General features: G+C 40.8%; 1 protein-coding gene and 5 non-coding genes across 6 annotated transcripts in view; 2 read left to right on the top strand and 4 right to left on the bottom strand.

Annotated features, from left to right (window-relative positions):
• The first annotated feature begins 9,921 nt into the window (after positions 1-9,921).
• Positions 9,922-10,029, top strand: LOC112086041. The gene has a single exon (XR_002899266.1). It is a non-coding gene; the product is annotated as a small nucleolar RNA R71 (small nucleolar RNA).
• Positions 10,030-29,352: 19,323 nt separating this feature from the next.
• Positions 29,353-29,460, top strand: LOC112086090. The gene has a single exon (XR_002899312.1). It is a non-coding gene; the product is annotated as a small nucleolar RNA R71 (small nucleolar RNA).
• A 2,358-nt stretch (positions 29,461-31,818) lies between these two features.
• On the bottom strand, positions 31,819-31,925 carry LOC112086060. The gene has a single exon (XR_002899284.1). It is a non-coding gene; the product is annotated as a small nucleolar RNA R71 (small nucleolar RNA).
• Positions 31,926-44,091: 12,166 nt separating this feature from the next.
• LOC112086042 lies at positions 44,092-44,198 on the bottom strand. The gene has a single exon (XR_002899267.1). It is a non-coding gene; the product is annotated as a small nucleolar RNA R71 (small nucleolar RNA).
• Positions 44,199-54,243: 10,045 nt separating this feature from the next.
• LOC112086067 lies at positions 54,244-54,350 on the bottom strand. The gene has a single exon (XR_002899291.1). It is a non-coding gene; the product is annotated as a small nucleolar RNA R71 (small nucleolar RNA).
• Positions 54,351-64,069: 9,719 nt separating this feature from the next.
• The window catches only part of LOC112086029, an 8,397-nt gene continuing 3,490 nt past the window's right edge, over positions 64,070-68,976 (bottom strand). The window contains exons 2-6 of the mRNA XM_024154833.1: positions 65,050-65,236; positions 64,941-64,956; positions 64,857-64,871; positions 64,680-64,765; positions 64,070-64,310 (exon numbers count right to left, since the gene is read on the bottom strand). Coding sequence (XP_024010601.1) covers positions 64,070-64,310; positions 64,680-64,765; positions 64,857-64,871; positions 64,941-64,956; positions 65,050-65,236 — 545 coding nt within the window. The remainder of the gene's footprint in view (positions 64,311-64,679; positions 64,766-64,856; positions 64,872-64,940; positions 64,957-65,049; positions 65,237-68,976) is intronic.

Here is a 68,976-nt window from a genome sequence, read left to right as displayed (position 1 = left end):
ACACATCCAAAATCAGACAAGTAATAAAACGATATGATGAGAAGTATAAACCATAAGAAAAAGAGTTTTACCACATTTGGTGATGATCTTGTGACTGGAACATTAATCAGTTCAACCTTATTTATTGGCCAAACTATTTTCATATGTAGCACATCACCAAACACTAACATTTCACTACTAGGTCTCCACAAAGAAGCACCTTCTTTAAGCACCTTGTCGACAATCACAGATGCAGCATTTGGACCAATAGGAATATTGTTGACCATTTCCGTCGGTTCAGATGAACACAGACGACCCTCACCCACAACTTCATCATCCACAATCCAATTTATTATGCGGACCTTATCAACTGAATCATCTTTTGCCTAACAAGTCAGCCATAAAACATAAAATATATCAAATATATCAGAACAAGAAGTGAAGCATCAAAGACACACAGACAATATATCAGAAGTGAACTCAGAAGAAAAACTTTACAGTAGAGCCGGCAGTGTTAATTGTCAGTTGGTGTGTTGGATTCATTGTCCAAGATGACCTTATAAGCTGGCCATGCAATTTTGGTTCCCACTGCTTCGCCTAACACTGTCACAGTTTGGGTTGGTCTCCAGATAGATGTTTCTGCCTTAATGGCACACTTCAGTAAAACAGCTGCCACATTTGGGCCTAGTGGAATACGGCCAATCTTGTAAGTTGGTTCAACATAGCAGAATTCTCCTTCACCCACAACAACTTCTTCATCTGAAATCCAATCAAGCAGTTGACACCTAGTTCCTTCTTTGCTATCATCACTGTTCCCATTGACGGATACATCATCACAATGTTTCTGGGAAAAAAAATCGATAGTTCAAGACATGCAAGTTCCAATCAATTAACAACATAAACACAAGACAATATTTCACTTACCTTGTTCCCTTTGCCTATGAAACCTAACCACTTTTAGAACAAATATGCAAAACACATTACAACTACACCTAAACCCCTAAGAGAACTATACTAGCCATCATAACTCGATTAATCAGCCACTAAGACCCCTTCACAGTCATCTCTAACACAAAAACCCTCATCATCTGACGACTGATTTGCAAAATCTTCAACTTCTGGAATGGATACTGGTGCGGCGGTTAACTCCTCTTCTGTCTCTAACTCATGATACCCTCTTGGTGGCGCCCGCATGACTACATACCAAGGTGAACAATCATCTTCTCTGGAGTAAAATATTTGTTTCGCTTGTGAAGCCAAAATGTATAGATCTTGAATAAATGCAGATTGGTTTATATGGAGGTTTACAAGGGTAAAGCCATCTTCCTGTTTCACACCATTCCCTCTCTTTGCCCATTTACACTTGAATAACGGAACGTGAAACATGTGATAGTCGAGCAGAATGATCTGTTGTATCACTCCGTAATACGCAACGATGTCTGCTGTATGTCTTGTATCTCTTGCACTAGACCGACACATAGTAAAAGCTTCATATGTTACTCCACTGTTCTGAGTCTTCCGCATCACTGCCTCAGTATGAAATCTATGTCCATTAATTACGTAGCCCTTATATGTCTGAGCAATGTGTCTTGGTCCCAATGCCAACCATCTCAACATGCTTGAATGGTCCTTGGAGTTAATTGGGATCTTAAAATAACAAAAGCAAACAAAGTTAGCAAGAGATGTCAGAGATACAGCAGTGTCAAAGAATTAACAATGAATGCATTATTACCTTCTCTTTTACCCACTGCGAAAATCTCTCGTTATGTAATTTCCATAACAGAGTTTCATTCTTAGCACACTTCAGATCAGAAGATTGCAATTCTTCCAAGTGCATACTGTCATAGATAGTATCTGTGTGTTAGTTTCTAAACTCTAAACCAAAAAACATTACAACGAAATCATAACTCTAAAGGATGAACTTACTCGACAAACGGATTCATTACGGCCATGTTCATTAACACATAACGATGCACTATATCTCGCCCATTATCCGTAAGTGTAACTTCTTCACCTTTGTTTAGTGGACGACATTCGAGAATGATATCATCTGCCGCAGCAATATCTTCATTACGATTTATTGTTTCTTGGATAGGTACAGACGCTTGTAGAAATTCTAAGCAGAAAGCTATACATTCTCCAGCTAAGTATCATTCTGCCATACAAGCTTCTGGGCGTGCATAGTTTTTTACATATGTTTTGATGTTTTCATGTACCTATTATTAAAAAAAATGAAAGACAACATTTATTCTTGTAAGCTGGGAGTCATGACAAATATTTAATCAGCGTTTAGTAAAAATACCTTTCAAATGGGTACATCCATCTGAAATGCACTGGGCCTCCTAATCGAGCTTCCCTTGATAGATGTATCGGAAGATGGAACATGATATCAAATAGCGATGGAGGGAAAAATCTCTCCATCTGGCACAATGTCTCTACAATCTCATATTCCAATGCCATCAGTTTTTCAGGGTCAATCACACGCTGGCACAACCTGTTAAAGAAGTTGTATAATCTAATCACTGCAATCCTAGGGCCTTTTGGCAGTAACCCTCGGATAGCAACAGGCAATAAATTCTGCAGCAAAACGTGATGGTCGTGTGACTTCAATGCACCCATTACAGGGGGTTCAACTGTAACACAGTTAGCAATATTTGCAGCATATCCGTCAGGGTCTCTGAATTTTGATAACCGCTTGCAAAATCTTTTCTTCTCTTCTTTTGACAGCCAATACGCAGCCGGAGGCAAGTATTGCCTCTTTCCTCGTTGCTCTACATGTAATTTTCTGCGAATTCCCATATCTTCTAAATCTCTCCTTGCTTTCAATCCGTCCTTTGATTTTGCACTTTGCATCAACATAGAAACCAAGGCATCAGACACGTTCTTCTCGACATGCATGACATCTATGTTGTGACGCACCGGCATATCCTTACACATAAAACAAAAACTAATTAACATAAAAGTACAGATAATCAATAAACAAACAATTTCGTCAAATACTAACCTTCCAGTAAGGCAAATAAAAAAAGATAGATCGTTTCTTCCATCTCCATATATCAGTGTCTTCTACAGGTTCTTCTTCTTCGAGGTTCTCATTTTCACACAAATCAGGTCTTTTTCGTTTGCTTGTCTTTGGCAAGGCTCTTCCGAAATCATTCTCAAAATCTTTAAGTGTGTCAAATATTTCTGCTCCTGTTAGAATCCTTTTCGCTGTCCCTTCTTCCACCGTGTTATCAAACCAGACTTTCCTACATCTGTAAACATGCCCAGGTCTCAGCCTCTTCCTGTTACCCATGTACACAAACTTTCTGCTGAACTTAAACCACTTAAAAGGTGTATCTTTGCCACAGACGTTACAAGCTTGTTTTCCTTTCACTTTGCAACCAGCTAAAATCCCTAAGGCAGGATAATCACTTATACTCCACAACAACATAGCTCTATGTGTGAAGTTCTCCTTCATGAATGAGTCATACACCTCAATACCTTTATACCACAAATCTTTTAAATCATCAACTAACGGTTCTAAATAGACATCAATGTTGTTACCTGGGGCAGTTGGTCCCGGGATTAGCATTGTCAGCATTATGTTCTCTGCCTTCATACACATTGTTGGAGGCATGTTGTAATTTACTAGCAAAACCGGCCATGTACTGTACTTGGTGTTCTGAATAGAGAAGGGATTCATCCCATCAGTTGACAGACCGAGTCTCAGGTTTCTTGGTTCAGCAGCAAACTGAGGCCATTTCGAATTAACTTGAGTCCATGTTATTGAGTCTACAGGGTGCCGCATGGTACCATTTTCAGAAGCATTGTTGAAGTGCCATTGCAAACTCTCAGCCATCCTTGTAGATCTAAACATTCACTTGAATCGGTCCTTGATAGGGAAATATCTAAGTACCTTTGCTGGAATTCCCTTCTTTTCTTCGCCAGTGTGCTTATCCCTTTCCCATCTCGAGGCATTACATCTTGGGCAGCTGACCTTATCTTCATATTGCTTCCGATAGAGGATGCAATCATTCTTACACGCATGAATTACATCATACCCAAAACCAAATACCTTCAAGAAATTCTTCATGTCATCTGTCGATGTTGGAAGAACATTGTCAGCAGGCAGCATGTCATGGACGAGAGTCAGAAGCTGATCAAAGTAATTTTCTGACATCCCACTCTTCACTTTTATGCGGTAAAGTCCCATAATTGCAGAAACTTTAGTGTAATTAGAACAACTCGAATACAGTGGAGTTTCAGCATCAGCTAACTTCTTCCTGAACTCAGATTCTTCCTTACTGTCAACCTCTGCTGTCTGGTCTTCATTGTCATTTCCTGATTGTCGATTTCATTCACCGTCAAAAAAGCGCTTCTAAACAAGTTCTGAGTCTCAAATTCAGGAGTGGCTTCATTAGCTGTCTTGACATTATATAACTCCCCATGCTTACTCCAACTCGTTTTCCTCTTGTATTTCTGATCCATTCCCCTAATAACTAGATGATCCAATACTACCTCTCTAGACTGATGGCATAAATTCCGGCAATCAATGCAGGGACAGAACATTTCTTGAGGATTACCCAAACGCTGTGCTGATTCAATAACAAAAGAACTAGCATCTTGCTGATACTCAAGGCTAGCCTTGTAGTTTAATAAACACTTCAATTTCAATTCTACATGGAAAAAAACAATTTTAACTAAAGAAACCTATGCACGTAATTTACATTTACATACCTTGGTAGCCAAACCCAAGACTTTTCCATTACACAACCACACCACAGCTCCACGATACATACATAAGAGTTTCATACGCCACTCAATATCATAATCCAGAAAACAATACAGAAACTAACGAAGCAACATATGAACTACTGATGCAACTCGAAGCGAAATTCATGGAATATGACATGCAAAGGAAAAAAGAAATCAATCCTAGAAAACTAATAAGTTACCTGCTGTGAAACAGAATGAAGATTCAACTCTGCCACTACCGAAAGCTCTCTGCAAAATTATGAATAAAAATTATTACTTTACATAAGATTACCTCAAACTCATAACCCAAATCCCCAAATTAAACACCATAACAATGTCACATTCCTATAACTGAAACTAATCACTGAAATCGGTCTGCAAACAAATGATTACTAGATCCTGGATCTACGACAAAACTTGAAATAACCCTAAACCGAAATGACGCATGTCAAACGAGAAATTACCGTAAGTGAATTCGTTCTTCACCCACTCGAAAATGTGAATCTGGGTTTAATTGTTGCTGATCGTTTCAGAGATAGACGAAGAGGAAGCAGCGATGTAGAAATCGAGTGAGAGAGAGCTTCTGACGGTGAGTGTGAAAGACTTAGACAAATTGGATAAAATTTGGGGACAAAATCTTGTTATTTTTGTTTAATGCGCGGGCATAAATTTTGGTCTTCGCGGTTTACAATGACATAGCGTTTTCGACCTGATTATGTTATTAAAGGCCATGCTATAAAATCAAAATCCCAAAAAAATAAAGCGCGTTTTACAATTTGGAATCCCGCTAAACTATCCATAGCGTTTACAAAAGTACTCACGCTATGTAAAAGTCATGGTTATATTATTTATAGTTGATATATATAAACCGCTATAGTATTATGCTATTGAAAGTGAATATTCTTGTAGTGACTGCAGTTGTTTTCTGCAAAATCGACTTGATTTCTCTGCTTGAGATTTCTACTTGACCGCTGGTTTGGGGATGGTATGGAGAAGCAACTTTATGTGTAACTCCATTCTTTCTAAGAAGATTCTCGATAACTCTGTTGATGAAAGCGATCCTCCGTCGCTTATCACAATTCTAGGAACTCCAAAACGCGGGAATATCACAGATTTAAACAGCTTCATGATGACTTTCGCATCGTTGGTGGGACTAACGACTGCTTCAACCCACTTAGAGACGTAGTCTACTGCTACTAAGATATATTGGTTTCCAAAAGAAGTAGGAAATGGTCCCATAAAATCTATTCCCCAGACATCGAAAATTTTGACTTCGAGAATAAAATTTTGAGGCATCTCATTCCTTTTGCTTATGTTGCCCATCCTTTGGCATTTATCGCATCGGGATATATAAGCTTGAGTATCTTTGAACAAAGTAGGCCACCAAAAACCTGCGTGTAAGATTTTTGAAGCAGTTTTGAAGGTTGCGAAATGTCCTGCGTAAGACGAGCTATGCATCCGAATAAAATTCCTTCCATCTCTTCTTCAGCCACGCATCTTCGGAATAACCCATCAGCACATCTCTTATAGAGATAGGGTTCATCCCAAAAATAATGTCTAACGTCTTTCAGAAACTTTTTCTTCCTATACCCAAAGAATTGTGGTGGTTCTACATCAGCTGCTAGGTAATTCGCTATGTGCCTAAACCATGGGGTGTTGAAAGCATCTGTTCTTCGCATGAGTGGACGTGGTGGTGTGGTATTGGCATTGGCGGGGGTTGTATCTATTGCATAGATGTTTTCTTCAGGCAAACTGTCACTTAAGGGCAATCTTTCTTCAACTCGAATTCGTGAAAGATGGTCTGCAACTCCATTATCTGCGCCTTTCCGATCTCGAATTTCGATACCGAATTCTTGCAGTAGGAGGATCCATCTTATCAACCGAGGTTAGCGTCTTTCTTAGACATTAAATACTTGATTGCAGCATGATCAGTATGAACTATGACCTTAGATCCTACGAGATAAGAACGGAATTTCTCAAATGCAAATACGACAGCTAGAAGTTCTTTTTCTGTTGTAGCATAATTGCATTGAGCTTCGTCTAGAGTTCTGCTTGCGTAGTAGATTACATGCAGTTTCTTATCTTTTCGTTGGCCAAGCACTGCTCCGACTGCATAGTCACTTGCATCGCACATGATTTCGAATGGGAGTTCCCAATCAGGTGCTTGCACGACAGGAGCGGAGACAAGAGCTTGTTTGATCTTATGAAACAGGGCTAAGCACTCATCATCGAACTCGAAGTTCGTTTCCTTGCAAAGCAAACGCGTAAGAGGTCTAGCTATTTGAGAAAAATCTTTTATGAATCGCCTATAGAATCCTGCGTGTCCTAAGAAACTACGGATGCCTTTTACGTTTGTGGGAGGTTGTAAGCTGGTCATGACTTCAATTTTAGCTTTGTCAACTTCAATTCCTTTTCCCGAAATTCTGTGCCCAAGCACGATTCCGTCTCGTACCATGAAGTGACATTTTTCCCAATTTAATACTAAGTGCTTATCTTCACATCTTTGCAGAACTTTACCAAGATTGGCTAAGCATTTTTCAAAAGAGTATCCATAGACAGAGAAATCATCCATGAATACTTCCATGAAATCTTCAATAAAGTCTGTGAAGATCGACATCATGCACTGCTGGAAGGTAGCAGGTGCATTACACAATCCAAAAGGCATACGTCGGTAAGCGAACGTGCCATATGGACAAGTGAATGTCGTTTTTTCTTGATCCTCCGGTCGAATAGGAATTTGGAAAAATCCGGAGTATCCATCAAGGAAGCAATAGTAAGGGTGATTAGCTAACCTTTCTAGCATTTGATCTATGAAGGAGTGGAAAATGATATTTCCAAGTTGCTGCCTTCAGCTTCCGGTAATCGATGCACATACGATGTCCAGTTACTGTTCTTGTTGCGATCATTTCATCTTTATCATTTTTAATGACAGTGACTCCTCCTTTCTTTGGGACAACATGAACTGGGCTAACCCAAGTGCTATCTGAGATAGGAAAGATTATTCTAGCTTCTAAAAGCTTCATAATCTCCTTCTTGACAACATCCATGAGATTAGGGTTCAGTTTCCTTTGACTTTCGATTGAGTTTTTAGCATTATCCTCTAGTTTTATCTTGTGCATACAAAGATCTGGAGAGATTCCAGGTATGTCATCAAGTGAATATCCTAAGGCTTTTCTATGCTTTCTCAGCTCAGTCAACAGCATTTTGGTTTCTTCTTCCGTCAAACCAGAGTTTATTTTGACAGGATAAGTAGAATTTGGTCCAAGGAAAGAGTACTTAAGTCCGACGGGAAGAGGTTTAAGCTCGACTTTAGGGGCTTTAAGCTCGCTCCAAGGATCATTAATTGCTGCAGCAGTGTCTTTAGGAGGTGTAGGAATGTTTGTTTGGTCCTTAAGATCTAGATAGTTTAGAGGTTTCCTATAAGTTTCGGATTTATCAAGCATACGCGCGCATTCACTCGAAATTTCTTCAAGGAAATTGCGTTCATCTTTTGCGGGTGAAAGCGTGACACTTAAAGGGTCGTCTAGAAGCAAATCTTAATAGACTTCCTCAATAATTCTGTCTAACTCATCAACCCAACAAATTTTGCCATCTAGAGTCGGTTTATCGAAACTTTTGTTCATGTCAAATTGCATAACTAAACCGGCTAAATGAAGGTCAATTTTTCCTTCAGGAACATTGATTATGGCTCCGGCTGTAGATAGGAATGGTCTTCCAAGAATAAGGTGATCCTTAGGTTCTCTTTCTAGTTCTAGAACTACGAAATCAGTAGGTATGGAACATTTCTCGATTTCTACGAGAACATCAATTAAGATACCTACAGGTTGTCTAACGGAACGATCAGCTAATACTAAGGAAATTTTAGTGGGCTGGAAAGTGTGGTGTCCTAAACGTTTTGCTACTGAAATAGGCATCATGTTTATGCTAGATCCTAAATCACAGAGAGCACGCTCAAAAGCTACATCATTGATGGTGCATGAAAGTACGAAGCTTCCAGGATCGTTTTTCTTTTCAGGGATTCGGCTTTGCAGGATAGAACTACATTCATGGGTTATCATCATAACGCCTTCTTCAAGAGTTAAAGAATTTGTTAGAATACCCTTCATGTATTTTCTAAAGCAGGAATCATAGCACAAGCTTCTACGAAAGGTAATCTCACATTTAGTTGATCGATCAACTCTTTCAGCTTAGCTTTTTCTTTCTCTTTCCTAGGGGCTCTTAAGGCTCTAGGATATGGAGGTTTAGGTTTATAGACACGAGTTAGTGGAGGTGAAATCGGGTCTTCTCCAAGGATTTCCCGGGATGTATCTTCTTTTACTTCTTCTCCATCCTTCTCTCCTACCACTTCTTTTTCAACATCTTCAAACGTGATTCTTTCTCTTTCTTTCTCCTTTTCCTTACCCTTTTCCTCATCTTTGGGATCTTTAGGAAATTCAGGCTCTTTGTAAGCTAATCCACTCCTAAGTGTGATAGCTTTCACATGATCGGAGGGATCTGCTTCACTTGAGCTCTCGAAAGAATTTTCACTTGGCTCCTCTTCAGAATTTTCTAAGTTTTTAGAATTAGTTTTGATCATTAGGCTAAGAAGGGTGGAAAATTTTTCATTGAAATCTTCTTGCATCGTTTTTAGTTCAGATCTAAGATCACTAGTCTCTTGAGACCTAGATTTTTCAAGCTCTAGAATCTTTTTGTTTAGGTTTTCAGCTTCAGAAGAGGGAAAACTAGAATATGAAACAGGATTAGATTGAATAGCCAAGATTGGTTCGGAAGTTGATGTCCAGGCAAGTTCGGAAGACAGTTTCCCGTGGTTATAAGGCTCGCGACCGCGGTGAAACAGGTCTTGGCCGCGGTCAGCATCATCACGACCGCGGTGAAAGCTTGGTTTGCCGCGGTCCGGATGAATGGACCCGCGGTGATCAGAAACGAATGGAAAATCTTGAATTTGATAGACTTCTGCAGTGTTAACCGTCCCTTGATCATAAGAATCTATTGGGTTGTCCCAACCATTAAAGTTACACGTATTGTTTGACTTGTTTGGTTGTTGCAATCCAAGTGGACTGAATGCTGTTTGCGAAATTTTTGATGAAAACGTGAGCATCTTCTACAGATCTAGTTGAGAAGTCTCCATTACTTGCTGTGTCGAAAGAGTGTTGTAACTCTGTAGTTATACCGCGATAGAAGATACCCAGCAGGTATTCTTCGGTATATCCATGGTGTGGACAATTTCTTTGGTATTCTCTAAATCTTTCCCAAGTATCTAAAAGATCTTCATCTTCTTTTTGTTTATAAGTTCTTATCTTGTTTCTTAAGAGATTTGAACGATTTCTAGTATAAAAACGATTTAGGAAAGCAATTCTACACACTGCCCACGTTTTTAGTGAAGCAGGTGGCAAAGATTTTAGCCATTTGCTGGCATTGTCTCTCAAAGAGAATGGGAAAAGACTACACTTGTGGTAATCCCCATTTGCTGTAATGGTTGCACATAATTCTTCAAACGTCTCGATATGGTCAATCGGGTGTTCGGAATTGTAACCATGGAATTGATTTTGTTGAACTAAATGGATATAGGGTACCTTAATTTTGGTTTTGCCATCCTCTGGTAAGGCTGGTTGAATAGCTCTTCGATCTCCCAAGAATTTCTCGAGTGAATTGAAACTTCCAATCAGTTCATCATCATCTTCATGTTTTGTGGATCCGATTAGCTCATTGTCATCATAAATCGGTTCTTCAAACTCATCATCAGTCAGGTCATCGTCGCTGGGATCACCATCCACACGATATGGTGGATCACCAAGAGTTCCGGGAACATGTTCCCGGTCTCTCATTGCAGAGAAACCTGAAAAATTCAAAAGAAAAAGTAAAAGTAAACAAGTGTTCTAATGGATTTAAGCTGGGATTCGCAACGAAATAAATCAAAATCCCCGGCAACGGCGCCAAAAGCTTGATGCGATTGTAAACCGGGTTGGTCGGTTTTCGTTTTACTAAGCTTCAGGTTTTAAATTTATAACCCCTTAATTTCTGAAAGTGCACAGATGTGCGCTGTAGTACTTAGGGTTTAGTACGAATTCACGGCAATGCTTAAATCAGACTAGACCTAAACAATTTGGGTTTTGGTTTTGGGTTTTGGTTGTCACTAAATCTAAACTAGAAAGCAAAGCAAACAAAAGCAATTGAAAACGAAAGCAAATAAAGTAAGTAAAAGCGATTAACAAAGGAGAATGGAAACAAGGAAATAAGCGAATGAAAAGCAGAGGAATACAAAGGTTGTAAGCAATTAAAGACAAACGTTGGGCATCAAGGGTAATTCACAGGGGTTCATTGACTAAGCTATGTTGATTTTAAACAAGTGATAAAGGTAATCAACTACGTATGTTCTAGAACTCGAGGCACAGAAGTATGAATAGCCTACTTTTGCAGCACTAAACAACTATCTCTCGCAACCCTGATCAGTAGGTTTCCACTCTGATCCTGGAAGGGAGAAGATGCAATAGCAGAACAAGACTCATCAACATTCACAACTCAACTACAGGTAGGTTTCCACTCTTATAGAATAATTGCTCGTTTCACCCTAGTTCAGACAATCAATGAAAGCTTTCGCAACATATCATATCAGATCGGCTTCTAAGTGGCCAGCAAAGAATCATGCAATAAGATTAAAGGCAAACGAAGAACATCTAGAAGATTATAAATCCTAATTATATCGATTCATAAACAAAAAGACACATGAAATTCCCTTTGAACAATCCCTTTAAACCCAACTGGGTAACTACTCAAACATATTGTAAAGAATCATCTCAGAGTATTGAAAGTTGCAGGAAATTAAAGAGAATAGGGAAGAAAAACGAAGAACAGAGTCGACGGCGGAGGCGAGATGATGCACTCCTGCGGCGGCTCCTCCTTCAAGGGTGGCGGCCTCTCTCTCTAGGGCTTTGAGTCTCACACAAAAATTTAAGTACAGAAAAGAACACACCCTTTAGAATGACCTAAAGGGGGTATTTATAGCTTCTGGAGTGGTCGTGGACACTTGGGCTTCAAAAATAACGAAAGGAATTGATATGGGCTTTAATTAAGTCGTCTGGAAAGTGACCGACCAATGTCCGCGGTCGCGGTGGCTCTACCCGCGGGAAAATGGGTGTTGGCCGCGGTCCCGGCACATGGTTCTCTTCCGGAACTGCATTTTCTATCATTCTTGCATCGGGAGTATCTGAAGATCTAACCGTTGGATTGTCTCAAAACCAAGTGCATTAGAAAGCTGGTTGGATCCTATATGTTGTCTCAAATTTTGGGGTTGATCAGACGGTGAGAAGGTCTTCATCGCTTGTCATACTTCTGACAGTCTGCATTTATCCAAAATTGCTCATTTGTTCCAAATTGCAAATCTTTTTCCCAAGTTTCCTGTAAAGTCTTTTGAAACTCTAAAATATTGAAAACAGAGTTAAAACACCTGCATAAGACATAATTATGATCCATAAAAGTGGTCAAAATACGGTGTTATAAACCGGTACAGCGTTTGGCCGAGAAAATCCACCCGGTAAGCATTTTTGGCTGATGTTTTGCTTCCTGCGGTACATGGTTTTGCCGATGGACTCCAAAACACCATTTTCACCATTTCTGATCCTTCTTCCACCAATTTATCACCTGGTGTCACCACTTCCACTCAATGTAGCCTCCAAAGTACCTGTTTAACACTCAAAACCATGAAAAGACTCACTTGGACCTAATGCAAACTCCTAAGTCCTAAAATAATGCATAAGGACTTAAAATGCATGAAATAAGACATGATTTGGACTCAAATATGCAAACTAAATGATGCATTTTATGAATATATCAACTCCCCTACACTTGTCCTTTGCTTGTCCTCAAGCAAAAAAAACAAATGAGAGAGATGGTTGGTGTTTGGGAGTTCACATTTCTTTAAAGAGAGAGAGTTAATCATCAAAAGAGTTCAAGCTCATTGTCCTAGTTACTATTTCTAAATTGCAATGCAAATTGGTGTACTCATAAAAACTAGTCCACTACAAGAAAAACACCTTTTTAAAACAGTCGAAACCGTTGTAAAATCATTGTAAAACACCCATTATGACGTACTTGCGACGGTTTCAAAACCGCCGTAAATGCATCGTCATAAAATACATTTCTTCGTAAAATTATCGGAAATTTTAAGACGGTATCAAACCGTCATAAAATCATCGTAAACCTTTCGTCGTGAAATCGTCGTAATACTTCAAATGATTTTATGACGAATGTGATGATCGTAAAATTACGTCGAATTTACATCGATTTGCCTCGATTTGTTTACCATTGTAACCGTCGTAAAATCGTCGTACATAACCGACATATAAACGGCGTATATTCTACAACACAAAAACCATCGTAATACCGTCGTATTTTTTTTTATTCGTAGTTTTTCCGTCGTAACCTTACGACGATTTTATGATGATATATTAAAACAATAATAAATATAATTACGAGGATGATATGACGTTTTGATAAAATGAAAAAAAAAAATTATTAAAACTGAATTAAAATTCAAAAAAAGATTAAAATATAATTTAAAAAAATTAATTATTAAAATTTAATTAAAATCCAAAATGAAAAAAAATTCCAATAATTACAAAAACCTAATCGAGTCCTAAATCTACACTAATGTCTATCCCCGTATCCTCCTGCTCCCCGTCTTGGCCCGTAGGTTGCTCGCCCGCAGCTCGGTTGGAGTTTGCTGGCGCTTGGTATCCGGCTCTAGGTGGATCTATCCCGAGAGACCGGAACATCTCCTCGTCCGTCTGCACCGGTGGTTGCCTCCTCGAGGATGAAGAAGAAGTGTCGAGGACTCCAGATGCCCGCATCATGTCCAACTGCACCGTGAGAAAGGGGTTATCGGCGCCCAAAATGTCGGACAGACTATAGAACTGGTCGATCTTCGTCTTGTATTGCGTGTGCATCTCCTGCAGCTCCTGCTGAAGAACCACCAGATCCTCTGACCGGACATGACCAGTTGCAGAAACGACAATGGTATCATGGATGGATCCCATCCCTAAAACCCTGCCCTTCTTCCGAGGGGCAACCTGCAAAGATATGTTGAAAACATAAGTAAAACACCTATTGAAACAATATATTTAAAGAAGTCAAGTAGGAAATAAAAATTAAAACTTACATTTTCAAAGATCTTGTCCATCTCCGCCACCATCAGGGTCGGTGTGGACTAGACCGAGCTACCTCCGGGAGACGTCAGAGGCACCTGCTGCGAGAACTGCGTGTGCGTTTGCCGCTCCTCGATCCTCGCACAGGCAGCGTTGTAGATCTCCTCCGCCCGAGGATCCGTGAATTCACCATTCTTCTTCTTGTGGGTCTCCGCGAAGACCTTCCTCATCAGAGGAAGTTCTCCCCCGTTTTCTTCGACCTACAAAATCAAATGGAATATGTTAATAAAAATAATTGAAATAAAAAAAATAAATAACTTGTTAATTAAGCTTACCATTATAAGACGTCTCCCAGCAAAAGGGACTTGACCGGAAGTGTGCAGGAAGTCTTTTGGCTGGCCTGCATCATCTTTAGCGTTCCTGAAAAAGAAAAATTTGTTAGTTTATATAAATAAAAATATTATTATATATATCTGTAAACACATATTAATTTAGTTTAAAAACAAACCTGGATCCCGAACACTTGGCAAAAATGGTATGGGCATATGGATCCAGCCAATGCTGTACTAGACCCTCCCAGTCACTATCAGCCATAGGCCCTGGCTTTGCCTTGTCTCCGTCAACCTTCCACTTCCTCTTCCAGTCGGAAATGGTGTTGTTGAGGCACAGCTTGACCTTCTCTCTGAACGTCATCTTCACACGGCCGTGTGCGGAAAGTACCTAATGCCACTTTTGATATATAAAAAAAAAGTTAGTTATAAACTATATAACCGTGAAACACTTGAACCAAGTATCGAAAGTGGCCTGGTCCAGCTTCCTAAAGCTGGTATGGGATTGTACAAAGAATCCCTTGATGATATCAGAGATGCTCCGACCAACGCAATTGTCGACATCAAACCAACATCGTAAAAATATATTTGTTAGATATCTATTCTATTAATATATAAATTGTATAAATATTTGTTAAATTTCGATAAAAAATTGAAAACATGCCAAAACGTCCCAGCAGGTCAGTCCGGATCAAGTTTCTTCATCCCGCCATGACCTGGCTGCTGTAGAAATCCTCAACCGTATATTGTGCATACGGTGGAGGCGGTATCAGGGCTGGTTCTGCTGGTGGTGGTGGTGGTGGTGGAGGTGGCGGCGGCGGAACAAAACCCAGTTGAGATCCCGGGCTCTGAGATACGGCAGCCTGCGTTCCCGAAGACTCCGGGATTACGGACTCCATAGCAGAGTTCGACGTACCGCTAGCATCTGCTGGAGGCAAAACATTTCGATAGTGGAACCTTCGGGGAGCCATAGCATTCTGAAAAATAAATTTTAAAAACATATTAGATATAACGAAAATTAAATTTTTCATAAATTCAAACCTATCTAATTCCAAACTTATCTAAATTATATTCATCTCTTAATTATATTTAACAAATTATAAATAAAAAACAAATTAAAATTTATATAAGGGAATTTACAAAAACTCTTGAGGATGAGGGAACTTTTAGAGAGAGAGAGAGTTTAGAGAGTTTAGAGAGAGAAGGAGAAGTGAGAAATGAGCAAAGGAGGAAGGAAGTCCGCGTCCCTTATTTAACTTTTGTGGTCGTCATAAAACCGTCGTACCCAAAACAAACCAATGCATGAAACGACACGTGGCTAACTCACACCGCATGAACATTACGACGATTTTTTGGTGGTTCCGTCGTAAATTCATCGTAATGTGCATTCATTTATTACCTCGTACCTCGGATCTGGAAAACACACGACTGAGATTGTGTCGTAAGTTCGATGGAATTTTACAACGGTTTTATGACGTTTTGATGAACAATCATCGTAATTTTTTCGTACACCAAATTATGATGATTTTTTTTAAAAATCATCAAACCACAAATTTCTGAAAAAAATATTGCATTGATTAAATTCTGATATGTTCATAAAATGCACCATTTCGCTTGCATGTTTTAGTCCAAACCATGTCTTATTTCATGCATTTTAGGTCTTTAGGTATTGTTTTAGGACTTAGGGGTTTGCATTAGGTCCAAGTGAGTCTTTGCATGGTTTGGAGTCTTAAACAGGTACTTTGGAGGCTTTTGGAGTAGAAAAGGTGAGACCAAGTGATGCAATGGAGTTTGGAAGATCAGAAATGGTGGAAATGTGGTTTTAGGATCTATCGGCAAAAGCCATGTACCGCAGGCTACAATTCTCGGCTAAAATGCTTACCGTGTGAAGTTTCCATCGACCAAAAGCTGTACCGGATGAAGGTTCTATTGGCTGAATTCTATGCCAAGACAGGTTGGGTTTTACTGGCTAAAAGCCTTACCGCGAGATCAGTGTAGCGGCCAAAACCCGAGCATCAGTACATGAGCTCTCGGCTAAAACCTTTTTATGCCGATACACGCCAAAGATTGCCTGTCCGGGAAAGCTTCCAGTCCGATTCAGCTGTTGGGGTCTTCATCAAAGTTGGAGAGAATCGAGTCATGGTTCTAGAAGAGTTAGAAATACGGAATTCTGAGCAGTGAGCAGAGAGTTAAGGCCATCAGGAGATACACCTGTCTTGCTTCCATTCTAAACCTATCCGATGAGCTTCAAAAATTACGTGGGACGATGCCTTTCCAGACCGATTCAGTTTCCGGGTCCTTCATCAAGAATCAAGAGCTTCAGAACAATTAAGATCACACAATTTGGAGCTCTTAGCTGGGAGATATCTTTTCCGGAGTGAATGCAGGTTCTGAAGCCATTTTCTGGAGCATTCCGGTGCACTTCAATGATTGACCGTCCAGGAGATCTTTCTTTTCCAGGATGCAATTAGGGTCTTCACCAAAGGTCTAGCTGGCTAAGTCATCTTTCCTGTGGACTTGATCTTGTGTGATTTGGAGTTCTGAACAGAAAGTTATAATGGTTTAAGTGTGGAGATGTCCCTGGCACCAAGATGAATACCGGGTATTTTGCTACACTGACTCTAATAACGTGGTCCACACCGAGATATTGCACCCCAGTGCCAGGTGAGCCTTGCACCAACCCTTTTGCATGTTCAGCACCGGCCACAACATCGGAGAAGAGCATCTCAATGTAATCTGCATCGTTTCAAACCATTCATCAACACCAACTTTCACACCGGCCATTTTGACCTCGGTGCTAGCTCACACGTTCCAGCCATCTTCCCAGCACCGAGCAGCTTCATCTAGGTGTGCTCCCCGGTGTAAAACTCACAGAAGTTTTGCTCATTTTACACCGGCATCTACACCTGGGAAATGAACCCCGGTGCTGTTCCCATCGTCCGAGTTTTCTCCACAACCCCGAGGACAACACCGGCCATTTGAATCCCGGTGTCAGCACACACGCCAAGACAAGCTTCAGGACATCACAACACTGGCCAGAGCAACGGACAAACACACCTTGGTGTAAAGTTGGTTGCGTTTTTAAGAGCTTTTCTTTCCGGGTCAATACCCGGTTTGTCCCGGGTTGACCCGGAAATTAGGAGACAACTATAAATACTTTTTCAGGTTATACCCTTAGGATTATCTCATTTTCCCTTAAGCTTTTTACCTCTTTTGTGAAAGAACACACTTTGAGAGAGATATCTCCATTTTCTTCGTGAATCAAAAGAGTTTAAGAGCTTTAATCACCATTTCATCATCATCTACCCATCTTCTATCATTTCTCATCATCTAATCATGCTTGTCTACCCATCTGGCAAAAGATCAAGGGAGATAATCATGATTGGTGAGTAGATTTATCTTAAGGTCTTAGATGAGTAGGTTAGGGTGCTAAGATGTTAGATTAGAGAGTTTAGGGGTTAGATCTTGCATCATCCATTCTCTAACAAGCTGTTCTCAAAGCTAGATCTTTGCACATCACTCTGGTCTAGATCTTAGGCATTTCCTCACCCAAAAGGTGTTTGTAAAAATCCCTGAACCAAGCTTGTTAGAGGTTTAAGTGTTTTCACCATGAGAGTGATTGTTTAATGCTTAAATGACTTATTAGACTGATTCTTAATGCTTGTTGATTCATGCTTCTCAAATGGAAATTTGGTATGAAAGAGGATTAGCATAGGAGTTCAATGCCTTCATGAGAGGATTATCTTACTTAAGAGTCTATGTTGAATGGTGTTGCTTGATTGTTTGTTCATTTAACTCTCTGGTTTAGTATTAAAGCACCCTAACCATATCTTGTCTAAGGTCTTTCCCTCATCATATTCATATCATCATCACCTGTTTATTGTTAGTGCTTGCCTTAGTTTACTTTAATCACTTGTCATTGGCTTGCTTAGATTTCATTTTAAGCACTTGCACAAACCAAACTCATCATATTGCTTGGATTAAGAAACTATCAGCATGAACTAGTGTCTACCCACATATTTGGATTGATAACCCTTTGTATTACATTGACAAGGGATTGATAACTCCATCTAAAAGATTGAAAACCTCTAGTTATCAACTTCCTAAGCTGCTTTTAAATTGAGCTATGGAATAAGGACATTACTTAGTCCAATATGATTGATTTGGTGAATGAGATAACAATTTTTTCCATCATCCTTGTTGGGGTCAGTTTTCACCCACACGAGTTTAACTGCCTAAAAAAGACTAAGTGTCGAAATTGGGTTTCGAAAAGCCCAATTCTACGATTTACCGAAGGAAGGATCGAACCAGAACGCAACCAACATAGTAAACCGAGCCAAACCAAATACCATTCCAAACCGCGCCGAACCAACTGCTGGTTTGGCCAAACCAAGCCAAATGAAAGGCTTGATTTGACCAAGCCAAACCAGGGAAGGCGAAGAACCAAACCGAGCCGGTATTGGTTTGGAAGGTTTCTCGCGTACTTGAGCCAAGGAATCACCCGTAAACGAGAAGTGGATTGGGCCGAAAAAGAAAGATAATGGGCTGAGCCGAAGGGTCGAAAGTGTTAATGGACCAAACCAAATAGTCGCAAAGGCCTGATGAACGAGTCCAAGAGATTTTACCATAGGAGATATTGGAGTTGTCAGCCGCACAAAAGAAAAGGAAGATTTCCGAGAATCTCTGGAGAGAATCTCGGCTAGGCGGTTTGTAGACTTAGTATAAATAGTCGATGTAATTCTTTCATTATGTAACTTTGACGCAATCACAGAAACCCTAAGCAATAAAACTACTTTTCGATCTTTGGTCTTGAGATTTTCACTTAGAAGCTTTAGATCCCTCTTTTTCCTTAACAAATTTTGATTGTGCGAGTTTCGACTCACACAATTTGGCGCTGTCTGTGGGAAAATAAAGCTCTCTTACACCGAAAACTTTCTTGAACGAGATCCGAAAAGATGTCCGGAGACGAACGGAGAGATGACTAGAACAACGGCGGAGATCCTACCCAAAGCAAGGAGAATCCTCCTCCGACGGATGCAGGTACAACAGCCGAACCCTTGGACGAGGTGAAAAAGATGCTCGAAGCAATGATGAAAAAGTTTAACATGCAGGAAATGCAGAACAGCTCTTTCGTGGAGAGACTTGAAGCGTTGACAACGGGGAACCCAATCAGGAACCGACGTCTCGGACTGACGGGAACTTCCGGAGATGTCCTGCGAAGGTTCGGCCTGCGACCAAACTCCCTCGAGTTCGCAACTCCCGCAAACAGGCTCGGAGGGGCGCAGCAAAATCCGTCCGGCTTGGTGACACCCACGGTGAAGAAGTCCACACCGACTAAACCACCTCTGCTAGCTCGGAGAGGAACAGTGAACAGCAACAAGCATGACCAGCAGAACGATGGTAATGCCGCAGGAGATATCGGAAAGGAGACGATCACTGTGGATGATGAAGACGACCAGGAAGAGGAGCTCGTCCTTTAATCGAGCCGCGTTTCAGGACATATTACCTGAGCCGAACTCGAAGAGGCGTTGGAAGGAGCAGGGACGAAAAAGAAGATGACGCCGCACTCCGAAATCAAAACCTGACGGAGGAAGAGGAAAATTTGCTCTGGGTCGAGCAGATGATGCATGATAGCTTGGTACGAAAAGAAAATCAACGCAGCAGTGCACGTCGAGCCGCTCTAAATGGTGGCAGTATCGAATACGAAGTCGACGAGTCGCAAAAGAACAACCAGATGAAGGAGATGAACAAGCTCCGAGCTACTATAGCTCGGACAGCCGCCGAGATGAAGGCAGTCCGATCCCAAGTTCATCATGCAATCAGTTCGGCACCGAAGATAGATCGTATGTTGGAAGAAACGCAGCGTACGCCATTCACGGTGCAAATCACCGAAGCTCAGATCCCTGAACCGGGAAAGATAAGAATTCCTTTCTACGAAGGACAACTGACCCGAAGGCACACATCACAGCTTTTCAGATCGGAATGGGACGAGCCTTCTCGAGAAACGCCCCCAATCTCAGCGAAGACGAAGAGATGCCAGTTTCTGCCTCTCTTTGTCGAACACCTGAAAGGCACACATTGGAATGGTTCTCGAGGCTTGAGCGTAACTCCATTATATTTTCAGCAGCTGTCAACCGTTTTTCTGAAACAGTACTCCATGTTCAACGACCAAGGAACCTCTGATGACGATCTATGAACTTTGTCTCAAGGACCAAACGAGCCATTGAAAGCTTACATGGCTCGGTTTAAAGCGGTGGTGTCAAAGGTGGAAGGAGTGAGCAACAAGGCAGCTCTCACAGCCCTGAAAAGATCACTGTGGTATAAGTCCGACTTCCGGAGGGAAATGGCGTTGAACACGCCGCTCACTATCCAAGATGCCCTACATCGCTCTGCCGAGTTTGTCTTGAATGAAGAAGAGATGAAGAACCTAGACGAGCAGTACGAGTCGACAAAAGCGGCGATCTGAAATTCTCTGACGACGCGTCAAAGGAATGTGAGAAGCAATGACTATGTGCACCACGAAGGGCCGAGGCTACAAGGAGCCCAAAATTATCAAGTGGGAGCAGGACAAGGCAAAGGACCATGGAATACTTGGACTCGGAACCCCCGAACTTATGACAAAAAAGCATTCTGCGAACACCACCAGTGCTACGGGCACTCAACAGCAAACTGTCGGTTCTTGGCCGCCAGACTCTCCGCAAAGTGAATAGCAGGAGAGCCCAAAGAAACCGCATCTGCCAAGGAGCCCGAAGACGAAAAGCGAGAAGGTGACCAAGTTAACCCCCCGAACTGAGAGCAAAGAAACCGAGGCGAAGCCCAAAAGCGAGGAAGTAGGAATAACGAGGATCCGCGAGATGGTCCCAGAAGAAGGATCAATATGATAATGGGTGGATTGCAATACTGTCTTGACACTGTATCATCGATTAAAGCTTTCCAGCAGAGAGCCGATGCAAGTGTTAACTGGGCGGAGCCTCCGAGCTATCCCGCTACCACAATCTCATTTTCGGAAGACGAAACAGTGAGAATCGATGCGCCACATAGTGATCCTCTCGTGATCGAACTTACCATTAGGGATCACGATGTCGCAAGAATATTAATCGATACGGGAAGCTCGGTAGATGTTATCTTTCGCGAAACCCTAAGGAGGATGGAAATCGAACTAAACCGAAGTAACTGTCGTCCCGAAGCCATTAACGGGATTCTCAGGGGAAACAACGATGACAATTGGGATGATCAGGCTTCCCGTGCAAGCAGGAGGAGTAACGAAAGTTGTAGAGTTTTCCGTCGCTGATCATCCGACAATTTACAACGTAATCATGGGAACGCCATGGTTGAACTTGATGCGAGCCGTTCCATCAACATATCATTTATGCCTCAAGTTCCCTGATATATTCATAATTTTCATACTTAGGATTGCATTTTTTGGTCCAAATATTGAGTCTCATGCATACATTTAGGTAGTTTTACTTTATTTTGTCTTTGTTTATAGCTTTAGTTAGTAATTGCATTAGGTCCTAGAGAGTCTTGCACTTTTGGAGTGTTTACAGGTATTTTGGTGTCAATTTGGAGCATCTGGAGCAGAAACCGTGGAGAGACCCTCGTTTTGGATGCATCAAACCGGGATCGTTGGCTCCACCGTGGAGAAACCGTGGAGCCAACGATCCCTCTACTTCATCGCCTGATACGAAGGCCTTTCATTGTGTTTCAGCCTCCGGTTACTTATTCAAGATTCAAGAGGGTTGAGTCTAGTTTCCATAACGCTTTAGATCACTCAAGTTGGAGGTCGGAGCTGAAAGTTACGCCAATCAGAAGGAACACATCTCTCGCAGCCGCTAAAGAACCAAAACGACGCGCCTCAAAGAACAGGTGAAACGGAGCCCTTCCAACGTTTTCTAGACTCGGACCTTTATAAAAGTTGTAACTAACAGAGCCTTCTGGCTCATGGAGTTGACAGACCGAGGTTCGGACCACTGAGCGGAGAGTTATGAAGGTGTTGGTTCATACGGTTTGCATTCATATCGACCAGAAGCATCTAGATAAGAAGTGGTTGACATTTTCAACCTGGGACGCCGAAATAATATCGATCAAAATGTCGAGGTGACCCATGGTCTACATTTTCCAACCTCAAACGCCGAAAGAATGTCGACCAAAATATCGAGATATGGCACGTCGATATTTCTCTCGATCCAGTCCGAGTTTTTGGGCCTTTTTGGGCAATATCCTGCTTGTTAAGGGTTGGCTCATTAAGAAAACCCTGAGTATAAATAGTTTTGAGACTTTAATGATTAGATTAAACTTTATTCTCTCTTTTCTCTTTGCCTCTTTTGTAAAAACCCAGATTTTGTTAAGAGATATCTCAAGGATTTAATCAATCTAAAGTTGTTTCTTATCATCTTCTCTTCTTATCTTTGCTTCTAATCATGTTTAACATCACCTCTTGCAAAAGATTAGGTGTGTTAAGCATGATTAGTTGATAGACAAGACTTTTTAGGTCTCGGGGCTATCAATCCCCTTGTCAAAGTAGCACAAAAGAGGTTGTCAATCCAAGAATGTGGTGATAGACACTAAGCTATGTGATCAGTTTCTCAATTCAAGTAAACAGGTGAGGTTTTGATTGATTAATGACAACTAAAAACTTGATAAGGTTAATGATTAAAGAAGTGATCAAACAAAGACAAGCAAATAACAAAATGATGATGAGAATGTATGTATGATGATGAGAAAGGTCTTAGACATGATAGTGGATTAGGGTGCCTTCAGTGTTAAACTAGTGAGCTAATGAACCATATGATCAAGCAAACCATTCAACTTAAACATCATTAATTAAGTTAATCCTCTCATGAAGGTATCAACTTCTATGCTAAACCAGTTTCTAACCTAATCATCATTAGTGAAACATGAATCAACAAGCATTAAGAACCAGTTTAATCTGCCATTTAAGCATATAAACAATCATTCCCATGATGAATAACACTTAAACCTCTAACAACCTTGGTTCAGGCATTTCATCAAACACTTTTGGTGCATGAAATGCCCAGAATCTAGACCACATATGATTTGTATGGATCTAGCATTAAGAACAGGTTCTAGAGAATGGAATATGCATGATCTAACCCCTAAGCTCACTAATCTACCACCTAAGCACCCTAATCTACATATCTAGGACCTTAATATGGGGAGTACTCACTAATCATGATCAACACACTAAATCCTTTGCAAGATGTGTTGTTAATCATGATTAGAAGTGTGTAAATGAAGATGGAGATGATAGATTAAGAAGAAAACAGCTTTAAACACAAAGATCTCTCAAACTCTCTTGATTCAGCCCTTAAAAATCGATATTTCTCTTCTTAAGAGGAGTCTTTTCACAAAAGAGGCAAGAGACAAAAGGAATAAAGCTTCTGTTTTGGGGATAAGACCCTAAAAACTATATATAGTTCTCTAAAAACGGACCGGGTCAGCCCGGAACAAACCTGGTCCTGACCCGGCTTTAGTGGATAAAGTGACGAATGTGCGAGTGGGTCAGGAGTCTCCCAGGTCGCATGCCCAAGTCGCACAGGTGAAGAAACAGTCTTGTGAGCCTTAAGTCCCTTAGCCTTAGCCGCATGCCCATCTAGATGTGTTTTGCGAGTGTTTGTGCGGTTCAATCCTCTTCCTCTTCAACAAGCATGACCAAGATGAAATCTGGGGAAGGTATGTGTGCGACTTGGTCCTCCCTTAGTCCCAAGCCGCATGCCTAAGTCGCATAACCAAAGAAAGAGGCTAGAACGAGATAAAACCTTTGTAAACTCAGCCGCATCACTCTGTCGGTGAGAATTGCGGATCTTCGTGCGGCTTGGTCCTTTTTGCTCTTTAACTCCCCCAGACTTAAACCGTTGTTTGTCCTCAAACAAAGCAAAAGCCTAAACTGGTTAAGTGAAAACAAAAATAGGGAATGCACAAATCTGATAGACATGAACTCCTAAACTAGGACCAAAGATAGTGCATCAATCCAAAACTTAGTCTAGAAAATTCTCACCAATGCACAAGAGATACTAGTCCACTTTTTCCGTCATGCAAAACTTAAACAATTTAAATCTTGATTCCAATCAACTAGCTCTCTACATTCATTAAGTTCAATAGTGAGTTCTCATTAAAGACATCATCCAGGGTAGACGGCGTTTGTCATTAAAGGGCTGTTTAAGTGGTGGAGTTAAAGTGTTTCGGGTTACCTGAAGATCTGGAGGATGCAAGATAATATGCAAAACCGCAAGAGAGATAAGGACATGTTGATGACCACAGTTTTCAGTTACTTCTTCTTGCCAAATGTTGTTGCATAATCTTTCCTCCTTTGTTGTAAACAGCTGTTCCCCCAGACTTAGATTCTTTCCGGGAATCAGAAAACAATCTCCAAAACTCCATAAAATCGAACTCCAGTTGCCTTGGGACTTAAAATTCGACCTCTCTAGACTCTCTAAGGCTTTTATTTCCTTTCTTTTCTTATTTTCGGATTTTTTTTTTTTTTGATATAGGAAATGCCTTTTCAAGAGAGAGAGACTAGAGGACGAGATTGTACCAAAATTTGAGATTTTTCTAAGGCAAACTGAGCTTCCTCTTGTGTTGAATCCTTCCGGGAAGTTTTCTGGCAAATCGCAGGTCTCTGTCCTTGGTGACTGAAAACTGCGTCGTTCCTCTTTCTCTCCATTGTTTTTGCACTTATCTGCATATAAGACAATAGAAAACAAGAGTGCATGTGGTTTGAAAGAGGATTGGTTAAGGTGGGGAACTAGCTAAAGATGAACTAGCCATTCAGGATCAACCGAGAGTGGTAAAAGGATAAAGGAGTCCTGAATGTATGATTCGTTTCCCTAGTCTAATGCTTCAATGAGAAAATTAAGTCCAGATTAAGTCCAAATAGAATAGAGCTAGTGTATCCCTTCATTTAAATCGAAATCATTCAAATTCCTCTGGGTACTTCGTTTCAAATGTGCTTAGCTACCGCCTAGTCTAGTCCTAAATCATGAATGAGCATGTCACTAGGAACAGTCTAAAAGCACACAGTCAACTATCATTGATTCATGTTCACCATTCCCTTTTAAAACGTATTTTGTTTTGAAAACTGATTTTGAAAAACTTTAAGGAAAATGCAAAAAGTGTAGATAATGCAAGACTCATGAAAGAAAAGTTGTTAGAAAGGGATAAAATCCTCCCCCAGACTTAAATCACACTGTCCTCAGTGTGAAACAAGTCGAGATTGGATGAGAAAAATGCATAGATAATCGAATTGGTAAGGACAAAGAGAACTTACCTGGATCCGGGATGCTGGTGGAGATGAACCGGATTCATTCGAAGAGGTTTGGGAAGGTGATTAGGTGGTGATGAAGGTGGTGGAGGGTGATGAATGAGGTGGAGGGTGATTGGTGAGGTGGAATGGGGTGAAGTGGGTGGTTTGGGGTCGGGTTTGATCTCAACGACCAAGTGCCGCGGTCAGGGGCCACGCGACCGCGGCAACCAAGTGCTTGGTCGCGGTCAGAATCACGCGACCGCGGTCGATGAGTCGTTTCCCACGGTCAGAACATCTGCGACCGCGGGGGCTTATATCGCGGCCTCTTCCTGCTTCTCCTTGGTTCCTGTTGGGCCGAGCAGTCAGGTACCATCCTTCTTTTTGGTTTTTTCGGGTTTTTTGATTTTTTTGGCTTTTTTTTTGTTTTATAAGAAACATCTGAAACTAAGAAAAAGAAAAAGATCAAAAGAAAAAGAAAAATCCTAAAGAAAACAATACCTAAATGGGTTGCCTCCCATTAAGCGCTTTTGTTTTAAGTCGTTTAGCTCGACTTTTGGTGTTGGACGTGACTTATTCCAATGAAGAAGACCTTGTCCTGAGACAAGTCTTTTTCGACATCTCCTTGCTTTGCCTAGCAGGTTCTTCGTCATTCCAAAGTTCTTCTTCAAACTCTTCTGTTGCAGAACATTTTCCTGCTTTGCTGTTGTATGGAACAGCTTCTGTGAAGACATCTTTGTCGATATTAGCAAATGAAATCCTCCGGTTTAGCCAGTCCATTATAGCTCCGGAAGTTGCTAGAAAAGACCATCCCAGAATCACTGGATATGTTGCATCTCTCGTCTCGACAATGTAGAAGTCGACAGGCACTATGTAATCTCCTATTCTCAAAGGAATTTCATGAGCTATACCTTGAGGTGTTGCATTGGAATCATCAGCTAGACTAATCTTTGCTCTAGTCCTGCGCAGGTGTTTAATACCAAGTCTCAAAGCAATTGCCTTGGACATCATGTTAAGACAAGCTCCAGAATCACATTTCTCCTCTAATAGAACAAAAGATAAGAAACTGACCTATACCTTCTATTTTATGAAGTGTTCGAACAGGTTTACCTCTTCTGGCATGATTGAACAAGTCTTCTATCTCAGGGATTGATTCTTTGCTATCACAGAAGTAGTGGCCTATCATGAAGTCCTTGCAAGCTCTAGCAAACGTGATTCCTTCAGGCAAATTTCGAACCACATCATTGAATCCGTCGAGCTTTTCCTTGCTGATTTTGTTGGTGTAGTGGCTGCAGTCTTCCGGATTTTTGAGGTGAATCGCATAGACAGCTGCTTCTGGTGTTGTCATGTATCGAGCTCTCATAAAGTATCTATGGATATCCTCTTTAGACTCCTTGCAGTACCTGAAAAAGACTTGCAAACGACCAAGTTTCCAGATTTCATCAAAGCTTAAATGAGCAGGGAATGATCTGATTACATTGTTGAACTCCATTAGCTTCTCTCTACTGATGTTGTTGGTGATCCATTGAATTTCTCCTGAGCCATCTTCTGATGAATATCCTGCGTTTGGATCTTCTACAAACAATCCATACTCTTCATCTTCAGAGTATTGTTCTTCATATTCATCTTCACAAGACAAAGCCATGTTGCAAGGCCATGACTTGTCCTCTTCTTCAGATCTCTGGGTGCTTATGGAGCAAACCAGTTGTTGATGAAGTGGTTTAGTCATCCCAGGAGGTGTACTAGACGTACAGATGCTTGTATGAGCTGAACGAGACTGTTTTGGGACGTTTTTATGGTTGGCCTTGACTGCAGGTGATGCGACCGCGGGAAGACGACCATGGGCCGCGGGCAGGCCTAACACGACCGCGGGAGAGTGCTTGTTGGCCGCGGTCGGAGCCAACGCAACCGCGGGGATTCGTCTCCGAGCTGTTCTGCTGCTGTTGCTTCCTCCTTTGCTTCCTGGGTGGTCTCCTAGGTCTTCTGTCTTGAGGTACTTCATCTCTGAACTTGAGTTTTTAGTTTTGGTTGCTGGGATATGCTCTCCAAGTCCTTGCATGATCTCCTCAACCTTTTCTTCAACTTCATCAAGAGCATAGACTACTTTGTCCATGGTTGAGTCAAGCTCTTCGGTTTTGTCAATGACTTTGTAAACCTTCTCTGAAACTTCGACTGTAAAGTCATAAGACTCGTTCTTAGCTTCGTTTAGGGCTTTGTCCACGTCATCAAGTTTGAAATCTAGGTCCATGACTTAGTTTTTGGTGTCGCGAAGCTCATAGGTGTGCTTTGCTTGCTCTTCCTCCATGCTGTTGAACCTGTTAGCGATCATAGCTGCGTCCTTGGTTGCACGTTCTTCTATTGAATTGACTTGTGAGGCTAGGTTATCGAATTTCTCATTGAAAAGTTTCGATATCCCGTCAATCCTTTCGTTTAGAGCAGCTGTAGCGGTTGCTTGAGCTTCTAGAACTGTCTGATCACGCCTTCGAGCTGACTTAATCTGTTGCTGAGCTGGACGTTCTCATCTTGCTGGAGAACCTGGTGAGGTAGGCGATACATAGAATATCTAGGGTTCACCATTTGAGGTGCGTAGGGCTCCTTCTGGAGCGTTCTGTAGTCTTTGCTTTGAGTTTATTTGTAGAGATCTCGCAGATACTGCTTCTCTCTGCGTCTGGTGGCTTGAGGAGTGTTATAGAAACCTTCCTCATAGTGTATATTTCGATTTATAGGATCCACATCTTCTGAAATGGAAACAAAATAACCGAAAAATGGAAAGTTGCAGAAAAGGAGGTTCTAGAGTCGATTTCCAACCTTTCTCGGGGTTTTGCAGAAAAGAAAACGTGTGCCTTCCCCGGCAACGGCGCCAAAAACTTGATGTGGTGTGTGAGGGTTGTCAAGTTTTACCCTAAATGAAATCAATAGCCGCAAGTGCACAGCTGATCGATTGTAGTACTTAGGGATCGAATCCACAGGGAAGGAGGATCTTTTCCTGCAAAAAGCCTTTGAAATAAGTATAAAATAAGGAAGTCTAGAACCAAAACGGTTTTGTGGGGGTTTAGTGGTGTGTTTAAAATGTAAAAACGAAATCTTAAAAGAAAATACGGGAATTAAATGACCTAATAACTAAACTTAACGAAAATCAATAAAAATGAGAAAAACAGATATTCTAATTGCTTAAATGAAAATCTACTAAAAAGGAAAGACAATATTGAACTAAAGCTTGAAATAAAAACGGTGTATATCAATGGAAAAGAAGGCGTTGGGGTTCAGGGAAGTTTTCTCAGGGGTACGAACGATTCAAAACATTGCTAGGGAGTAAATTTGATAAGATCTTAGCTTAAACTTTTCGAACTGGAGTCACGGACGTATGAATACACCACTGTCGTGATCATAGACAACTATCTCTCTCAACCCTGACCAGTAGGTTTCCACTCTGGCCTTGGAAGAGAAGAGATGCATTATGTTTAAGACTCGTCAGCATTCACAAATCGCCCATAGGTAGGTTTCCACTCCTATGTTTGTTTTGCTCTCTCAAACTAGATCTGATACCGGATGAACACTTTCGTGTCACCAAGCATCTGGATCAGATTCTAGTTCATGACGCTACTCTCATGCAGTAAAAACGAATTCAGAAGAAAAAGTTCTAAGATTCGGCTCAAAAGCTCATGGAATCTTCATCGAACATATAAATCCCCATCGAAAATCCCTTAATCCCAACAATAAAACTACTCAGACATAATGAACGAAATCAAAAACTTGATTTCGGATGCTGTTTGCGAAATTTTTAATGAAAACGTGAGCATCTTCTACCGATCTAGTTGAGAAATCTTCATTACTTGTTGTGTCGAAAGAGTGTCGTAACTCTGGAGTTATACCGCGATAGAAGATACCCAGCAGGTACTCCTCGGTATATCAATGGTGTGGACAATCTCTTTGGTATTCCCTAAATCTTTCCCAAGTATCTAAAAGATCTTCATCTTCTTTTTGTTTATAAGTTCTTATCTTGTTTCTTAAGAGATTTGAACGATTTCTAGTGTAAAAACGATTTAGGAAAGCAGTTCTACACGCTGCCCACGTTTTTAGTGAAGCATGTGGCAAAGATTTTAGCCATTTGCTGGCATTATCTCTAAGAGAGAATGGGAAAAGACTACACTTGTGGTAATCCCCATTTGCTGTAATGGTTGCACATAATTCTTCGAACGTCTCGATATGGTCTATCGGGTTTTCGAATGAATAACCATAGAATTGATTTTGTTGAACTAAATGGATATATGTTACCTTAATTTCGGTTTTGCCATCCGCTGGTAAGGCTGGTTGAATAGCTCTTTGATCTTCCAAGAATTTCTCGAGTGAATCGAAACTTCCAATCAGTTCTTCATCATCTTCATGTTTTGTCGATCCGATCAGTTCATTGTCATCAGAGATCGGTTCTTCAAACTCATCATCAGTAAGGTCATCATCGCTTGGATCACCATCCACACAATTTGGTGGATCCCCAAGAGTACCGGGAACATGTTCCCGGTCTCTCATCGCAGAGAAACCTGAAAAATTCAAAAGAAAAAAGTAAAAGTAAACAAGTGTCCTAATGGATTTAAGCTGGGATTCGCAACGAAACAAATCAAAGTCCCCGGCGACGGCGCCAAAAACTTGATTGCGAGCAAAAGCAGGGTTTGTTGTTTTCGTTTTACTAAGCTTCAGGTTTTAAATTTATAACCCCTAAATGTCTGCAAGTGCACAGATGTGCGTTGTAGTACTTAGGGTATCGATCCACAGAGACTTAGTTGTTTTAGTGCGAATTCACGGCTATGCTTAAATCAGACTAGAACTAAAAAGGTTTTGGTTTTGGGTTTTGGTTGTCACTAAATCTAAACTAGAAAGCTAAACAAGTAAAAGCAAATAAAAACGAAAGCAAGTGCAAGCAAGTAAAAATCGGTTATGAATGAAAGCAAGTAACAAGCGAATAAAAGCAGGATGGAAATCTAAGGTTGTAAGCAATGAAAGAAAAACGTTGGGGCTCAAGGGGTTTTTGCAGGGGTTCATGGACTAAGCTATGTCGATTTTAAACAAGTGATAAAGGTAATCATCTACGTATGTTCTAGAACTCGAGGCATGGAAGTATGAATAGCCTACTTTCGCAGAACTAAACAACTATCTCTCGCAATCCTGATCAGTAGGTTTCCACTCTGATCCTGGAAGGAAAAAGATGCAATAGCAGGACAAGACTCATCAACATTTACAACTCAACTACAGGTAGGTTTCCACTCCTATAGAATAATTGCTCGTTTCACCCTAGTTCAGACAATCAATGAAAACTTTCGCAACATATCATAACAGATCGGCTTCTAAGTGGCCAGCAAATAATCACGCAGTAAGATTAAAGGCAAACGAAGAACATGTACAAGATTATAAATCCTAAATCTATCGATTCATAAGCAAAGACACACGAAATTCCCTTTGAACAATCCCTTTAAACCTAACTGGGTAACTACTCAAACATATTGTAAACAATTATCACAGAGTATTGAAAGTTACAGGAAATTAAAGAAAAGAAGGAAGAAGAACGAAGAACGGAATCGCAGATGGAGGCGCGATGATGCTCTCCTCGACGGCTCCTCCTTCAAAGGTGGCAGCCTCCTAGGGTTTCTCACACGAAAATCTCTATCTCTCTCTCTAAGTTTGTCTCTCCTTTGATTCTTCCCTTTAGAATAACCTAAAGGGGGTATTTATAGCTTCTAGAGTGGTTCTGGACACTTAGGGCTTCAAAAATAACGAAAGGAATTGATCTGGGCTTTAATTAAGTCGTCTGGAAAGTGAACGACCAATTCCGCGGTCACGGTGGCTCTACCCGCGGGAAAATAGGGGTTGGCCGCGGTCCCGGCTAACGGTCTCTTCCGAAACTGCATTTTCTGTCATTCTTGCATCAGGAGTATCTGAAGCTCTAACCGTTGGATTGTATCCAAACCAAGTGCATTAGAAAGCTGGTTGGACTCTCTATGTTTTCTCAAATTTTGAGGGTGATCAGACGGTGAGAAGGTCTTCATCGCTTGGCATACTTCTGACGGTCTGTGAATTTATCCAAAATTGCTCATTTGTTCCAAATTGCATATCTTTTGCCCAAGTTTCCTGTAAAGTCCTTTGAAACTCTAAAACATTGAAAACACTTTAAAAACATTGAAAACAGAGTTAAAACACTTGCATAAGATACAATTATGATCCATAAAAGTGGTCAAAATACGGTGTTATCAGGCTATTTCCTTTTGCTCTAGGAGACAAAGCTCATCAATGGGAAAAGTCTCTACCTCAAGGATCAGTCACAACATGGGAGCAATGCAAAATAGCATTTCTAACCAAGTTCTTCTCTTCATCAAGAACAGAAAGGTTAAGAAATGAAATCTCAAGTTTCATTCAGATGAACCATGAATCATTTTGTGAGGCTTGGGAAAGATTTAGAGGGTATGCCATGCAATGCCCTCACCATGGATTCTCAGATGCTCTGCTGATAAGTACCTTCTACAGAGGTGCTTTACCAAAGGTCAGACTCCTCTTGGACACAGCTTCAAATGGTAATTTCATGACCAAGGAAGTCAATGATGCCATGACCCTAGTGGAGAATGTAGCTCAGAGTGATGAGCTATATGGATCAGACTTTGAAAGGAATTCAAGAGGAGCTGTGAGTGCTGAAGAGGAAAGGACAAGAAAAGACGTCAAGTCTCTCAATGAGAAGCTAGACACAGTTCTCTTAGCTTCTTATCAGTCAGCCAACTTTGTTAGAGATGTGAATCATGTGTTTCAAGACACATTTCAAAGGGAAGACATCACAGCTGAGGTGAACTTTGTAGGTGGCCAACAAGGTTACCAAAAGGGCTTTACCTACTACAAGAATCCCCCAAACCAGAACTTCTATCCTCAAAACACTCAACAACAAGGTTTTGTCCCTCCCCAACAACAAAGTCTCCAAACAGAACTCAGAGAATAAGGATCAAGAAGTGCAGAACCTGCTCAAGCAAATCCTCAAAGGTCAAGCAAGTGGTGCCATAGACTTCAACAAATAAATTGGCAGAGATTAACAACAAGGTGGATTGCACTTATTCTGATCTTCTAACTCAACTTTCAACCTTGGCTTCCAAAGTCAAGACTCTAGAGAAAAACAAGGGCCACTGCAGTTCTCAAGCTCAAAGATCTTTACCATGGACATCAATTGCACATCAAACAGAATATTGCAATGCAATCCTCTCAAATGATGAGAATCATGCTGCTGTCCAAGAAATTGAGGACTTTCTCCATGGCAATGTCTCCAGTGAAAAATGCCTGACAAAAGATGACGAGCACGCCATCATAGATGAGTTTGAGTTCCTGTTCTGTGATCTCAATGAGGACATTGAGAAAGAAGGTGGGGAGGCAGCTTGTTTTGATATGAAAAAGAATGATTCTGAGATTGCTGAAGGAAAGGATCAGAGAATGGTTCAAGGAAGTACATCTGATGGAGTCACTAGCACTGGTTCAACAAGGGTGAAACCCAAATCTATTCCCAAGCTAGGCAACCCAGGAAAGTTCTCCATCTCATGCTCTCTTGGAAATTTGAAAGTGGAGAATGCTTTGTGTGATTCTGGATCAAGCATCAGTGTAATGTCTTTAGACATGGTGGAGAGACTAGGGATCAAGAGTCTTAAGCATCACCCCATGTCAATCACCTTTGGAGATTCATCCTCAAAGAAACCATATGGAATCCTTGAAGACTAACCATTGAAAATTGGTGAATGCACAGTTCCAACAGATTTTGTAGTCATGAAGATGAAGAAGACAAAAGAGCTACCTCTTTTGCATGGAACTCCATTTCTGAACACCACCGAAGCAAGGATGGACTTTGATACTCAAAGAGTGGTGCTTGCTAAGGTAGATGATGAAGTATCTTATCCTCTTAAGCCTCCTCATGCTGGGTTTTGTGGAGTTATATCTGATGATTCTGATGAGTTGAAACGCTATGGGATGATGTATGTGGGAGTATTGGAATTATAGAAGAAGCTCAACCCCTTGCATCTGTTGAGAAAAAGAAAGAATCCCTGATCTTGAGTTTGAAGGGGATTTCTTTAGTGATGATGAAGTTTGCTTGGAATCTCTATCTCCTACACCAAGTGAGAAAGAGATCAGCAGCAACAAAGACAATGGCTCAGGGTCTCAAGACAAGAACCCACCAAGAACCAGACCATTCACTCTGGAGTCATCTTCTCAAGTCTTACATCTCACTCCTTGGAAGTCTGATGGTGGAGCTGTTGAATACAAGGTTAAAGGCAATGGAAGAGCAAAACCTTTTGCTAAGGTCAGGTCAATCCTCACACAAGAGCTCATAGACAAAGGGTCAGCTGGTGTTCAAAAGCTGATGAACAAGGCTATCACACTTGAGTTCATGGACAAGACAAGGAGCATCAATGCTCCTCCTCACCCTCACTAAGAAAAGAGTGTATGAAGTCAAACTTAGTGACTTTAAACAAAGTGCTCTTGGGAGACACCCCAAGCTTATCCTTTGTAAATACTCTTTTTAATGCTTTCTTTTGTTGTTTTTAGGACGTTTTGATGTTTTGTTTAAGTGTGGACAGGGTTAAGTATGGCTTAACTGCAGCCTAGAGGAAAATGGAGCAAAGAAAAGCTGTAAAGATCGGACAAGTTTGCATTAATATCGACATGCTCCTTCTCGATAGATTGGTCGATACAAATGTGTCTCTTGCGCTAAAATAATATCGACCAAGCTATCGACTTGTGTCACCTCGGTATAGTATAAAGAGTCTGAACTTCTTGAGATATCGAGGTGCCTAATGCTCGATATTCTGGCCGATAATTTGAACCCATAACACCGAAGGAATATCGACCAGAATATCGACATTAAGTAGGTCGATATGAATGCAGCAGCTCCTTGGTTTCCAATGCTCAATGGGATGGTTCAGGCAAAATCAGAAACCCACCCACCTCCCTCTCCAACACTTAATCTATACAGGTATCACTCCAAACCTTGTACATAGCATTTTGCATCTTTCTTTTGATTTCTGCATCTTCTTTTCTGTTTATCCTCTTTCTTATACTTTTATAACACAGGGGACTGTGTTATTGAAGTGTGGGAGAGGGGTTTAGTGTTTACTAATCATATTTTCTTTGATCTTATATTCCATTTTGAGTCTTGAGTCTCATTTATTCATGCATTGGCATCTAAGTGCACATAAAAACCCAAAAAAAAAATCGAAAAATGAAAAGTTTTCACAAAAAATTGCTCATGTAGATGAATTTCACATTTTAGGATTGAGTCTAGCTTGCATCATATAGGTTGCATCTTGCTGGGAGTAATGATAGGTTTTCCTTGAGAGTAAATCACTTTGAGAATTTGGATTAAATATGCTTGTGAAATAAATTCTGTGCTTGCAAGGCTTGAAATGATCTGAATCTGAGAAGCAAGTTTGAATTGAACTCAACTCTAAATAAGTGAAAACCTTGAACTTGACTTGAAACTATCATGTGGTGCATTGTCTGAATAAGTTTGTGGATACCGATAATGTTTAGAGCGACAAGGGCAAGTCTCATTGAGTGCTAAGTTCCATCATCAAGGAGCTGAGAGATTTGGCAAGAACTAAGTGTGGGGGAATACTTGTTGGTGAGTAAAAAAAGGAGAGATGAGTGGAAAAAGGAGAGATGAGTGGAAAAAGGAGAGTGGTGAAAACTAGGGGATAAAAACTGAAAAGAAATCAGTCTTGGAGTTTTGAGTCAAAGAAAGTGAGCTCTAGTGTTTTGGAAAGAAAGAGTCTAGCCTCTAAGTTAAAGGAAAAGAAAAGAAGCCAAAGAGCTTAAATGTTCTAAAAAGAAAAGAAAAAAGAGGCTAGAGGTTACAAAAGAAAGTGAAAAAGAGCTGTGTAAAGTTTGAACTAAGACTTGAGTGTGAAAATGAAAAGTAAATCCCCTAGTGAGAAAGAAATGAGTGTGAAAAGTGAGGTTCTTGAGAGAGTAAGCAAGTGAGAAAGCCTTGAGTAGAGTGTGGGGTGGGAGGATTCCTTGCCTTTGTATGCATAGGTTGCTTTTTACCTTTAGCATTCTGCCAAAGTTTGATCATTCATAGAGAGATCCCCTTGCTGCATTGAACCCACTCAGGCATTGATGAGATCATTTTAGTCTCATAACCTCACCCTAGCCAAACCAGCTTGTTTAGACATTGCATCATTTGATTCACTTGATAAAAGCTTAATGAATGTGAAAGAGTTGAGGGAGAGGAGAACTTGTGGAGATTTCTTGTTGAGTTGATATATCTGAGTATGGTCTTGCATTGCATATTGAGCATGAACTTGAATTCTCTTAGTGGTCACTTCTCCCAAAGGAAATAAAAACTACCAATGCATCCAACCTCCTTCTCTCATTTGTTCTTTTTGCTTGGAGACAAGTAAAGGACAAGTGTGGGGGAGTTGATATATTCATAATTTGGATAATTAGGATTGCATTTTTTGGTCCAAATATTGAGTCTCATGCATACATTTAGGTAGTTTTACTTTATTTTGTCTTTGTTTATAGCTTTAGTTAGTAATTGCATTAGGTCCTAGAGAGTCTTGCACTTTTGGAGTGTTTACAGGTATTTTGGAGTCAATTTGGAGCATCTGAAGCAGAAACCGTGGAGAGACCCTCGTTTGGATGCATCAAACCCGGACAAGTGTATAGGAGCCAACAATCCCTCTATTTCATCGACTGATACGAAAGCCTTTCATTGTGATTCAGCCTCCGGTTACTTATTCAATATTCAATAAGGTTGAGTCTAGTTTCCATAACGCTTTAGATCACTCAATTTGGAGGTCGGAGCTGAAAGCTACGCCAATCAGAAGGAACACATCTCTCGCAGCCGCTAAAGAACCAAAACGACGCGCCTCAAAGAACCGGTGCGACGGAGCCCTTTCCTACGTCTTCTGGACTCGGACCCTTCATCAAAGTTGTATCTGACAGAGCTATCTGGCTCATGGAGTTGACAGACCGAGGTTCGGACCATTGAGCGGAGAGGTATGAAGGTTTTGGTTCAGACGGGTTGCATTCATATCGACCAAAAGCATCCAGATAAGAAGTGGTCGACATTTTCAACCTGGGACGCCGAAATAATATCGACCAAAATGTCGAGGTGAGCCATGGTCGACATTTTACAACCTCAAACGCCGAAAGAATGTCGACCAAAATATCAAGATATGGCACGTCGATATTTCTCCCGATCCAGTCCGAGGTTTTGGGCCTTCTTGGGCCAATATCCTGCTTGTTAAGGGTTGGCTCATTAAGAAAACCCTGAGTATAAATAGTTTTGAGACTTTAATGATTAGGTTAAGCTTTATTCTCTTGGTTTTCTTTGCCTCTTTTGTGAAATACCTAAACTCTGTAAGAGAGATCTTCATTTTCTGGGTTTGAATCAAGAGAGTACTTTGTGTTTAAAGCTGAAATCGATCATCCTCTATCTTTCCATCTCCATTTCTAATCTCTAATCATGCTTAACTACTCTACTTGCAAAGGTTTAGGAGAGTTAAGTATGATTAGTGAGTAGTCTTTCTTTAAGCATTTAGGTGTGTAATTTAGGGTGCTTAGATGTAGATTAATGATTGTTTAGGCTTAGATTCTCTTCTCCTTTCCTTAGTTAGCTTATCCTAATGCTAGATCCTTGCACATCACTTGGGTCTAGAATCTGGGGTTTTCATGCACCAAAAGTGTTTGATGAAATGCCTGAATGAAAGCTAACTAAGGGTTTATGCCTTAATGCCATGATGATGTTTGTTAAATGCATAAATGACATATTAGAACTGTTTCTTAATGCTCATTGATTCATATTTCACAAATGCGAATTTGGTTTGAAAATGGATTAGTGTAGAGGTTAATGTCTTCATGAGAGGATTAATCTAGTTTAGAGTTCTAAGTTAATTGGTTTTGAGATCATGTGATTGCTTGCTATATCTTTCTGTATAAGATTCAGTCTTTCTTTGCTAGAGATTATTTGTTCACTGATTGCTTGGTTATCTCTAATGGTTGTTAGACTTGATTAAGTGATTTGCAAAGGGATTTCTGTCATGAGGCTTTGTTTTCTCATCTTGTTTACCATCTATCATTTGCTTCTTGCTTTTAATCATTGCTAGTTTGTTAATCTTGTTTAGTTTCCTTTTAATCACCTGTTTGAATCAAACACCTACTAGTCTAGTGTCCAGCTTCCACATTCTTGGATTGACACCCCTTATACTACTTTGACAAGGGGATTGATAGCCCTCAAGAGCCTAAAAACTCTTGTCTATTGATTGCGGTTTGTAAACGGAGTATTGGTTCGTTCTACTAAGCTTCAGGTTTTAAATTTATAACCCATAAATGTCTGCAAATGCACAGATGTGCGCTGTAGTACTTAGCGTATCGATCCACAGAGACTTAGTTGTTTCAGTACGAATTCACTGCAACGCTTAAATCAGATTAGAACTAAAAAGGTTTTGGTTTTGGTTTTGGGTTTTTGGTTGTCACTAAATCTAAACTAGAAAGCTAAACAAGTAAAAGCAATTAAAAGAAAACAAAAGCAAGTAAAAGAAAACAAAAGCAAGTAAAAGCAAGTAAAAAGCGAATGAAAGTAGAATGGAGGCAAGTAGATAGCGATTGAAAAGCAAACTAAATCAAAGGTTGTAAGCAATTAAAGACAAACGTTGGGCGTCAAGGGTAATTCGTAGGGGTTCATGGACTAGGCTATGTCGATTTTAAACAAGTGATAAATGTAATCAACTACGTATCTTCTAGAACTCGAGGCACAGAAGTATGAATAGCCTACTTTCGCAGCACTAAACAACTATCTCTCGCAACCCTGATCAGTAGGTTTCCACTCTGATCCTGGAAGGGAGAAGATGCAATAGCAGAACAAGACTCATCAATATTCACAACTCAACTACAGGTAGGTTTCCACTCCTATAGAAGAATTGCTCGTTTCACCCTAGTTCAGACAATCAATGAAAACTTTTGCAACATATCATGTCAGATCGGCTTCTAAGTGGCCAACAAAGAATCACGCAGTAAGATTAAAGGCAAACGAAGAACATCTAGAAGATTAATAATCCTAAATCTATCTATTTGTAAGCAAAGACACATGAAATTCCCTTTGAACAATCCCTAAAAACCCAACTGGGTAACTACTCAAACATATTGTAAACAATCATCACAGAGTATTGAAAGTTGCAGGAAATTAAAGAGAACAGGGAAGAAAAACGAAGAACGAAGAAGCAGACGGAGGCGCGATGACTTACTCCAGCGGCGGCTCCTCCTTCAAGCGGCGGTCTCTCTATCTCTCTAGGGTTTGTGTGTCTCACGAAAATCTAAGTACAGAAAAGAACACACCCTTTAGAATGACCTAAAGGGGGTATTTATAGCTTCTGAAGTTGTCTTGGACACTTAGGGCTTCAAAAATAACGAAAGAAATTGATCTGGGCTTTAATTAAGTCGTCTGGAAAGTGAACGACCAAGTTCCGCGGTCGCGGTGGCTCTACCCGCGGGAAAATGGGTGTTGGCCGCGGTCCTGGCACATGGCTCTCTTCCTGAACTGCATTTTCTGTCATTTTTGCATCGGGAGTATCTGAAGATCTAACCGTTGGATTGTCTCCAAACCAAATGCATTAGAAAGCTGGTTGGATCATCTATGTTATCTCAAGTTTTGGGGGTGATCAGTCGGTGAGAAGGTCTTCATCGCTTATCATACTTCTGACGGTCTGCATTTATCCAAAATTGCTCATTTGTTCCAAATTTCTCATTTGGTCCAAAGTTAGACGGACCTCGGTGCGATACGGAATTCGCGGAATTGGCTGAATCGGTGGAAGTTTTTGGCTCGGTTCGTTGTGACATCTCTCTTTTGGCTCGGGTGATAATCTAGGAGAGGAACGAATCTGGAGAATATCGGAGGAGGATCAGGGAGTTTGATGATGGATCGGAAAGCTCTCGAGCAGATCAGAAACATCAAACGATCTGCCGCACCTCGAGAAAACCCTAGGTGGTGCGGCGCCCAAAAAAAGAGAGAAGGAAGCAAAAAAAATCGAGAGAGAAAGAGAGAGAGAGGAGAAAATACATTTTGGAAATTTTGGAGAAGTGAGATTGTGAGAATGAAGGAAGGGAGCTCGAGTATATGTAGGAATCTAGACGTGGGTCCCGCTTTGCCTAGGGAAGTCGTGAAAAAGATAATGGGCTTAGGAAAGAAAAGCCAATTCCTAAGGCCCAAGTCCGAGCTTTAAAGAAAAAAAAAATCAAGAAAAAAAAAATTCGATAAAGCCTTGGTGTAATCGTATTCAAAAGTGGCTCGGAACTCGCTTCAAAAGATCTCCCTTTCGATAAGATCCGCCAGCTCGCACATTCGTAAAAAAAAAAGGAGTCTCGGCAAAACGAGTCGCAACATTATTCGACGAAAGTAGTCCACCGAGCCACACTAACACTTCGGTGAATTCGGTCAGCTCGGTAGCGTCGAATCTCTATTTCGTCTCGCCTCGGCAAGGTAAGTCAGCTCGGCAACTTTTGCTACATCAATCTCCGCTATGCCTTGGCTCGGCAATTCAAGCGGCATCTCTCTTTGTTACCTCGGCTCGGCGTCACTCTTCGCTACCTTGACTCGACGACTTTAGTCGTATAGCTCTTTTCGCTTCGGCTCGACAATTCACTTCGGCAATTCACCTCGGTGATTCACTCGGCAATTCACTTGGAAAATTTACTTCGAATCGCATCGAGCCGATCAATCTTGGCTCGTTAAAAGCAGAAGCCGCATCTCATCTCGGCTCGTCAAACGTCCCCAAGGCGCTCTTTTGGCTCGGCCAAAAAAATAAAAAAACTGAACGAACGATCGAAACTAAGAACCCAACCAAGCCAAAAACTTCGATAATGGGATTTATCGTGTAATCCGGCAGTTAAGGTTTCGCTAATTTCAACTCGGCATCTTTGTATACGAAACTGACGAGCTGGAGGGCAAACTGTTGGGGTCGGTTTTCACCCACACGAGTTTAATTGCCTAAAAAAAGACTAAGTGTCGAAATTGGGTTTCGGAAAGCCCAATTCTACGATTTACCGAAGGAAGGATCGAACCAGAACGCAACCAACATAGTAAACCGATCCAAACCAAATACCATTCCAGACCGAGCCAAACCAACTGCTGGTTCGGCCAAACCGAGCAAAAAAGCTCGATTTGACCAAGCCGAACCAGGGAAGGCGAAGAACCGAACCGAGCCGGTCTTGGTTTGGAAGGTTTTTCGCGTACCTGAGCCAAGGAATCACCCGTAAACGAGAAGTGGATTGGGCCGAAAGAGAAAGAGAATGGGCCGAGCCGAAGGGTCGAAAGTGTTAATGGACCAAACCAAATAGTCGCAAAGGCCTGATGAACGAGTCCAAGAGATTTTACCCTAGGAGATCTCGGAGTCCTCAGCCACACCAAAAGAAAAGGAAGATTTCCGAGAATCTCGGCTAGGCAGTTTGTAGACTTAGTATAAATAGTCGTTGTAATTCTTTCATTATGTAACTTTGACGCGACAGAAACCCTAAGCAATAAAACTAATTTTTGATCTTTGTTCTTGAGATTTTCACTTACAAGCTTTAGATCCCTCTTTTTCCTTAACAAATTTTGATTGTGCGAGTTTCGACTCATACAATCAGATATAAAGGTTTCAAAATTTGAGATTAGATTTTACGACGAAATCACGAAGATTTGGCCTTTTCATCGCTAAAACGTCGTAATATTACGACGATAGTACGACCAACCGTCGTAAACACGTCGTAATAGTCATATCAATATACTTAACCACAAATTAACATACACAATATTGAATTAGGGTTTAGGGTTTGAATAAATGTCGTAAAAACGTCGACAACATCAACCTCTTGGTCCGAAGAAGGAATAGACAGCCAAGGGAAGAAGAACAAGCAGTAAATATGGAGCATCTCGTCGTTGATATTGAACAGCCGGTTCAGGAAGAACAACAGGCTCAAGCACACGGTCAGGGAGCTGGTATAGGAGTTCAGCTAGGTAATGTGCCGAATCAGCAAGCCAATGTCCACCAGGGCACCAGCTCAGGCAATCAGAATCAGGCACAGCATCCACAGAACCAACAAAGGCACCAGGCCAATGCAGAGCAACACCAAAGGGATCAAAGATGTCAAACGCACCAACCAATCTATGTGGGGCCAATGATACAGCCAATGCTCACGAGAACAGAGCTGGTATTGTTTTTCCACCAATGGAAAACATTAACTTCGAAGTCAAAGCATCACTGATTAATATGGTCCAAAACTCTAAGTTTCATGGACTGCCAATGGAAGACCCATTGAATCATATTGATCAGTTTGATAGGGTCTGCAACTTGACCAAGATAAATGGAGTCTCAGAAGATGGTTTTAAGCTTAGGCTGTTTCCCTTCAGCTTGGATGACAAAGCAAGACAATGAGAGAGGAATCTACTAGTTGCAAGAATTCTGACTTGGGAACAATGTAAAGAAGCTTTCCTCACCAAGTTCTTCTCCACAAGCAGGACAGCAAAGCTTAGAAACCAGATCTCTAGTTTCACACTGATATATCATGGTTTTTATGGTTTTTAACCATGGTATAAGTCTTATTTATAGAGTCTTTTTAGTGTCTTTCGAGTCTTTTGGAGTCTTTTCAGGTCATAGGTACGTTTGGAGCTTAACTGGAGACTTTGGAGCACTTTGGAGCTTAATCAGGATCAAATTCGTCAAGTATGGATTTTGTGCTTTAGTGACGCTCGACACCATGGAGAGTGACGCGCGACACTTGTTAGAGAAATAAGGAAAAGGCGATTTTGTTTCCTATTTGAAGAAGGAGTTGGGCCTAAACGTTTCCAAGGAAGCCCAAAACGTGTCTTAGAGATATATATAGGATTTTTATTCCCTTTTTACGATTACCTTAGATTTTCTTAGAGAGAGTTTTTGTTTTTGAGAGTTTTTGGGGAGACAAGTCTGAAACTCTGTTCCGGAGAGAGAAGATTTCGAACCCCTGTTTATTAATCTATTTACTGCTTACTGCAAGCTATTCAATCATGCTTATTGCTTCAATCTCCATGTCTGAGTAGTTTGCTTGTTAGGTTTAGGGTTCTCATAAAGGATTTCATTGGATGTTAGATTGATTGGTTAGTTAGGGTTCATAATCTATTTAGTTCTTCACCATAGGTTGTTCTTAAAGCTAATTCTGGACTGGCAACCTAGAACTTAGATCTTAGGTTAATTAATTAACACGGAATTGTAATTGAATAACTGGAAAGAACCTAGGGTGAGCAAAGTAGCTATTCGCAAAGGTTTGGTTTAGATACTTTGTGAACATATCGAACTTGAGCATTAAAGCTGGTTTAAATCTTTAGGGTTTGCAAAGGAATTTGGAATTCTAGGATTTTGACTTAGATAATTCTCACAACGGAAGTTGGTTAATTATAATTCTGTGATTCGAGTTCAAGAACTGTGCTTAAACCTGAACCCTGACTAATCGATTGATCTGCATGCATTGATTTCCTGAGAAACGCCCTAAGCCTAATATCCATCCATCTGAATCTTACAAACCGTTTTTATTGCTGCTTAGTCTAATTCTGTTGCATTGCTATTTATTTACAATATTTCTGCTTAGCGTAATTCAATCTCTATAAGGTTTATTGAGTGATCTCTTGTCTCTGTGGTTCGACCCCTACATACTACAACTGCACATCTGTGCTCTTGCAGAGTAGCTTAGGGATTAAACTTTGAGCAGATCAAGTTTTGGCGCCGTTGCCGGGGACTTGATTTCGCCATTAAACCTAGTTTTTGAAGTTTCGACTAAGTTTTTCGACCTAGTGTCGAGCGACACCACAAGTGGTGTCGCGCGACACCCTTTTTTTTTTATAACCTAGTTTACTTATTTCGTTTTCTCTCTTTGTTTTTGGTGTTTCAGGTTTATGCATACTCGTGGAACCAGGAGCAACAAGGACATCCCGCTAGTGAATTTGAGCAACGAACAGCTAGCTGAGTTAGAGCGAACGAAGCGGAAAGCAAGAGATCCGGCAATGATGGAAAACGCCAATGGACTTGTTCGTGATGATGATGGAACCTGGAGAGACCGAGAGGGTCATCTGTGCAATGCGAGAGGCCAAAGGATTGATGGAGATGGTAACATCATTCCACCAGCTCCTTTACCAGTGGATGTTGTTGACCAGACTCCACTACCTGCACCGCGTGGGAATGCTGCGATCGTTCCACAACAGAGGAACGTTCCAGAGGATCGGAATGCGAGGGAACCTGCACCTGCAGCTGGACGTGGACGAACACTTGGAGACTACAACAGGCCTGAGCAGTTCTATGCAAATCGTTCTGCGATTCGCGCCCCTGCGTTTCAAAGAAACGATTTTGAGCTGAAACCTGTGTACTACACTCTTGTGGGTCAGCATCCTTTCCATGGCCACTCTCATGAGCACCCTATGGATCACATCGAGAGGTTTGAGGACTTGGTCACCAGCATCAAATACAATGGAGTGTCCAACGATTTCCTCCTCTGCAAGCTGTTTCCTTACTCTCTTGCTGGAGAAGCAGCTAACTGGTTGAAGCAGTTGGAGCCAGGATCACTCACTACTTGGGAAGAGACCAGGAATGCCTTCCTGCACAATTTTTTCGATGATGCTAGGTCTGAGGAGTTGAGGACGAAAATTTCAACTTTTTCTCAGGAACCAACTGAAGCATTCAAAGCTTCTTGGGTGCGATTCAAATCGTACCAACGAGACTGCCCCCATCATGGCTTCAGCGATGTGCAATTGTTGGGTATCTTTTTCAGAGGTATCGAATGGAGGTACCAGATGGCTCTTGATGCAGCGAGCAATGGAAACTTCAACACCAGATACCCAGACGAAGCTGTTGAGCTCATTGAAAACTTGGCATCTAGCAATAGTACCAAGAATGCAGACTATCAACGAAGGAAGCAGGCTGGGAACATGGATGGATCGCAAATTGCTGAGGTGAAGGCTAAGCTTGACTCTGTGCATAGCCTTCTTGTGGGTAAGAAATCTGTCAGATACACTGCAGGAGTTCAGAATTTCGGACCAGATGAAGCTTTTGAGGAAGAGGATGTTAACTTCATCAATGGAGCTGGATTTCAGGGTCAGAGATTTGGTTATGGGCAAGGGAACACGAATTACAATGGAAATAAGCAGAGGAGTACCTTCACAGGTAATCAGAACTCTTCTGGTTACAGCTCCAAACCTCAGTACCAGACATCCTACTCCAACAACAGTTTTTCAAGGAACTATGGTTCTCCTCCTACTCAAACTCCAGATAATGAGGTGAAGTCTATGCTGGAACAGATCTTGGAAGGTCAGCAGAAGATGACTGTGGATTTCAATGGGAAGATTGATGCTCTGTATCTGGATCTGAATGGAAAAATTGAAGTTCTGAACACTCATGTCAAGAAGCTTGATACTCAGATTGCTCAGACTGCAGAGTCTGTAAAAAGGCAAGAAGGATTCCTTCCTGGGAAGACTGACACCAATCCTAGGCATTACTGCAGTGCCATCTCGTTAAGGAGTGGTAAGAAGTTGACTCATGTGCTTAAAAAGGGTGTTTCTGAGGATGAAATCGTGGATTTTGACGCATCTGAAGAAAATTTCGAAACTGCAGAACCAGTGTCGAGCGACACCACAACCAGTGTCGCGCGTCACCAATTGCAGAGCAAAGCTGATATTGCTCAAAGTCCGAAATCTGCTGAGGAAAAGGTTTACAAACCTAAGGTTCCTTACCCAAGGAGTCCTAGGAAGTCCAAGCAGGAGATAGATGATGCCAGATGCAAGGCTTTGATGGAGAAACTTGTGATTGAGATTCCTTTGGTTGATGCTGTGAAGATTGCTCCTACTCTCAGACACTATGTGAAGAAGATGGTGACTAATAATGTGGGTCATGAGGAAGGAGCAATGATGATCTCTGAACATGTCAGTTCTGTGATTCATAATAAGATTCCAGAAAAGCTCTCGGACCCAGAAAGTTTTGTTTTGGACTGCTCTATCTTCTCAGAGAGGTTCAAGAGATCGCTGTGTGATCTTGGTTCGAGTGTCAACCTCATATCACACTCTGTAGCTGTTAGCCTTGGGATGACTGACTTCAAGCCAACTAAGATCTCTTTGATCCTAGCAGATCGGTCTAAAAGAATCCCAAAAGGTGTCTTGGAAGATGTTCCAATCAAAGTTGGTGATTGCATAATTCCTACAGATTTCGTGGTTCTGCAATATGGAGAGGAACCCAAAGATCCTCTTATCCTGGGAAGATCGTTTTTAGCTACAGCTGGAGCGGTGATTGATGTCAAGCATGGTAACCTTGATCTCCACCTGGGAGATACCATCATGACTTTCAAGATGGAGAAGCTGAAGGATCCCACCATAGATGGTCAGACATTCCAAGTCACTGCAATACCTGAAGTGATAGTTGGAGATCAGAACGTGTTTGATGCTGAGATGGTGAGAGATCAACCTGAGTTCACGAAAACGTCTACAGAACCAGTGACTGCTGTTGATCAGGAAGCTCCAAACATTGCACTCCATCCATCTCCACCAAAGCAAAGGTACGCACCTCTTGAGCCTAAGCCTAATTCTCGTGATATCATTGGAACTGATTCAAAGGATGCAGGCTCTGTCTCACGACGCAAGCTACGAGATTATCGTAGAGCACTTGGTTTTTTGTTTGATGATATTGCAGGAAATAGGTTGAAGCCACCCAAACACAGATCTCATCCTGGTGCTATTCCTGCATTCCTTGGACGACCTCATGCGCAAAACGCCTACACACCACCATGGATGAGACGACTTTCACAGAGGCACTCTTTGCCACTGTCTAATCCACCAGATGCATAGTCTATCCATAGTCAAGCTAATGACTTTAAACAAGCGCTTAGTGGAAGGCAATCCACTGGTGAGTCTGTAAATAAGTCTTTTGTTTCAGTGATTTTTCGTTTTTTTTTTCGTGTTTTAGGTGAAACAGGGCCGGTGTCGCTTGTCACTTGCTTCTATTCAAAAAAAAAAAAAAAAAAAAAAAAAAAATTTAGGAAATCAGGCAACCGGAGTCAAACCAGAAATTCGGATTGGTCTGCTGCAATTCGGTACGAGGAAAACAAGTGTCGCACGACACCATCATCAGTGTCGCGCGACACCATCATTGCAGCCAGGTAAGTTCTCTGTTTTTCCTGCGTTTCTCTGTTTCTTTTATTTTGTTTCGCCACCTTCGGACTAGATAACACTGGGGACAGTGTTATTCAAGTCTGAGGGAGGTAGTTGCTGACATTGTGTTTGTTTTTCTTAAGAGTCAGTTGTGTCAAAACGTTTTTGAGTCAAAACCTGTTGGAGATCATGATGCTTTTCCTGGAATTATTGTGCTGACCTTTCACCTAAGTGACCACTGCTGCAGATTCAGTCTAGATCCGACTAATGAAAAATCCAAAGGCTGACCAGCTGACTAGAGGCGTCCATGTTTCCAACAGAATCCACTAACCTGAGCTAAGTTCTGAACTTCACTTTTAACTCGCTGATGTGACTAATGCCTTAGAGCTTGATTCCTCGTTCGTACTTGATCAATGAAAGCCTATGTGAAATTTAATGTTGGTATTTCTCTCCCTTGTGACGAGCTAAGAAAGAAAGAAAAAGGGCAAAAAGATTGAGATGATTTTCGCTTAGGAGTGAAGGGCTAGGAATGTTTCCAATGATCCCATTATTTAACTTCTAAGTTGGAATGATCACACAAAGGAAGGAAGTGAGGGGTAGGAATGTTTCCCATGACCCCACTATTCGCTGAAAACCTTTGATACAAGGTAAGGGGACAACTTGGGAACTTGGTGGCAAACACCATCAGTACTCGCAGCTTTACCCTTATCGAGTATATGCCATAAAAAAATGATGATGAGTGTGCGAAAAGAATAAGTCTGGGGGAGAGAAAAGTACCAAAGTTTGTATGGCTGATTTGTTTGAGTACAGAATAGGAAAGAATCTAGAAGGTTCTTGGCATCTGAATCATCAGTGAGATCCAGCGATGAAGGTTTATGGACCATGTTGTGGAATTTTGGACTTAATCTGGAAAGCTGTGAATGTCTACGGAGAAGTACATGGTGGTTTGATTTGGAATGATGAAGCAGTAGTTGAGTTGCAGGGTGATCAGTCAAAAGCGATGTTCCAATGAAAGGTTGAGTCTCTGTGTTTTCAAACTTCTTTCTCTTGTTTGGTGTTATGTTTGCTTGAGGGCAAGCAAATGCTAAGTCTGGGGGAGTTGATATATCATGGTTTTTATGGTTTTTAACCATGGTATAAGTCTTATTTATAGAGTCTTTTTAGTGTCTTTCGAGTCTTTTGGAGTCTTTTCAGGTCATAGGTACGTTTGGAGCTTAACTGGAGACTTTGGAGCACTTTGGAGCTTAATCAGGATCAAATTCGTCAAGTATGGATTTTGTGCTTTAGTGACGCTCGACACCATGGAGAGTGACGCGCGACACTTGTTAGAGAAATAAGGAAAAGGCGATTTTGTTTCCTATTTGAAGAAGGAGTTGGGCCTAAACGTTTCCAAGGAAGCCCAAAACGTGTCTTAGAGATATATATAGGATTTTTATTCCCTTTTTACTATTACCATAGATTTTCTTAGAGAGAGTTTTTGTTTTTGAGAGTTTTTGGGGAGACAAGTCTGAAACTCTGTTCCGGAAAGAGAAGATTTCGAACCCCTGTTTATTAATCTATTTACTGCTTACTGCAAGCTATTCAATCATGCTTATTGCTTCAATCTCCATGTCTGAGTAGTTTGCTTGTTAGGTTTAGGGTTCTCATAAAGGATTTCATTGGATGTTAGATTGATTGGTTAGTTAGGGTTCATAATCTATTTAGTTCTTCACCATAGGTTGTTCTTAAAGCTAATTCTGGACTGGCCACCTAGAACTTAGATCTTAGGTTAATTAATTGACACGGAAGTGTAATTGAATAACTGGAAAGAACCTAGGGTGAGCAAAGTAGCTATTCGCAAAGGAATTTGGTTTAGATACTTTGTGAACATATCGAACTTGAGCATTAAAGCTGGTTTAAATCTTTAGGGTTTGCAAAGGAATTTGGAATTCTAGGATTTTGACTTAGATAATTCTCACAACGGAAGTTGGTTAATTATAATTCTGTGATTCGAGTTCAAGAACTGTGCTTAAACCTGAACCCTGACTAATCGATTGATCTGCATGCATTGATTTCCTGAGAAACGCCCTAAGCCTAATCTCCATCCATCTGAATCTTACAAACCGTTTTTATTGCTGCTTAGTCTAATTCTGTTGCATTGCTATTTATTTACAATATTTCTGCTTAGCGTAATTCAATCTCTATAAGGTTTATTGAGTGATCTCTTGTCTCTGTGGTTCGACCCCTACATACTACAACTGCACATCTGTGCTCTTGCAGAGTAGCTTAGGGATTAAACTTTGAGCAGATCACACACAGCACTCCAATGAAACTTTTGGAGATGCATGGGAGCGGTTCAGGACATCATCAATCAGTGTCAACACCATGGGTTTTCTGAAGCCTCTCAACTCTCTACACTCTATAGAGGAGCACTACCTAAAATCAGGAACCAACTAGACACACCTTCCAATGGTAATTTCTTGGCAAAGGAGATTACAGCTGCCATGGAACTTGTGGGGAATCTGGCGATGTGTAATGAAGATTATGACAGAAAAAACAGATCAGATGGTTCAAGCTCAGAGCAAAAGCTTTCTAGAGAGGTTAAAGAGCTGAGAAATGAACTTGACAAGCTGAAGATGGTTTCCCAAATCCATTATGTTGGTGAATATGATGAGTCTCCAAGCTTTGAGAACATCAATGAAGAGTGTTTAACACAGGAGGAGTTGAACTACATTGGAAACCAGAACAAATACCAAATGTTCAACAACTTCAATGCCAACAACAACTTGTCTTATAGGAGCACTAATGTGGCATACCCACAAGACCAAGTGTATCCTTCTCAGAAGAACCAGCAAAGCTTTTCCCCTAAGCCTCAGTTTCAGAATTCTTTTCAGCCAAAGCAACAACTTGTGAAGCCACAACAGCAGTATGGTCAGCAACAGCAGCAGAATCAGGGTACAAACTTCAGTTCTCAGCCGCAGCAAAGCAAGGCTCCACCTGGGTTCAGTCAGCAGCAGTTTCAGCCACCACAAGCGGTTCAACAACAGCAGCAGATGGGTCCAGACCTGTGTGGAGTGTTACAGCAGTTGTTACAAGGATAGCGAAGGGTTGAGAGTGGGTTTTCTGATCTAGGTTCAAAGTATGCATCCATGCAACAGGAGATAAGGGAGCTTAAGCAGAATCAAGTCTCTACTTCAAGAAACCAAGGAGTTCTACCTGAAAAACCAAAAGACTATGCTAATGCCATAACCTTGAGAAGTGGCAAAGAGCTACCATGTCTAGAAAAAAACAGAGTGCTCATTGAGGACACTGAGCAAGTTGGTGGGGAGGCCGCCCCAAGGGATCAGCAAGAGGATGAAGTTTCAAAGAAAGGAAAAGATAAATAGGTGGAGAAGGAATTAGAAGCTGAGAAGCCTTATGTTCCACCACCTCCTTATCAGCCTAAACTTCCATTCCATGGAAGGTTTAAGAAGCAACTTTTAGACAAGACTAGAGCAGTTTTTGTAAAGCAGCTTAATGAAACCCCAATCACCATGCCTCTCATAGAAGCTTTCCTCATGATGCCAAAGCTTGGAAATTTTTTAAAAGATGCCATCCTCAACAAGACAAAGGAACTAACAGGGATGGTTGTGTTGAGTCATGAGTGTAGTGCAATCATACAAAGAAGGGAAATCCCTAGAAAGCTATCAGATCCAGGGAGCTTCACACTTCCTTGTGCCATTGGTCCTTTGATGTTTGCTGGTTGTTTATGTGACTTAGGAGCAATAGTGAGCTTGATGTCATTTTCAATAGCAAAGAAGTTGGGGTACAGAGTGTTCAAGCCAGCAAGAATCTCTCTAGCCTTAGCTTATAAGACTGTTAGACAACCAGTTGGAATGCTTGAAGATCTACCAGTAAAGATAGGCGCCTTTAAGGTTCCAATAGACTTTCTGGTCTTGGAAATGAATGAGGAATGCACTGATCCTCTTATTTAAGGCAGACCATTCCTTGCCAGTGATGGTGCCATCATTGATGTAAGGGGTGGCATGATTGAACTTCAGCTTGGATCAGAGAGACTCAAGTTTCATGTGAAAGAGATGATGAAGAAACCCACCATAGAAGGTCAAGTCTTCTACATAGAGACCATGGATGAGCTAGCTGATGAGCTTTTGGAGGAGCTAAATCTTGAGAACCCTCTCCAAATAGCTTTAACAAAGGAACATGGTGAGTATGGCTATCTAGAAGAAGAGCCCTTGAGGTTTATGAAGGTTCTTGATGTCCATAAACCAGAGGGAAAGACTGCATCTTTCATAAAGTTAGACTACAAGGTTCAAAAAGAAGGTTTTGGAGGCTGAAAAGCGTCTAAGTGTCAAGAGATCATTAACACTGGGGTGCATCTTTCCGATGTGGATCCCAGTGTGAATGATTACCAAAGGGCGGAGGAACCAGCACCGAGCAGGAAACCAGCTATTTCAAGCCCGGTGTGGAATGTTTCGAGCTCTACAAGTTCGGATAGGGGCTACAGCGAGCTCATCACCGGCATTATAGACCTAGATGTTGGAAATTTTCATAAGAAGGAGTTTACATCGGGATCAACATCGGACAAGTCTTACCAGGTGTACATGCTTGAGGAACAAAGGAGTTTTGACAGTTTTAAAACCGAAGTGCATCTTCCAGGTGTGGTACTCGGTGTAAAACCAGTCAGAGATATGCAGAAGTTAGCACCGGGCAGGACATCGGCTTTAACAAGCCCGGTGTGGAAAGTTTTTGGCGAGAGAAATGATGAAAAGAACAACACCGGGGTGCATAAGCTCAATGTGGTACTCGGTGTAGGTTCAAAAGACAAAGGAAAAGTGGGTCTTCACGGATAAATAAGACCTGAACAAAGGGGAGAAGCCAATAGCATTGGGCCAGAAGCTGATCAAAGGAGCTTCATGGAGGATTGGGATGAGACTAAAGCACTCCCTGTTGAGCTCAAACCTCTACCAACAGGGCTCAGGTATGCATTCTTAGGTCTCAATAAGTCTTACACTGCCATCATAAATGATAGGTTGTTAGATGATCAAGAGCATGCATTATTAAATGAACTAAGAAAGCATAGGAGAGCCATTGGTTATTCATTGGATGACATAAAGGGTATCTCACCCAGCCTATCCACTCATAGGATTCACCTTGAAGAGGAATCTATGTCATCCATTGAACACCAAAGGAGGCTGAATCCTAACTTGAAAGAGGTAGTGAAAAAAGAAATTCTAAAACTCCTAGAGGCTGGGATCATCTATCCTAGCTCAGACTCTAGATGGGTTTCACCAGTTCATGTGGTTCCCAAGAAGGTGGAATTACAGTGATAAAAAATGAAAGGGATGATCTGATAGCAACCAGAACCATCACAGGTCATAGGATGTATATAGATTACAGAAAACTGAATGCAGCTTCTAGGAAAGACTACTTCCCTCTTCCTTTTATGGACCAAATGTTAGAAAGGCTAGCTAATCATCCCTTTTTCTGTTTTCTGGATGGTCACTCTGGGTTCTTTCAGATCCCAATAGACCCAAGAAACCAGGAGAAAACCATATTTACCTATCCATATGGGACCTTTGCTTATAGGCACATGCCATTTGGGCTGTGCAATGCTCCTGCTACATTCCAACGCTGTATGAGGTCCATATTTTCGGATCTGATTGAAGAGAAAGTAGAGGTATTCATGGATGACTTTTCAGTATATGGATCCTTCTTCTCTGTTTGTCTTTCTAATCTTTCTCAGGTCCTAAGGAGGTGTGAGGAGCACAGCTTGGTTCTCAATTGGGAGAAGTGCCATTTTATGGTGCAAGAGGGTATTGTTCTTGGGTCACAAGGTTTCAGAGGCAGGAATAGAAGTGGAAAAAGCTGAAGTGGAAGTGATGGTGAACTTGCCAGCTCCAAACTCTGTTAAGGGGACCAGAAGCTTTCTGGATCATGCAGGCTTTTATAGAAGGTTCATTAAGGACTTCTCCAAGATAGCAAGACCATTGACAAGGTTGCTATGCAAGGATGTGGAGTTTGTCTTTGATACTGAATGTGAGGAAGCCTTTGAGAAGATCAAAGAAGCCTTGATCAGTGCACCCATTGTACACGCCCCAGATTGGTCTCTACCCTTTGAGGTGATGACTGATGCTTCTGACTATGCTGTTGGAGCAATTTTGGGTCAGAAGAAGGACAAGAAGCTCCATGTGATATACTATGCAAGTAGGACTTTAGACTCAGCTCAAGAAAAGTATGCCAAAACTGAGAAAGAGAAGCTTGCTATAGTATTTGCTTTTGACAAGTTTAGGAGCTATTTGGTTGGTTCAAAAGTGGGGTCTACACAGACCATGCTGCACGTAGATATCTGATGACAAAGAAGGATGCAAAACCAAGGTTGTTGAGATGGGTACTTCTTTTGCAAGAGTTTGACATGGAGGTTCAGGATAAGAAAGGAATAGAGAATGGTGCAGCTGATCACCTCTCAAGACTAAGAGTGGATTCTGAGATCCCTCTTAATGATTCTCTACCTGAAGAAAAATTTATGGTGCTTAAGAGTTACATGAAAGTTGAGGAGGTTGAAACCATTGGAGAAAACAGGTTACCATGGTTTGCTGACATAGTGAATTTTTTGTCATGTGGGGTTAAACCACCAGAGCTGAGTGGATATCAAAAGAAGAAGTTATTTAAAGACATCAAGAAATACTTTTGGGATGAGCCATTTCTCTATATGCTCAACAAGGACCATCTATATACAACCTCTTTTGTGCTACTTTGACAAGGGGATTGATAGCCCTAAGACCATAAAAAGTCTTGTCTATCAATTGGCGCTGTTGCCAAATTGTGGATTGTTTAGCATTAGGCTTTGATCTGTTCTTGAGATCAAGTATTTTCCTTTTGTTTACTTATTACTTTGCAAGTTCTGTCTTTATTTTCAGGTGTATGAACACCAGATCAAGGTCAATAAGTTGTAGTCCACCATTTCCTTTGAACGACAACATCAATCTCTTAGTGGCAAGAAGAAAAAGAAGAGATAGACGTCCAAGGGAAACAGATTGAGCAGCTGATATGGAACAGCCGAGAGAGCACCACGTGGTTGACATTGAACACCAGGCACAAGAGGAGCAACAGGCTCAGCATGGTAATGGAGCTCAAAGGAATCAGGCTCAAGCTGACAGAAATGAGCAACAAGCCTTTGTCAATATAAACATGGCACAAAGGAATGAGAGGCAGGCTCAGCAGAATCAGCAGCAGGCTCATAGGAATGAGCAACAGGCTCAATACATTCCTCAGCATCAAGCTCAAAGTAGACATGATCCTTCACCAGTGTTTGTTGGCGAAAATGACAGAGCCAGTGCACACCAGCATAGAGCAGGAATCCAAACACCACCAGTCCAGAATAACAATTTTGAGGTGAAGGCTTCCTTGCTCAACATGTTTCAAAACTCCAAATTTCATGGCTTGCCAATGGAGGATCCTTTGGAGCACCTGGACCAGTTTGACAGAGTTTGTAACCTCACCAAAATCAATGAGGTCTCTGAAGATAGCTTCAAGCTTAGGCTTTTCCCCTTCAGCCTAGGAGACAAGGCACACCAATGGGAGAAGAACCTGCCTAGAGGTTCCATACAGACTTGGGAGCAGTGCAAGCTTGCTTTTTTATCCAAGTTCTTCTCTACTTCTAGGACAGCTAAGTTGAGAAACCAGATCTCAAGCTTCAAGCAACATAACAATTAAAGCTTTGGGGAAGCTTGGGAGAGGTTTAGAAGCTACACCAATCAGTGTCCACACCATGGTTTTTCTGATGCTTCCCTACTTTCTACACTGTATAGAGGAGCTTTACCACAGATAAGAAACCAATTAGACACCACCTCCAATGCTAATTTCTTGGCAAAAGAGATTACATCTGCTATGGAACTTGTGGAGAATTTGGCCATGTTTAATGATACATATGGTGAGAATTATGTCAGGACAAACAGATCAGAGGGTTCAAGCTCAGATCCAAGGCTTACTAGAGAAATTAAAGAGCTTAGGAGTGAACTAGAATAGCTGAAACTGGTGTCTCAAAAACCAATTCACTATGTTGCTGAGTTTAATGATTATCCAAGCTTTGAGAACATTAATGAAGATGGCCTCACAGAGGAAGAGATCAACTATATTGGGAATCAACAGAGGTTTCAGAGGTTCAACAACTATGGAACCAACCAGAATCTCTCATACCGCAACCCAAATGTAGCAAATCCTAAGGATCAGGTGTACCCTCCTCAGCAACAGCAACAGTTTATGTGTTGCACAATGGATGGTTAGTGACAAAGATTTTGAAAGCCAGGGGTTTTGTCTTTGATGATGTTGAGATCAAGTCTGATTTGATTGATGAAGCTACCCTCACCAAGGTTGGATTTTTAAAAGAAAGCAATTGTGAGAAGTTCTTGTACACCTTCAAGCTCTACAATCCAGCTATTGACCCACCATTCTAAAAGAAAGACACAATGTCTCCTTTATTGTTCTAAAGGATCAGCTCTACAATCCAGCTATTGACCCACCAGTCCGCAAATGCAAGATGACCGCAGGATCCAAGGGTAAAGAGCCAGCTGAAGAGCAGACCGAGTCAAGTAGGGCTCAGAACAAAGCTAGAGCTGACGGTTGTGAGAATGAGGAGCCAAGGGTTCTTGAAAGAAGGATGGGAGAAGGTCGATACCATTTTGATCCTTATGTTTGGGGTGAGCCCGAGTATCACACAAGGAAGCTGTATTTAAGAGTTAATGGACTTCAGAAATGGTTCAAATGGCAAGACAAAACAATTCGCAAACTAGTCGACTGTGTGAGGCAACTAAAGAAGAAGGAGAAGAAACTCAAAGCGCCGGCCTCACCAGACAAAGACTCGGCCACTTCACCTGCACCAGTCACAAGAGAAGAGGTGGGCGAAAGCTCAACAGCTCGTGACCCTGAGTTCCCACTGGGAAAAGAAGACTGGATCAATCCGGCTACCGCGTTTCCACCAGATTCACCTGAGAGCAGTCCACCTAGGGAGTCAACACCATCTTGCTCCACCTCCAATCCCTAGTATTACGTGGGATCCGACCTCAGCGATTGAGGTAACCTCTCCAAAACTTTGTACATATGCATCTTGTTCATATCATTTCATTTTGCATCTTTCTTGCTTTTGGTTTTCACTCCTTTCTTGCACTTTGATAACACAAGGGACTGTGTTATTTAAGTGTAGGGGAGGAGTTTTGTGTCTACTAATCTTGTTTCCTCTGTTCTTATTTTCTTCCTTTAGTCTTGAGTCACATTCTTGCATGCATTCATGTAGTTGCATTTAAGTGCATATAAAAAAACCAAAAAAATTGAAAAATCCAAAAAAATTCACAAAACAATGCTCATGTAGTTGCATTCTCATTTTTTAGGATTGAGTCTAGTTTTATATTCATATAGGCTGCATCAACGCAAGGGAGTGATGATAGGTTTTTCCTTGAGAGAATATCACTTTAAGAATTCGATTCAAAGCCCTAGTTTCTAGTTCTTTGATGCATGTAAACAAAAAAGAAGTTTAGACTGATCCATGCTTTGAACTTGTTGAGTGAGTCAAGCTTTGATTAGTTCCAGCCTTATCTATGTGAGAACCATAATTTGACAATCTAATTATCATGTTTGTGCATGTCATTGTGAACTCATGGGTACCCTTAAAATATTTAAGCTCTCTTATCCTTTTTACCACTCTTTGCTAGCTCAAAAAGCTGTTCTCTCATCTTGAGACAGTTCCCTGCCTTGAACTAAACCTTCCTTGAAGCCTGAAACACTCTAGTGAGAGATATGAGGTCTTTTCTGAATGAACTTGACAGAAAGTGTTGGGTTTAGGGCGACAAGAGTAGAGTTTCATGTAGATCTAGCTTTGCATCATGAGTCTTGAGTAGGCTAGGAAGAGATCTTGGGAAACACTGAGTGAAAAAGAGAGAGTTTGAGATGAGAACCAGGGGATGGAAAAGAAAAGAAAGCGGTTTGGGGTCTGCTGTTTAAAGGAAGAAAAGCTCTTGTGTTTTGAAAAGAAAAGTCTAGCCTCTAAGTAAAAAGAAGAGAAAAGATGCCAAAAGGCTAAAGTGTTTGAAAAGAAAAGAAAAGAGGCTAGACAGTGCTATGTGAAAAAGAGCTAAGTGAAAGGTTCAGACCCCAAAGCCTGAACTTGAAGATGAAAAGATGAGTCCCCTGGTGAGAAAAAGAGTGAGAGTGAAGTAAGGAGTGGGTTGATGAGGCAATGAATGCCTTGAGAGAAGAGTAGCTAGGGTGTGTTCTGCATGAGAGTAGAGTTAAGGTGAAAGACGAACTTGGGGCATTGGGTAGATGGGATTCTACTCTTGTATGCACCAGTTGCCTTTTACCCTTAGCCTTCTGTTAAAGTTTATTCCTTCTTGAGAGATCCCTTGAGCTGCATTGAAACCATAAGCATTGAATGAGATCATCTTTGTCTCATAACCCTGTCCCTAGACAAGTGAGTTCACATGGTTTGCATAAGCATGATTCACATGAGCTTTAATGAATGTCAAAAGGTTGGAACTATGGCTGTTTGTGAAAACTTAAGCTTGAGCTTGATTCATTTTATGATGAGTATGGCGAAAGTTTTATGAGTAATCTTGTTTACACTGCATCTTAGAATTAGCAACTAGGACAATGAGCCTTGAATTCTTTTAGTGATACACTCTCTCATTAAGGAATATGAACTCCCAATGCATATAACCTCTTTCTCTCATTTTCTCTTTTTGCTTGAGGACAAGCAAAGGACAAGTGTGGGGGAGTTGATATGTTCATAATTTGCATCATTTAGGTTGTATATTTCATTCTAAATCATATCTTATTTCATGCATTTTAGGTCTTGAGGTGTTGTTTTAGGAATTAGGGGTTTGCATTAGGTCCAAGTGAGTCTTGCATGTTTTGGAGTGTTTACAGGTGATTTGGAAGCAGTTTGGACCTGAAAATATGAAGCCAGGAGAAAAAATGGTGATTGGGGCTTTAAAAATGGTGAAATTAGCCTTTTGGAGGTTCTCGGCGCTAGCCTGTACTGGGGGAAGCTTTTTCTCGGCTATTTTCATGTACCACGGGTGGATTTCTCGGCCAAAACGCGCATCGGCTGTTCAAGTTTCTCGGCCAAAATTCCCGGTGTAGATACATCTCCGAAATCGCGTTACTAGAAGGTCCTGCCGGCCGATTCAGCCTCCAGGGTCTTCAGAAAAGATCAAGATAATTGAGCCTATATTTTAGAACAGTTATAATCGATAGATTTGGAGAATCGAGCTGGAATACGGCCACCAGAAGACAGACCTCTCTTGCATCCATTCCGGATCAATCCCATATGTCCGGAAAGATCGCCTGTCCGGGGAGTCTTAAAGTCCAATTCAGATTGCAGGGTCTTCAGAAACGTTGGAGATGATCATGTCACGGATCCAGAACAGGTGGAATCATTGGATTTGGAGTCGTGAGCAGAGAGCTAAGCTCACCGGAAGGCACACCTGTCTCGCTATAGTTTCAAGACCGATCCGATGAGTCACGAAGATTGCATGGGACGATGCCTTTCCAGTCCGATTCAGTTGCCAAAGCCTTCATCAATATTCACAGCCTTTGAGTTCTCTTTCCAGAACAGCTAAGATCGCTCAGTTTGGAGCTATGTGCTGAAAGATACAGTCTCCGGTGTGAACACTGTTCCAAGAGCTTCTTGTTGATCGTTTCAATGCATTGCAGAGATGAGCCGTCCGGGGAACCTTCCACTCCCCGAGCACCAAATGTTTCTTCAGAAAAGCTTGAGCTTGATGAGTCATATTTCTTTTGGACTTGGTTTGATGTCATTTGGAGTTGTGAGATGTGAGTTCCGGAAGGCGGGAGACAGGCAGGTCCATCAGGCGTCTAAGGGTTGAAATTATGCTAAGTGTCATACTCTGACACGGTGAGAACGCCACGATCTGGGGTTAGTCGTGACATGATATGAAATTTCTAGGGATTTCACAGAGTTACAGTGCCACGGCCATACACTTAGGCGTGACAACATCCAAATGCTTTCTAAAGAGACAAAGGCTCATGACACGGTCATATAGCCACGGTCTATACTTGACCGTGAAAAGGTTTTGCCAACCTTCGGAGAATGACACGGGGAGAATGCCACGGTCTACACTTGACCGTGGCAAGATGCTGCTTCAGAGTGCCAACCTTCGGCGAATGACACGGTCAAGAGACACGGCCTACACCTTACCGCGACAAAGGCTTAAAGGACTTGACACGACAAAGATACCACGGCCAATCATCAGGCCGTAACAATGTTCCACTCCTTTGAGATGCTTAAAAGACACGAGCCAAGCAAGACCGTGGCAATCCAAAATGATCATCGTCCAAACCCAGAAAGAACATGACACGCCAATGCATCACGGTCGAAATCAAGTCGAGGCAGCCTTATTCTTCAACCACAACCGTTTGATCTTTGACACAATTACTTTGCCACGGTCTGTCCAAGAATCGTCTGACCGTGGCAAACCTCATCTTTACCCATCAAGGCCGGGTCAGGACCCAGTTTGTTCCGGGCTGACCCGGTTCGTTTAAGAAACTATAAATACCTTTTTAGGGTTTTACCCTAAAGACTAAGTTTATTCTCCCTAATTTCTTTGCCTCTTTTGTGAAAGACTCCTCTTAAGAAGAGAAATATCTCCCTTTTGAGTTTTAATCAAGAGAGAATCAGAGATTTCTGTGTTTAAAGCTGCAAATCCTTCAGTATCCATCTTCTCCATCTTCATTTCTCATCATTAATCATGCCAATTTTCTCAACTTGCAAAAGTTTAAGAGAGATTATTATGATTAGTGAGTAGTCACCTTATGAGGTTCTAGATGTGTAGATTAGGGTGCTAAAGTGTTAGATTAGGAGTGCTTAGGGCTAGATTCATTGATTCATCTCTCTAAACAGCTGTTCTCTAGGCTTGATCCTTGGACATCACTTGTGATCTAGATTCCTGAAAGTGTTTGATGAAATTCCTGAAAGAGCTGTATTAGAGATTTAAGCATTTGTTGCATGATGATGTCTTGTTATTTTCTTGAATGATCTTTTAGAAATGTTTCTTAATGCTCATTGATTCATATTTCACAAATGATTATTTGGTTTGAAAATGGATTAGTGTAGAGGTTAATGCCTTCATGAGAGGATTAATCGAGATTAGAGTTCTAATTCATTTGAATCATGTCTCATCATTGTAATTAGCATTTCTAGTTTAGCACCAAAGCACCCTAGCCAACTATCATGTCTAGAGTCTCATGCTTCCATCATCTCATATTCACATCACTTATCATTTGCTTAGTTCTTGTTTGATTATTTGTTTAGTCATTAATCTTGTTTTAAGTTTTTAGTTGTCATTAGTCAATCTAAACCTCACTTGTTCACTTGAATTGAGAAACTGATCACATAGCTTAGTGTCTATCTCCAAATTCTTGGATTGACAACCTCTTTTGTGCTACTTTGACAAGGGGATTGATAGCCCTAAGACCATAAAAAGTCTTGTCTATCAGCATTGTGGATACTCATACATATTTGAGCTAGAAACCCATTTTTACCACTCTTTTCCTTAGCTTAAATAGCTGATTCCACACCTTGGATCAGTTCCCACACCTTGAACCCAAACTTCTTTCAAGCCAAATGATTTTTGAGTGTTGAGAGGCCATCTTGGATCAAACTTAGCAGAAAGTGTTAGGTTTAGAGCGACAAGGGCAAGTCTCAAAGTGTCTATTTCCATCACCCAGTAACTATTAGGTCTAGGCTATGAATAAGTGTGGGAATGAGATTTCTTTGAGTGAGAATATTGAGAGAAAAGTTTTGATAGAGAAAAGAGAAAGAGTTGTGAATATGGGAGCGATGAGAATAAATGGTTTTAAAAGAAAAGAAAAAGGTTTTGGGTCTTGTGTTTTGAAAGAAAAGAAAGCTCTAAGCGTTTTAAAAAGAAAAAGCTTATAACCTCTAAGTGTAAATAAAAGAAAAGAAGCCAAAGGCCCATGTGTCTAAAAAGAGTGAGAGGCTAGATGAATCAAATGTGAAAAGAGCTGAGTGTAAAAGAAAGATCCTAGAACCAAAGTTTTTAAATGAAAAGAAAACCCTTTTTGAGAGATGAAAATGAGTGAGAAGAGAGTTGAGGGATTCAGTGTGAGAGTGTGAGCTAGAGGCATCTTAGGTAAGGGGGTGAGTTGAGTCTTGTCCTTGTATTCATCGGTTGGTCCTTACCATAGCCTTCTGCCAAAGTTTGATCATTCACTGAGAGATCCCCTAGTTGCATTGAACCTGCTTGTGCGTTGAATGAGATCATTTTAGTCTCATAACCTCATCCTCCAAACCTTTCTTGTTTGAACATGCATCACTTGATTCACATAATAAAGAGCTTAATGAATGTTAAAGAGCTCGGGGATATGATTGCTTGTGGAGATCATTGTTTGATCTTAATGCATCAAAGTAAAATCTTGCATAGCATTTCAGAATTAGCAACTTGGACCCTGAAATTGACTTTTTTTTATTACTTCTCTCTTCCCATAGGAAATGTGAACTCCCAAACACCAACCTTCTCTCTCATTTGATCTTTTTGCTTGAGGACAAGCAAAAGACAAGTGTGGGGGAGTTGATATGTTCATAAAATCCATCATTTAGCTTGCATGTTTTAGTCCAAAACCATGTCTTATTTCATGCATTTTAGGTCTTTAGGTATTGTTTTAGGACTTAGGGGTTTGCATTAGGTCCAAGTGAGTCTTTGCATGGTTTGGAGTCTTAAACAGGTACTTTGGAGGCTTTTGGAGTAGAAAAGGTAAGACCAAGTGATGCAATGAAGTTTGGAAGATCAGAAATGGTAGAAATGGTGTTTTTGGATCTATCGGCAAAAGCCATGTACCGCAGGCTACAATTCTTGGCTAAAATGCTTACCGGGTGAAGTTTCCATCAGCCAAAAGCTGTACCAGATGGAGGTTCAATCGGCTGAATTCTATGTCGAGACAAGTTGGGTTTTACCGGCTAAAAGCCTTACCGCGACATCAGTTTATCGGCAAAACCCGCACATCAGTACATGAGCTCTCGGCTAAAACCTGTTTATGCCGATACGCGCCAAAAATTGCCTGTCCGAGGAAGCTTACAGTCCGATTCAGTTGTCAAGGTCTTGATCTGGGAGATATCATTTCCGGAGTGAACGCAGGTTATGAAGCCCTTTCCCGGAGCATTCCGGTAAACTTCAAAGATTGACCGTCCGGGAGACCTTAATTTCCCCGAAAGCAATCAGGGTCCTCACCAAAAGTATAGCTGGTTGAGTCATCTTTCCTGTGGACTTGATCTTGTGTCATTTAGAGTTTTGAACAGAAAGTTATAATGGTTTAAGTGTGGAGATGTCCATGGCACCAAGATGAACACCGGGCAAACTAACTTCAGTGTTTGGCTTATTTTGGGGATTCTGCTACACTGAGTTGACTAACGTGGCCCACAATGAGATAATGCACCCTGGTGCTAGGTGAGCCTTGCACCAACCCTTTTGCATGTTCAGCACCGGCCACAACATCAGAGAAGAGCACCTCGGTGTAATCTGCATTATTTCAACCCATTCATCAACACCGACTTTCACACCGGCCATATTGACCTCGGTGCTAGCTCACACGTTCCAGCCATCTTCCTAGCACCGAGCAGCTTCATCTAGGTGTGCTCCCCAGTGTAAATCTCACAGAAGTTCTGCTCATTTTACACCGGCATCTACACCTGGGCAATGAACCCCGGTGCTGATCCCATCGTCCGAGTTTTCTCCACAACCCCGAGGAAAACACCGGCCATTTGCATCCCGGTGTCAGCACACACGCCAAGAAAAGCTTCAGGACATCACAACATCGGCCAGAGCACCGGACAAACACACCCCGGTGTAAAGTTGTTTGCGTTTTTATGAGTTTTTCTTTCCGGGTCAATACCCGGTTTTCCCGGGTTAACTCGGAAATTAGGAGACAACTATAAATACTTTTTAGGGTTTTACCCTTAGGATTATCTCATTTTCCCTTAAGCTTTCTGTCTGTTTTGTGAAAGAACATACTTTGAGAGAGATATCTCCATTTTCTTCTTGAATCAAGAGAGTTTAAGAGCTTTAATCACCATTTTCTCATCGTCTTCTATCATTTCTCATCATCTAATCATGCTTGTTTACCCATCTTGCAAAAGATCAAGGGAGATAATCATGATTAGTGAGTAGATCCATCTTAAGGTCTTAGATGAGTAGGTTAGGGTGCGAAGATGTTAGATTAGAGAGTTTAGGGGTTAGATCTTGCATCATCCATTCTCTAAAAAGTTGTTCTCAAAGCTAGATATTTGCACATCACTCTGGTCTAGATCTTAGGCATTTCCTCACCCAAAAAGTGTTTGTAAAAATGCCTGAACCAAGCTTGTTAGAGGTTTAAGTGTTTTTCACCATGAGAGTGATTGTTTAATGCTTAAATGACTTATTAGACTGATTCTTAATGCTTGATGATTCATAGTTCTCAAATGAAAATTTGGTATGAAAGACGATTAGCATAGGAGTTTAATGCCTTCATGAGAGGATTATCTTACTTAAGAGTCTATGTTGAATGGTGTTGCTTGATTGTTTATTCATTTAACTCTCTGGTTTAGCATTAAAGCACCCTAACTATCTATCTTGTCTAAGGATTTCCCTCATCATATTCATATAATCATCACCTGTTTATTTTTAGTGCTTGCCTTAGTTTACTTTAATCACTTGTCATTGTCTTGCTTAGATTTCATTTTAAGCACTTGTCACAAACCAAACTCATCATATTGCTTGGATTAAGAAACTATCAGCATGAACTAGTGTCTACCCACATATTTGGATTGATAACCCTTTGTATTACATTGACAAGGGATTAATAACCCCATCTAAAGGATTGAAAACCTCTAGTTATCAACTTCCTAAGCTGCTTTTAAATTGAGCTATTGGAATAAGGATATTACTTAGTTCATATGATTGATTTGGTGAATGAGATAACAAATTTTTTCATAATCCTATATAATTCATAACCTTTTACTTAACATCTATAAAAACATGCATGAACTTACGAATATGCATGATTTTTTTAAAAATTTCTAATTTTTATCAGAATGATTACATTTCATATAAAATAAGATAACCTATAAAAAACAGTTTCTGAAATAGTAAATAACCAGTCAGATATAAAGGTTTCAAATTTGATATTTTGATTTTACGATGAAACTACAACGATTTGGCCTTTTCTTCGCTAAATCGTCGTAATATTACAACGAAGTGTCAGAAACACGTCGTAATAGTCATATCAATATACTTAACCACAAATAAACATACACTATTATCAACAAGTCGGAAAAAAAAACATACACTATTGAATTAGGGTTTAGGGTTTGCATAAACATCGTAAAAACGTCGTAATGTTCTAAAGTAAGAAAAAAAAATTCTATGTTATACAAAACCAACTTTATACATATATTTTAGAAATATATTATAGTAAGAGACCATGATAATCATTCAGATTCATCTTCTTGTTGTTCTTCATCATCACCTTCGTCTTCCAAATCCTCATCATCATCCTCGCTTTTATCAAATTCATCTGAATCACCTTCTTCTTCTGTATCATCAGGGAGATCTTCAACTTTCCTATTCTGAGGGTCAATTAAGAAAATATTCTCATCAATATCTGGTTCAGTCCGGTCTACACAAGATTCTTGTTGCAGTGGAAGGTCCTCAACCCCTACAAGCTTTCTCCTGGGAGCCACTTTAATAACAGTTAACCATGAGATCCCTGTAGCTCGAACTTGGGGATATGGCACAAATGTGACTTGTTCCGCTTGAGAAGCTAATATAAAAGGCTCAAAGTTGTTGTACCGTCGTGATTGGTTCACATCGACAACTCAAAATTTGTTTAATCGTACTCATCTTCCAACGGTTGGATCAAACCAATCACATTTAAAGAGAACAATTTTCATCCTTAACAAACCAGGATACTCCACTTCAATTATTTCTTGCAAAACTCCATAATAATCTATTTCACCCCTCACACAAACTCCGTATTTAGTTGTTGCTCGCTTGGCGCCGTGAGCGTATGTATGAAAGACATAACCCTAAGTGAATTACATGGATGCAGTCGTTATTTTGGCCATCGCACCTAGGAGTAACTCATGGAACCATATTGGATATGCATCTGGATCATTCGGGTCCACCTAATAACAAAAAATTAATTTTGCTTTATAAATTTGTATATGTCATATTGTTACATGCATCCTATAACAACAATACACATATTATACTTACTTGTGCTTTCATCCACTGCGCAAAGTGTTAATCTTTACAATCATTGATTTCAGTTTCAGAAACACTAGAGATGCATTCTTTTACCTCATCAACGAATATGCTGCCAAAAATACATATATAATGTTAAAAGAACTTAATTAATATCTCATTTAATATATATATATATATATATACATTAGTTAATATATTATACCTCTCGTACCACGCCAACTCTTTGCAGTTTAGCAGGATGTACGTTTGTGCGTTGTGATAATCGTTTTCATTAGACCACCAAACTTCCTTTACTTTTTCACTAAGACGTCTGATCGGCGAGAATATGTCAGGTACACCCTCAACTGCATATGTTTGGCCAACTCCGCCATCGTCATATTGACGGGTAGCTATTTTGCGCGTTCATGGTCCAAAATAGTACGAAGTCTCTTTAGTTAAGCTGCCCGCCACAATTGAACCTTGCACTCTCGCTAGGTTTTTGGCTTTACCCTTAAGATGCTTCATGAAATGCTCAAATGGATACATCCCCTGTACTGAACTGGTCCACCTAGCTCTGCTTCGTGAAGGAGATGAACGGGGAGGTGTTCTATAACATCAAAAAATGATGGCGGGAATATCTTTTCCAAATAGCACAATAAGATTGGAATATTCACTGCCAGTTGTGCTATTAGATCATCTGATAATGTTCGTGTACTAAGATCCCGGAAAAAAGCGCCAATACCTGCATAAATACATATATAGATAATATTAAAATTTTAATATGTACATATTATAATAAGAATAGAGTGTAGTTAATAGTAGTAATAATATACCTCCAACAGTTTCATGGACATTTTTGGGCAAGAGTTCAGCAAATGTAAATGAGAGTAATCGTTACATAAACACGTGGCATTCATGACTTTTCATCCCTGAAAAATTGACCCCCTTCTCAACAGATTTAGAAAGATTAGAAACATACCCATCAGAAAAATTAACGTCAGATGAAACTCATTTGAACAATGCTGACTTCTGTTCTACGCTCAACCGTCATACAGGAACCGATGCTTTCCCGTTTCTCAGTATATACAATTCAGTTCTGTTGCATAAATCAGGCAAGTCCAATCTTGACTTACCATTGTCTTTTGTTCTTCCCGGCACGTTCATAACTGTATGCATGATGTTGTCAAAAAAGTTTTTCTCAATGTGCATGACATCAAAATCGTGTTTGAGCAGATGATCTTTCCAATACGGAAATTGCCAAAAAACTACTTTTCTTCTGCCATTTATGATGAACTCCGTAACCTTCAGGCATATTTGTTGGAGTGTGCCAGTTTCCCCCACAAGATATCGTTTCCTCTGCCCCCCATGCTCGATTTGGGCTTCAATATCAGCTCCTGTTAAATATACGGGTAGAGGGACACATACACTTTTATTCTTCCTAAATAACCTCTTGTTCCTCCGATATGTATGGTTTTCCGGTAAAAACCTGCGTTGACAATCAATCCAACATGTTTTTCTACCATGTTTTAGCGGAAAGGCATCAGTTCGATCAAGACAATAAGGAAACGATAACCTCCCATGTGTAGTCCATCCGGATAGCATACCGTATGCGGGAAAATCGCTTATTGTCCACATAAACACAGCCCGCATAGTAAAATGTTTCCCCCTCAAACAATCATATGTTCGAACACCGGTATACCACATCTGATTCAACTCATGTATGAGTGGCTGCATAAATACATCTAGAGATCGCTACGGATGACTGGGACCTGGGACCAAAACATTCAGAAAAAGAAATTCCTTTTGCATGCACATATCTGGGAAAAGTTTATAAGGGGTCAGGATTACTGGCCATAAAGAATATTGTCTACCAGACATACCGAATGGACTAAAACTGTCAGTGCACAGACCAAGATAGACATTTCGTTTCAACTTAACAAAATCTAGGTATACCGTATTGAAGTGTTTCCACGCTTTTGCATCTGATGGATGAGTAACTTCTCCATTTACTTGTGTATGTTCTGCATGTCATCTCATCGATGCAACTGTCCTTTCAGATTGATTGAGGCGTTTCAACCTATCAGTTATAGGAAGATACCACATCCGTTGGTACGGTATCTTTTTTCGCCCAGAATTTTGCGGCCTGTATCTTGGTTTTTGGCAAATCGACATTCCTGCAGCTTATCATCATATTTTCAGAAAATAATACAATTATCAACACATACATCTATAATCTCAGAAGGTAGACCAAGACTAAATATCAACTTCTGTATTTCATAGTATGTTGCCTCTGCCAAATTATCCTCCGGGAGATACTCTTTCATAAGATCATCCCAATCATCCCTGCAAACCTCAGATAAGTTATGATCTGTTTTAATTGACATCATCCTATCTGCCAACGATAATTTAGACTGACCTTCTCTACATCCTTCATAGATTGGCTGATTAGCATTGTCTAACAATTCATAAAATCGTTTAGCATCTACATTGGGTTCCTCAACAGCATTACCAGTATGCGTTTCATGAAATACATCTGTAACCATCTCATGCATCCTATCATGATCTGGACCTTGATCAGATTGATACTAATTAGGCTGATAATCATTTGATTCATCAAATTCAACATGACTTTGATAATTAGTACTACTACCAGCATTCGCATGAGCATTACTACCATATCCTTCTCCATGTTGATACCAAATAAAATATTTCGGCATAAACCCTCTATTTAATAAATGCATCCACACTGTTTGGATTAGAGTATACCATGCATTTTTGCATTTCAGACAAGGACAAAACATCTTCCCGCTTTCTTTAGTTCTCTCCATATTTGTGGTCTGATACATGAATATTTCCAACCCGTTTTTGAATTCTTCTGTAAGCGCCCCTTCTGAATCTTTACGCATATACATCCAGCTTCTTAGCTCGTATATAGACATGTTGAAAAAAATTCAAAAAACTCTCTTTATATTTTTTTTACTGTTGTTATTGTGTTAATGATGTTGTTGTGAATAAGAGAGGAAACGAATATGTATTTATAACAAATTTTTCTCTTTATGACGTTTTTACGACGGTTTTTTACATCGATTTTACATCAAAATACTCAAATTACAACGTTTTTACATTGATTATATTTCAACGACCACAGGTAGGTGAACATGTTTAAAAGGTATTTCACCAACATTATATTTCGATGTAAAAATGTCGTAAGTTTACATCGAAAACTTTACGACGTAAAAACGTCATACTTTTACATCGTTTTTACGACGATTTGGCATCAACAATAAATGCTAACTTTAATCGAAGGAAAATCGTTGTAATGTGTCGTGAATATTACGACGAATTTATGATGACAATTTTCTACGACAATTGTACGACGATTAGTTTTTTGGTCGTCAAATTGTCGAAAAACCGTCGTAAATTTGCGACGATTTTATAACCGTCGTAATGGATCGTGAAAAATCGATTGTTCTCTTGTAGTGGCCATACTCATCACCAAATGAACCAAACTCAAGTGTCAACCTTCACAAGAATCCCTAACTCCAGCCTTTTGACATTCATTTAAGTATCATGTGGATCATGCTCATGCAAATCATGTGAACTCATTTGGCTTGGGACAGGGTTATGAGAATAAAATGATCTCATTCCATGCTTGTGGGTTCAATGTAGCTCAAAGGATCACTCAAGAACGAATAAACTTTAATAGAAGGCTAAGGGTAAAAGGCAACCGATGCATACAAGAACAGATTCTCATCTACCCAATGGCCCAAATTGGTCTTTCACCTTAACTCTAAACCCATGAAGAACATGCCTATACTACCCTTTTCCAAGGCTTTCATTGCCTTCTCAACCCACTTCTCACTCACTTTCATTCTTTTTCTCACCAGGGGATTCAACTTTTATTTTCAAACTCTGGTTTTGGGGTCCAAACTTCACACTTAGCTCTTTCTCACATGCACTATCTAGCCATTTTGGCTTCTTTTATTTTCTTTCTTCTTCAGTTAGAGGCTAGACTTTTCTTTTAAACACAAGAGCTTTATTTCCTTGAACACCAGACCCCAAACCGATTTCTTTTCATTTCTATCCCCTGGTTCTCATCTCAATCTCTCTCTTTTCCACTCAATGATTCCCAAGATCTGTTCCTAGCCTA

This window comes from Eutrema salsugineum, unplaced genomic scaffold (genome assembly GCF_000478725.1).
Source record: "Eutrema salsugineum unplaced genomic scaffold, Eutsalg1_0 scaffold_24, whole genome shotgun sequence".
Taxonomy (NCBI): Eukaryota; Viridiplantae; Streptophyta; class Magnoliopsida; order Brassicales; family Brassicaceae; genus Eutrema; species Eutrema salsugineum.
This window is presented reverse-complemented; position numbering and strand designations above follow the sequence as displayed.